The sequence below is a fragment of the Megalops cyprinoides genome, chromosome 22 (genome assembly GCF_013368585.1).
Source record: "Megalops cyprinoides isolate fMegCyp1 chromosome 22, fMegCyp1.pri, whole genome shotgun sequence".
Classification (NCBI taxonomy): Eukaryota; Metazoa; Chordata; class Actinopteri; order Elopiformes; family Megalopidae; genus Megalops; species Megalops cyprinoides.
The window spans coordinates 23,253,885-23,325,973 of NC_050604.1; the positions used below are offsets into that span (position 1 = coordinate 23,253,885).

Consider the following 72,089-nt stretch of genomic DNA (forward strand, 5'->3'; position numbering starts at 1 on the left):
CAGATTCCTGATCACACCCCTGTACACCACCTCCCGTTCATTCCGGTCGGGAAACCCGTTGTCGCAAAAGGAGGAAATAATATATGGATCACCATGACAACTTGGCAATCAGTATGCATAACTCAGACGATCAGTGTCTGAGGCTATCGATCCACCAGTGTGAAATGTTAATGCAGAGACACGGCACTATTCTGTAGGTGCTTAAAAGACATTTTTAATTCATTTGTTTCTCACACAGAGCACATCAACGGCCGCTAAACTCATGACTTTCATGAATTTTTTTTTTTTTAAATTAAAATCTTCAGCTTTGACGTTTCACTCAACATTGAAGATAAAGTATACTGTCACGAGACCAAATGTGGACCACAGCCTTGAATGTGTCTTCAGGAAAGAGAAGGTTTTATGTTTTAGATGGTCCAGTGATCCAGTCATATTAGTCATGGTGAGCATATTACTGCAAAATGGCAACTGTGCATCACCCAGGAGGAGGATGCTGCACAGTGGCGGAGGCTGACACATGTCGCCCCAAGCGCGTAGGAATCTGTGAAAGATGTTATATACTAGAAGTGCCATTCATTGTTATGATATGATTATGATCATGAGTATTGTCACTACAGTTTTAGTAGTAGAGGTTCTTGCTAGTAGTAGATCACTGACCAGTGTTTGATTTTGAATCACTGTTTTTCTTCAAGGTAAACATATACAGTATTTATATATAAACATATACAGTGTATAAATATATATATATATATATATATATATATATATATATATATATGTATGTATGTATATGTATATATATATTAAATCAAATGCACCCATGCAAATAATTGAGAATATAAAACCCATAATATATAGAGAATAGATTTTTTGGCTCAATCAATATAATGGAAATCTGTGCATCATTCCTATACACTTTAGTATATTGTGATATATTTATGCCTTGCATCAATATATTTTACATGTATTTGCAATATATTCTTTGGCTGAACAACGTATTTCTCAGCATATCACAATATATTTCATTTTCGTGTGGACACAGTATGTAATTGAGGTTTTGTCATGTATATATGCTTTGTCAGTTGGTTTGCTTCATCAAAGAGAAATGATGAGGTATTTTATTTGCTCAAGCTTGAATGCATTCTTCCCCGAGGTTCGTAATAATCAATACTTTCGCTTTTATCGTCCGCAATAACCTCATTAAAACTCCGGAGTATGTGTGCTCACTGAAATATTAGCCCTTGAACTGACGTGGAGGCAAACAACACACCGTGCACCAGGCGAATTAGCATTTTTAATGAGCCCTGGAGTTCATGAGCGAGATCCGTCCCGAGAGAAATCACACACCGCTGAACCAGCGAGTCATTTGCATTCCAACACAGTGTCACTTGGACCGACAAATTGAAAACACAATGGCACGATGGCAGAGCTTTCTTTCTCCAACCCTGTCACCTTTCACTGAATTGTCTGATGTGGATTTTGGGATTGTCTAAATGCTTTCATCAAAATGCATCGAAGTCTAACGTTACTGTTGCGCTATCAAATGTACAGTGTAATGTATATTTTCAAAAGCGTTCCAACATGTAGTTGTTTTCGTCTTTTACAGTATGTCTGATCTTGCTCTTCTATAGTCACCTCCCTTTGAGCAATGACAAATACCTGCTTGCACCATATGTATCTAATTTATCAGTCACTACTCAGTTGGATCTGAAAAAAGGAGATCACACTTTTATAGTGAATGTGCATGCCAAAGAATATCCTTTGTCATCTACTTAACGATAACTGGTCATTTAAAAACACATTATGTATTAAAGTCTGAGGTTGAAGGGTACGATGATTTCACTTTTGTGTGAATATGAATTTGAAAGCGATAGAAGAGATGAGATTATTTTCATCATATTGACCTTTTGGAAAATGAATTCCAAACCTTATACTTTCCTGTTGAGATATAACAAAAGAAACCCAAAATAAAATTGATATCCATACATGATAAATGCACGGAAATGAAAAAAAAGAAAAAAAAAACTTGATGTCCAGTACCTTTTGACCAGATGCGTTTGCTGAAATACCATGTTTTTGTCTCATGTCTGTAATCAAAATAAAGAAAAGTAGAACACATTAAACTGAAGATCACATGATTTTTTCACATCTTCATTAAGGACTTGAATCTGCTCTGTGCCATTTTTATGCCATTACTGTATGAACCAATTGAAACTTGTACTGTGTGTGTGTGTGTGTGTGTGTGTGTGTGTGTGTGTGTAGAGGAAATTGTTTCTCTGGGCCATTATGATGATGGCTTGTTTGTCTGTGATTTTTGCCAACAGAGGCTTTTTCAATTGGAAGAATCAGATTATATACCCCCTCGAGCATTGGACACTTGTCAGAGTTATTCAGATCTAATTTAACAGGGAGATCAACATGTCCTTCTGTGCTCGTCAACGTGGGCGAGGGACAACCGACCTCTATCATCTGTTTCACATTCAGAAAAAGACCAAAACACAAGCAGCTGCCTCGAAGCATACGGAGCATGGAATAGCCCGGGTTCCAGTGAGTGTGGCAAGCCGAAACAGCATCAGAGACACGCACACACACAGCATGGAACAGTCCAGGTTCCAGTGAGTGTGGCAAGCAGAAACAGAGCATCAGAGACACGCACACATAGAGCATGGAACAGTCCGGGTTCCAGTGAGTGTGGCAAGCAGAAACAGCATCAGAGACATGCACTCCCACAGAGCGTGGAATGGACTGCGTTTCAGTGAGTGTGGCTAACGGAAATGAAGCATCAGTGTCACGCACACACACATGGAGCACGGAATGGCCTGGGTTCCAGTGAGCGTGGCAAATAGACCCAGAACATCAGTGACACGCCCAGGCCAGGGGAGCCAATGAATGCTAAACTGAACAGTGATGTCACAATGGGATCTGCTCTCTGTGTGTGAACACATGGTTCTTAATAGTGTGCATCCAGCACTCTGCTTTTGCTGAGGTCCACACCCGCAAAGGGAGTGGTCTGTATTCAACCTGCTCATATCTTCACACATACTTCTGAGAGTGCTCGTTAGCTTGATTGATTGTTTGGATGTGGAGTAAGCGAGAGATATGCAAATGTGCATCTGCTGTGATCATAACTACATTACGGAGAGGCTTGCAAGTAATATCAAACTGCTCAAAGTGATATGTGTGGTGGCAGTGTGTGCTGCTTAAGTGGTGTAATTAAAAAAGCGGGGGTGTTCAGTCAGCCGGGTTCTCTCTTAATGGTGCTCTACCTCTTTTTAATTTTGCATTTTATTTCCAAGATTATATGTTAGGTTTGTGACATAGTCGTGCAGATCAGGAAATGTGCTTGACATTTCCATGTTAAGTTGTGGTTAAGATGTGCAGTTTTTGGAATAAAAAGGAATGCCGTGCCATATAAACAAGTGGCAGAAGAGATTCATCGGAATTATTAGTTTTATAACACCAATAAAACTCACACCAAGGACTGGAATTTCGTGTTAAATAAAATCAACCTCAAATGACATCTCATGGACCCTCTCAGTGAACACAGTTGACATTATATTTTTTATATAATTGTATAAATTAATTTATTTTAGTAAGTCGTGCCCTCACTTTATCAACCTGACCCTGCATGTTAGATCATTCAACTGGATGTCTCATTTATGTTGCCTTTGGATGGGAAAAGAGAAATTTTAATTGAATTCTATTTTAATATAGTCTTACAAGACAAAGGCATCATTCATGTGCACTGGACACTGTGTAATACAGAGTAACGCAACGCATGAAAAGTCTGCAGCAAATTCTTAAGGCATGTCTTCCGTTATTAACTCCTTGGGGTAAATGACAATGTCAGTCTTTAATCATTGTAAAAACACAGACAGCAGTCAGAGCTCTAGGCAGAAGTTGTTTGTAATGCTGATCTAGGACCAATTTTGAATTGTGATTGGGGAATCGGGTTCAACATCAGAACTTTTGCCTCCAGCATGCTGAGAACACTGCTTTGGTCAACTAACTGCCTTACTTAGGATTCCTGTTAATATGAGAGTATGAATTACAAAATTGTGGTTATGGATTGATAAATCGGGGGTTTCAAATTACTAAACTGTGGGTATGGGTTGAAACATTGAGGGTGTGAATTGCTACAGGGATTTTTAGCCTCTAAGGTGCTCTGGAGCATCTTATTAACATTAGGAGTGCTAAATTGCCAACCATGGTAGTCAGAGTTTACCATGTTCACTCTCTCTAATCTTGCATCTGATATCCTGTTTACTTGCTATTAGTAGATTACATACATAACATCACAACTGCATCTGGCTGAAATATGCACAGACAAGGAATGACTGCCTTTTTTTTCAAGAAAGCATTTCCCAAATATCGTCACATCCAAGCTAATTAATTCCCACGCACTAATTTACATTGGGTCTTACTCACGGACTTGGACTTTTACCAATGTGACCAAACGACCTCCCATTCACACAGAAATGAAATATTTACATTGGTCACATTCCATGACAGTAATGCTGTCCTCCAAACTGCCCCCGCCCACACACACACACACACACACACACACACACACACACACACACACACACACACACACACCCCACCCCACTGTCATCCTCACCCTCTTCCCTGCTGTGTGATTGCCCACTTTGATTTGATTCTGGATGCACAGCTCAGCGGGTTCTACTCCTCTCAGGTAGAAATGCAGACGTAATCTCACAGACCTGTCCCCAAATACTTGCTTACTTTACACAATTCTGATGCTCTGAAAATATTAAATCATGGCTAATGTACAATGAATCTCACCAGGGAACTGTGGTTTGGAGCCACGAATCAGTTCTCCACCTTTGGTTGGTATTCTATCATACTGCCATTAAAGGTAAAGCTACGTGGACGTTGGTCATTATTTGAGGTAAGGTTCTGTCATATGCATGTATACCTAACTTTGTTACCTCTAGTGAATTCTTGCTATGCCAATATTTCGCTGGCATGCTTTAACACGACATTCTGCTGCTCTTATGGGAGGAGCCACTGATGAAATCGAAGGGACAGCCATGGAGGATCAGAGAGACAGTATGTCTGAGCTCAAGACCCACTTGGAGGCGTTTCGGAATGGCTGCTGGCTGAAATTCGTGACAAAATGTGCAGCACGAATCATGAAAAATGTTGAGAGGGGATGACCGAATTTCTAGATGAATTAGAGGGGCAAGATATCTTTATGGAGGCTTGCCAAGGGAGAAAACACATGGGTGTTGGGAGGTGGGAGGATTCTGCACATTTTTAACATGAAGAATCAATCGCCAGGTATTGGTCAGCAGCAGAATATCCTTACTGTACCTCGCAGATAAGGAGGCTGTTACATTCTGGCCTCGACATATTCCGACTCTCATTAACACTGTTGGCCCACACAGTCAGGTCGTGTCCAAGAGTGCACTCTGTTATAATGGGCAGTACAGGCGATCATAAACTGAGCCGTATTCATTCAGAGGGACAGGATCCCTGCTTCTCATATGGTCTGGATTGCATATAACATATGTGATGTATCTTTTTTAAAAAATAAAATATAAATTTCCATACAAAATGTCAAACTATCAGGCAGTTACCAAGAGAAAGGTAAATGTCGGACAAAAAAAAAACAAGAATATCATTTTAAGGTATAAGAAATATTATGTGTATATTATGTGTATGTGTATGTACAGTCCCATTACATCATCGCATACTGAAGGGTATCTTATTATTAGCAGACTACAAAAAAATGTTGATTTGCAAAAAATGCAATAATTAATAATCAAAACCAACAATCCGATTCATCACTCTGTAAAACTGTGTGGCTCTTGACATTCAACGTTAGAAATAATAATAATAAAAGTTCGAAGCTGAGGGATTTACTAATTCGCCTTGCTCGCGCTCCTGCCCCACCCATTTTCCCCACAGTTGCGCCCCCCGCCTCCGACAACCCTGGAAATCAATCCTGTTCTTTTTGTGTGCCAGAGTGGTCCAAAAACCGGTCAGCAAGAGACGCGGGTGAGGGCGCGTCGGATTGAAACCGAACGTTACAGCTGGCTGACTTCACTAAACTAAATAAGCTGTAACGTTTGTATTCGACTTGAGGGCAGCGCACTGCCTCCGTTCACTCGAGACTTTTCTGTTTCCAAGTCTACAGGAACTGCCGTCGGAACAGTGGCACAACGATGCAATTTAATGAGGTGCGCCCAAACGACTACCTATCGGAGCTGACAGCTTCAAGCTGTCAGTTTTGATCAAAGGGTCTTCGTGCGCTGTAGACCGCTGCTGTACGGCTTGTTGCCAACCGAAATTCTCCAGCGGTGCGCGACCTGGTAGCAAACTGACTCTAAAAATACATACTTCTTCGTTATTACAAGGAAGCAAGAAAAGAAATTGGAAATGGAAGAGTCAAATAACACTTCAAACATAACGGGGAACTTCACTAACAAGTTCGTTCAGCCGCCGTGGCGTGTGGCGCTGTGGTCGGTCGCCTACAGTTCAGTGCTCGCCGTGGCGGTCTTCGGAAACCTCATCGTAATTTGGATAATTCTGGCCCACAAGCGAATGCGAACTGTTACCAACTACTTTTTGTTAAATTTGGCATTTTCGGACGCTTCGATGGCTGCCTTCAACACCCTCATTAATTTCATCTACGCCGCGCATGGCGAGTGGTACTTCGGAGAATCGTACTGCAAGTTCCACAACTTTTTCCCGGTAACCGCGGTGTTTGCCAGCATCTATTCCATGACTGCAATAGCCGTTGACAGGTAAGGACATCACTGCCTCTCAGAGGAATTTCACAGAAACATTTACGTCTAAAACTCATGTAATCGATTAAATAGCACAGTGGGTGTCTCGTTTAGCCAGCTGCGCTCAAGTCCTGACCGGGCTGACAGTCTGAGACAACATGATGGCGAAGTTTTATTTCAAAGAAATCGGCATTCGTGTTTAACATGGCGTTAGGTGACGTATGTCGAAGTGATATTTTGTTAACACATAAGACACGAAAAAAAACCCAAAATATAGTTGTGATACAGGGACATGTACTTTACACTGCACCATACAAAGATTTAAGCACTGCGAACCGTCGTAATGTTCAAGAGAGAGGGTCTAGACGCAAAGCGTGAGTCATGGACGTGCTAGAGCCGAGAGAAATATGTATTAGTCTCTTAATTTATACCTGAGTGTATAAATACAATATCGTTGTCAATCAGGAAGGTATTAGTTGAGAATTTGGCTTGTACATACATAGATCTAATGACACCAAATAAATAACTGGTGTCCCGATGGGGTCATTTAAGTTAAATAAACTGATTGCCTGTCATTCACAAATTTATTTATGTCTTCTTCTTCTACTTCTTCATCTTCATCATCTTCTTCTTCTTTAGTATCATTAATATAGAATACGTAGCATTTTCCCTAAATCGAAAATAATCTAAAGCATTCTGCGCGTTGTTTTGACCACAGATAGTCGACAAGCAACTCAGGTGTATTCAATCAAATTGCAGATGCCGTGAGATTCCTCACTGCTTCTCAGCAACATTTTGCTTGTCTAATATATGCGCTTGTGTTGTGTTGTCAGCATCAACATAAACCATAGTCCAATGCGCTCCTCGTTACGTGCGGAATTGCTGCTAAAAGGGAAGTAATCACAGTTCATATTTAACCGCGGATTTACAACGCCAGTATTCCCCGGGCGGAGCAGCTTCGGTGGCGTAGAATATGCTCTTGCAATATGTGTCTTATTATCTCAATGCATCTCGTTTTTCCACACATTAAACCCAGCAGCAAGTGAATGTCTGGGGAAAGAGTTTGCACCGTTCTTGCTAAAACAGTACGTCAGTTGTGAGTATCAGAGGACGCCTTCATATGTCACCGACTCAGAGTCCTACACTCGCTCAGTCAGACCACTCCTGATTTGGAATGAACCGGAGTTAACACGTAAGAGTTTGGATCAGCAGAGGTTTGATAAATTGCATGGTCACACGATTTACCAGCGTGCTATATAGTCCAGCTCCTGATGTCGCCCAATCAAAAATAAACAGAAAAAAAAAATAGTTTCCATCGAGGATGAACCAAGGCTAAGAGCCATCAGGAGATCTAGGCTGTGAAGTGCAGCACAAATCAATAGAGCATTCCATATTATATCATCCTCGTTAAAAAAAGATATGCAGGTTATTTTATAATACTGGGTTACTAAATAACAACAAAATCACACTGTTACACTTATTAAATGTCTGATGTCTGTCTTGTGATTCCAATCAGAACCACATCAAACAGTGCTGGGCTTAGTAAACAGTGAGAATAGCAATACAGCTATCCTACTGTTTTAATTCTGTGATATGTCGGGGGTCATATATTCAGTCTGACAGTGTGCCAATGGAGAAACATTTAGAGGAGGAGGACTGTGAAGTTTTTGGTTTGGTTAAATCATTGATATTGCATAAAAACCTAAAAGCATTTTGACAGCATAGATGTTTTAGCTCTGCTGGCCGTCCTCAGAGTGACAGAGAAAAGGACATAGTGTCTACCGCATACTCAAAGGACACACTTGTACCCCATGTCCATTAGTGTGCCGAGCAGACCCAGGTGATTTTAAGGTGAGATGGAGATGGAATGACGAAAAGCATCTCTGTGTCTCCACCACAGGGTGTAGGGCAGAGGAGGTGGGAGGGGGAAGAGTTACTAACGGTGACGCACAAGTCATTGCTGCTCCTGCACATTAATGCAGAGATTAGTGTCACATGGGAAAATTGGGAAAAATGTGTTGCAGAAAGGAAGGAAACCACCTGGGATGAGGTAAGCCTTCTGTGAAATAGTACATGCCATGGGACCAGCAAGGGCTGCATGGTAGTGGGGACACATAAAGACCAAGACATGCATTACATGTAACATTACAGTACTCATCTCATTCACAACACACATGTACATGTGTGCGCGTGCACACGCACACACACACACACACACACACACACACACACACACACACACACATACATGGATGCACACCCACATCCACACACACACATGGATGCACACCCACACACACACACACACACATGGATGCACACCCACATCCACACACACACACACACACACACACACACACACACACACATACATGGATGCACACCCACATCCACACACACACACACACACACACACACACACACACATACATGGATGCACACCCACACACACACACACACACACACACACACATACATTGCTCTTAGGTCTAAAACCACTTTCCAAGGTACTAATGCATAAACAGAGGTGTACCCACCGAGCACAGGTTAGTCTCTCTGACTGTTCAGGAAGCATGGAGGCACCAGGGTAAACAGACTCTGAGCTGCACAACGTGACCCCAAACAAATCAATCTCAGCCAATCAAAATAACACAACGGATTCCATCTCGCTTTCACCGTTACTCATTTTCCAGCTACAGTGACTTCTGTGTGGTTCTTCAGGGGAAGCAATTTAAGAAGCCACCAGCCATTGGCTAAAGCTATGGAAAAATCATGCCGTGTGCTCACTTTGCACGGTTTACCCAGGCCTGCCGTAGTGCAAACGCAAATCGATAGCATAATCCTTAGTAACGTTATCATGTAATAACTGTTGATGATGATGACAAATCATCTCATAAAGGCATACGCATCTGGGTCCAATAATATTGTTATATATTTTTTTTTTTTCCCCTCCAAATTAACTGGTGATGAAAGTAGGAGGTTCAGCAAAGAGCTGCAGGAGCCCATTGATCGGTGTGGATTTGCGATTGCCGGTTGAAAATTTTGAGCCTGGCTGACAGGCTGCAGAGTTCTGCTCCATGTAAGTCGTTATGGTGGCCATATTCCTCGACTGTCCTTCTCACAGGGACGAATGGTAAAGCTGTCATTTACACATCTGTCCACATTATGTGTGTGGGCTTTCAATTAGCATGGCAAACTACTTATAGAACTTGAACTGTAACCTCTAGGCTGCAGGTTGAAATCCCACATGAGGCTTTACTGCTATTCTCATAACACTTAATTGCTAGCAAAATACTGCATTATAAATGGATAGTATGTCAAATTTGACCTATACACATTGCCCTGGATAAGAGTATTTGCCAAGCAAATAGACACAAGTAAATTAAGTCTGGTGACACGGTTTATATTCCAGTGATCAAACAAGTGCTCAACAATAAACAGTGCTTTAACAGCGGAGACTACTTCCTGTCTGCGCTGCTGGTGACGTTGAGGCATTGATTTGGCTTCAGCACCTGTCCTTCCAGGAAAGATTCACGGTTACCTTTTCAGACTGGGCAGCTGTGTGGCATGGTAAGGAGCAGGTCTTGTAACCGCAAGGTTGCTGGTTTGATTCCTTGCCAGGGCACTGCGGTGGTATCCTCGGGCAAGGTACTTACCCCGCAGTTTCCTCAGTAAACTAACCAGCTGTATAAATGGATAAAACTGTACCCCTACGTAAGTTGCTCCAGATAAGAACATCTGGTAAATGACAATAATTCAGTGTAATGTAATGCAATGTAATGACCAATAGTCTGCCTCATCGTAGCCACCCTGCTTTGTTTGGTTGATGGGAGGTAATAGAAGGAGCCTAAAAAGGCCATACGCCAAACAGTGCATGCGGACTGCTGATGTCATCAGCAGGCACCATGGTGGCTCTGTTGTTTAACGAGCAGAAGCGATGCACTGAAGAATCCTACTCTGTCTAATGGTGTTGAAGGTTTTGTAAAAAAAAAAAAGAAATCAATAAGCACTTGTGCAAATGGGAAAGCTCTGTATGCCGTGCAAACATATCGTGGATCACGCTGCCAATAAAGTGCGTGCCCTTGTTTTTTAAAGTTGTATTTTTTTTTTAGTCTCTCTCCTGACACGGGTGGCCTGATCCATCCAGACCCCTCCGTCTGTCTGAAGGCCATGCCGCAGAGGCACCGGTGGCCCTGTGCTTCTTCTCCGTTTGCGTGTTGAAAAAAGTGATTTTGAAAAAAGAAGAAGAAGAAAAATATAGAGATAGAGATATAGAGATATAGGAAATATAGAGATGCTGTTAAAGTGAGATGGGAAGCAGCCAGAGATGAAGGTTTTTTTGTGTGTGAAGTACTCCATCCTAAAGGAGCGTGCTGTGGTAATTGTTCTATCGATTCTATCAGCTGCATTATCCAAAATGTGCTCCGTCTTCCTCGCAAAGCAGGAATGGGTCGATGCTTGTGAACAACGCTAACCCTCTCTGAGGAAGCTTGGAGTACTATGCTATTAGTTGTCAATGACTAAAAGGCAAGTATGGCAGACACTTATGGTCGCCTTGGTAACTGTTTTTGACAGTAGCTTCATTTATGCTATGCAAGTCATATTTTATGGACGTTTTGCGTTCTTTTTCCCGCTAATAGCAGAAGCACTTAAAGTTGAATGTAGAGCACTTACTTTGTATGCTGTGTGTATGGAATTAATTCTTTCTGTATTCTCTGTGTATCCTTGTGCGGATCTGAATGTGTGTGTGTGTGTGTGTGTGTGTCTGTCTGTCTGTCTGTCTGTCTAAGTATGTGTGTGTATGCATATGCCAGTGCATGTGCATTTATTTGTGTGCTGGTGCAGTTGCGTGTGTGTTGGTGCAGTTGCGTGCGTGTGTGTGTGTGTGTGTGTGTGTGTGTGTGTGTAAGCGATACGCACATCCACTCTTCCGAGGCAGACTGCCTTCACTCCAGCCACTGTTTTGTGCTGTGAAGCAGAGCAACTGAAGTACATGAGAATAGCAGATGTCTGAAATATCCGAGATCAGAACTGTGACCCAAGGTAAAAGCCTCGCGTCTCTGGCCCCACCACTCTTTCCTTACCGGTCTCTTTAAAGTCGAAGGAAAGCAAATTTCCTGCTCGCCCGACCATGACCGCCCCAGACACGTCTCCCAGCGAGATTATTTTGAAGATCAAACAAATTAAACTGAAGAGCGTCACGTGTCTTCAGCCTCCCTCTGTTTGCCGGGGTGGATGTGCTGGAAGTTTAAATATTTGATTTGACACTAGACAGAGACGTCCTGGCGCACACAGCGTGGCGTTCCCTGGTTACTGCTCACTGTCTCCATGGGATCTAATTATCGAAAGATTACACCTAGACTGTTTGGCTTACTCCGAGGCTCTTCCACAAACGACCCCTCAGAGCAGCCCACAATGACCCAAACAATTTTAATCAGACTGTGAAACGGGTCAAATCCAGGCCTTCATATTTGTGAGGCACAGTCTGCTCGTTCAGCCGCCTTGATTTCTGATTGAGACGGCATTTTATTCTACTTTCAAATGACTTTATTCCGGGGGACGGGGGGACGGGGGGACGGGGGGGGGGGGCGGGGGTGTTCTTGAGGATAATGTGTGCCCGGCAGCACAAGGAAGGTAATTTGAGGGCACGGATGGATCTGACCGATTCTTGCCTGCGTAAGTTATGACATGTGTTTCCACAGGTTTAAAGGAATCGTAAAGCTTTACCATGAAAGTCGTTAGACAGAATATATATTATATATACACATGTATTCTATAATATAGCACCTCTTTATTCTTCAGCTGTTACAGCCACACTCTCGACCCCAAATTTTACGACCCATGAAAAGATCTGTTCATATTTCTCCATTGAGCTTGCCGTGCTGTGGAAATCATTGGCTTTAAGCATTTCATCTCCAAACCAAAGCAGGCAGAGAAATTCTGATAAAAACACCCGTGCTGAGCCGCAGTGGTCTTTAAAGTGTTTGTGTTACGCTGAGGTGTTCGTAAGAGCGTCCCCACACCCGCCCTCACTCATTCCCGGCATGGGCGGCGGACGTGCCGCACAATCCCCCAGCGGCTGACCTTTGACCCCGCGGCTGTCTCTTTCTGCGGCAGTGTAGCATAGCGGTTAAGGAGCAGGACTTATGACGAAAAGGTTGCTGGTTTGATTCCCCACTGGGGCAATGCCGCTTGTACCCTTGGGGAAGGTACTTAACCCAGAATTGCCTCAGTAAATATCCTGCTGTGTAAATGGATAGCATTGCTAAAAACTGTAACCGACGTAAGTCGCGCTGGATAAGTGCGCCTGCTACATGACAATAACATAATGTAATGTAATGCTCTGCAAAGGTACATGGCCATCATCCACCCCTTGAAGCCCAGGCTGTCGGCGACGGCCACCAAAGTGGTGATAGTCTGCATCTGGGCGCTGGCCGTCATGCTGGCCTTCCCCGTCTGCTTTTACTCCACCATCAAGAAGATGCCCCGCCGGACCATCTGCTACGTGGCCTGGCCACACCCCAAAGAGGACCACTTCATGTGAGCGCCCCCCCCCCCCCCCCCCCCCCCTCGTCTCCCCCCCCCCAGCACCAATCAGGGATCAAGATTCTCATTTAAACCTCTTTTGTGTTTCATGCCTGACTGCTGATTCAGGAGGAGAGGGGGCTTGTGTTATTTTCCATTGCAAAGTTTATTTTAATTGTATTCATAGTGTTTAATTGTATTTTTGTAGAATTTGTATTTTTATATTTTGTATTTATAGAGTACTATATTTAGACTATATTATAGTCTATATTACTGTATTATATTACTATATTATAGTCTATAGTTGTATATCATAGAGAATTGTATTTATGGTGTTAGTATAACCATGCTCAAACAAATTTAAGTGTATTGCATAACTTAGATATTTAAGGTACACTTATGTGCATCTGTTTGAATGCCTGTGATCCAGATCACTACTGGCTGTTAGTGAAAGTTTTCCATTTCATCCTTTTCTCTGGTCCCGCCATGCCCAGGTACCACATCATCGTGACGGTGATGGTGTACATGCTTCCCCTGGCCGTGATGGGCGTCACCTATACCATGGTGGGGATCACTCTGTGGGGAGGGGAGATCCCTGGGGACTCATCAGACAATTACCACGGGCAGCTCAAAGCCAAAAGGAAGGTAGGGATCTGCCCCAGACCGCGTCAGGGAAAGTACTTAAAAGCAGGCTTGGGGGGAAACCAGGCAATTAGAGTGGATAAGACCATGGCAGTTTGTCAGCGGCACCCCCCCATTCCCCCCTCCTCCCGAAAGCTTTTAACGAGGCCGCGCTCGGAAAGTGTGAGTTCCGGGCTGCAGCGGTGCGCTAATTAGGCTCCTCATTCACAAAGCGGAGGGGCTGGAGAGGTGTGAGCTGAGCTGTGCCAGGGTTCCGCGCACCTGCGCTGTTGCCTTTCCCCTCGTTTCACCTGCAGCTCCGAGAATGGCGGGGGTGGGGGTTGGGTGCTCGAATCCAAGATGGGACAAAGCTGTCTTCCCAAACAAGATATTCCTCTTGTTCTTTTTCTTCTTCTTCTTCTTCTTCTTATTATTATTATTATTATTATTATTAGTATAAGTGTTAAACGTAGTAATTATAGTTGCGGTCGCAGCAGTTCTTTTGTCTTTCTCTTCATATTATTATTTTTATTGCTGCTGCTGTTGCTGTTGTAATTGTTATTGCAGCATGTCTCATCTAGTGCCTAGCATGAATCTGTGGGCTGTCTGTGGTGAGGGGCTCAGCTCATTCAGTGCCAGTGTGTAATACTGACTCAGAAGTGCAATGCATGGCAAATGTTTGTGCTGGGGTACTAAGCACAAATCATTTGTGGTGGGGAGACAATTGAATCTAACCTTAATTTCCCCCCGCACCCCCCTTGGTTTAACCTAACCACTGAAGTGCTTTGAGAAGCACATTTAGGTAAGTATTATTTGGTGTTCATCTTAGCGGCTGCCATCTGATGAGATTCAAGCGTGAATAAAAATCAGCCTCCTGCCTACACTCATTATAAGGGTAGACCAGTGGTGAGACTGGATCTGGCCAAATAGTTAATCAGAGTGAGATGGGTGGTCTGCCTGGACTGTGTCAGCAAAAAACAAAAAAAGGAAAAAAGGCTGCACACACACAATACCTCATCACCGTTATTCAGCCAAAAAAAGAGTTTGGTCCGATCCGGCAAGAGCCTTTGTCGAGCTGGGGTCACATAGCAGCAATCAAATATGTGCCACGGGGCAGTGCGATCCCCATTAGTTAAAATATTAATATTGGAAATGATCAGAACTAAACTGCAATTATATAATCATGAGGAGAAAAATAGAAAGTAAGACAGAAAAAAGGAATTCTTGATGAACAGATGAAAATCATGATGAACAGATGCAGATGAAAGATTATGGTAGTGTTCCTACTTTATAATCTAAAGCAATATTATTGCTAATATTAATATTATTGCTTAATATTACTGTTTTATCAGTGATGGGCACCACATGAAAGTCATCATAGAAACATTCATGATGATAAGAGAAATTTTTTATCCTAATCTATACATACCACTGAAACAAAAAACATACAAGCAGTACTTGCCACAACAAATGCAACAGATAATTTACATTTACATTTATATTACATTTATTCATTCGGCAGACCCCTTTATCTAAAGCAACTTACAAGTGAGGCAGAGTATGCCACAAGCAAAAAAACAATATTAGAAGCGCTGCATGACCAGATTTCAATGGCTGGCCAGACAGCTAGATGTGCAAGCTAGATGTTACACTTTGCAACATTTACACAGTCAGCACGCATCACTTTATCCTTCTGGGTATTCATCCTTAATCCTCCTGTTTTGGCATTTCCAGGGGTCTTCGTACTAAGCACCATGGGACTTTTAATGACCGCAGAGTCAGGGGCTCAACCTGTCTTCTGTTCTGAAGGACGGGCAGCCTGGAACAGGCTTTCTTGGGCGTGAACCCAGCTGGTTAATGGAGGTTTAGAGCTTGCCTCTTGTCCTGATGAAAGCAACAGGCAAATCAACCAATGATAAGAGGAGTGATGACCCTAAAAGGGAGGGCCCTTGTGTGTCAGGAGGAAAAAAACTGGCCAAGAAGTGACGCGAGCGTGTGCGTGCGTGTGCTCATTGAGTCGCAGGTCCCTTTGTGTCCTGCCTCTGTAGAGAGCCCTTATGAACAACACACGTCAGCGTGCGGTAAACTATGCAATCTAAATCAAGTGTGTGCATGTGCGTGTGTGTGCATCTGCACATGCGTTTTAACGTCAGAATATACTGACTGTTATGGATGATTTGAGATTGGAATTGATATGCGCTATGCTGCACATATATCATCAAATTGATCTTACAGTATATGTCATTATCTACATATATTTTTTGTGCTGTATGCATTAATTGCACATATGAAGTGGCAGTGTCTGATATATTCTGCAACATGTGCAGTGTGTTTTTACATGCAGCATATTGAAAATATAGTCCAAAAATTGTGGATTTTATATCATAATATTACCTTTCTTGTATTGGATTTGTGTGACGTCAGAAAAGACTCATATTCTCACCTAATGAAAGGCTGGGCAGAGCAGGAAGATTTCTGATGAAGGAAGCGTCCTTCTGAGAAAGCCAAGGGTCATGTTTAGCGCCCAATCAACATCTAGTAAAATGCCTGTTTTCATTACCAGCGTCAGCAAACAAAAGCCTTTTCACATCATCTTTCGCTAAGGCGAGGCCCTGAAGGAAATTGCACCCAGGATCAACAAATATCATACAGAACAATCAGCCAGCTTAATTACAGCAGGAAGTACAGACCACACAACACAGGAGGTTCACTTGCGTGTTTCTGCTACATCTCTGCAATACTGTCTTCGGGAATCAGGTAGAATTACAGCGTGGTTTGAGGTGTTAAAACGCTACCTTGCCATGACAAGCAGCGCTTGTCACCAGGGAGAGTGTGTGTGGGGAGGATGCTGTTCCTGAGTTGACACGATTTTGCTCCAGCTTCAGAAATGAACAAAGATCAGGAACTGCTCAAGTCACACTCCAACTGAATGACTAGACACCATACTAAGTGTTGGCAGATGTAAAAAAAAAATGAATAGCTTGGTTCCAGGAAGATGTTTAATGTCACCAGAAACTCCCTGATTCCAGACAAGAGATGTCTTAAGTGTCTGTCTCGGTCTAAAAAAATGAATAACCATCATAAACAGCACTCCAAGTATAAATACACAAGATTAAAACATGTTGAACTATCATCAGTAACACCTATTTGAGAAGGTAGTCAGTAAACCAATTCTTTTTCTTTAATCCACAGCTTCTGACCCAGTACTGATGTCTTTAGGCTTTGCTGTCAGGTGACATGAATTTGGCCTGGTTTACATTTTCCGGGAAAGTTTATTTATTTCTTTTTCTGCTCGTCCAAATTTTACTGACATTTAAACAGCCAAAAGGAAGTTAACACTTGTGAGCCTTGAGAGTTTTTCATGGTTATTACTGGCATGGTAACGTAGTTCCCGCTTCCTTTATTTCACTTCACAAGTTTGCCTGCATTAGCAAATATCTGTTTTACTGTTTGTACACATTTTACATTCCATTTAAGTACAGTTATCGCCAAATGTAAAACATGCTGTGAAAGTAATGACAGTGTAGCACTTGCTTAAATTTGTCTTTTTCATTTAAGTTGAAATACCAGCAGGGGAAGGGGTCCCACCAGGACAACCCACAGGACGACCATCTTAAATGTGAAATCCTTATAACCCTCCGGGGGTCACACAGTCTGTGCGTCCAACAGTGTTGGATTTTGTTTTTGATTTATATAAGATACTGTAGGTGCACTTCCAGGATTATTACACATTTATTAGTTGATTTCTTGTGTTGAAGTACAGTATGAGGAAACAGCACAGCCCCAACCCAAACATTTCCTTGCATGTGTAACTTAAATTTAGATCGAAGCACAATTCGTTTACATTTAGTCCACCATTGGTCCAAGCATGGCCTAGACGATGGATCCCACTGATTGTGGTATTTCTTACTGAACATGATGCTCGACCCCCTGGAGTCTCTGTCTACTGCCATGGCAGTGGTGTCTGACTTTGTAAGTAGGACGGGAATTATTACAGTTGGTCACTGCATAACTACTACCAGAAGCCAGCTCATGCTCCTGGTTCATATGCCTAAATTCCTGTTCATGATCATACTAGCTGGACTTAGCAACAGTTCTCAGTGTTAACTGAAACTCCAAACATACGTTTGAATTTTTTTCTGCACATTCCCTGCACAGTAAACAAACTAGTCTCATCCAGAACCAACCAGTCTGTTCCAGCAGTGCACAGTTCCCTGTTACCACTTCCTTTTTGTGTCAGCAGTTCTCAAACTTCCTCCTCCACCCAATCACCTTCTTTTCTCCTGTTTATGATGTCACAATGGGGGGCACCCGCCTCGCAGATTGCCAGGTGCAATTCCTTCATTGGAAAGCAAGCCCAGTACCACCATTGTCATATCAGTAAGAACTTTTACCAGGGTGGACTCTTCGAATGGCAGCAGCTGCCATCAGAGCCACTGTCATCCTTAAATGTGTCCTGTTATCGCTTAGCGAGAATGACTATGGTGAATGACAGTTGGATACGAAAGCGAAATACTCAGAAGTTGTGCTTCTGCTTTTTACGGTAAAGGTTATTTTTAAGTTTAAATCAATTAAAATGGGTTATTGGTTAGGTTATTAAATTATAGCCTTTATTCTTTAAGGTTTCTCATGGACTGCAAAGCCGGGCTTATTTTTTGGGAAGTAGGGAGGGGGAAGATTTATGCAGCAATATTTAGAATATTACAACAACAGCAGCTAATAGCACTGGGATGAACTGAGTCAGACAGCCATGACAATGTTTTCCAGCCTTCAGTATCCAATTGTAAGGCTTCACTGAAAGCAGATTACATTGTACCAATTTTTATACATATAAACAGATGATTGTGTAATTTCTGTTTTTTTTCTGATTTTCTTTTATATTTGTGGTCACAAATGTTTAGTTTTTTTACCTCAGATTGGGATTTATCTGTGTTTACAGCAATTTGTGAATATAGTAAAGAAAAATAATAGAATAACAGAAAAAATACAAGAAACACATGCCCCTTTCAGCCTGATTTTCAGGCTATAATATTTGCCATCAGGACCAACTGAAGCACAAGCATCTTGTATGGTTTGACCTCTGAACAAAAATATCAGGAAATATTCTCAAATTTCATCACTGTTTCATTGTCCACAAAGGCAGTTTAAACTTTGTCTGAAATTCATCTGCCGAAAAAAAACATGAGATTCTTCTCAAACTGTGCCATGACAGATGGCTCCATGAAAGTACATTGTGTACATATTGTTATTGAACATTGTGTGAATGGCTTATTGAATGCTAATGCTGTGTGTTTCAGCACTGCCCTGTATCGGTGTAAATGCCACAAGACACATTTCCCCTGGTGAACAGCCAGGGACTCATTCATTTTATCCACAGGAATGTCTGAATTGAAATATATTGAGAGAATAAAGTTCACCAAAGGTCATTGTCGAACGCCCACCATATAATTCCAGCTCTGAGCTCATCCCTGTGATTGAAATATCACTGACACGTTCTCACCTGGAACTGTGTCTGGGAAAGGGATTACGATTGTGTGTCACAAATCCCATAAAAAGATTTCGTGACTCAAGCGCAGTCCGAAAATTGTCAAAGTTCATCAAGGTGTGATTCTATATTTGAAACCCACTTTGATTACTTGGGATAAAGATGCCCACCTCGTTACTACTGAAAGATAATTGGACTCGTTATTAGATACTAGCAATCAATTTAAGACTATGCATAGTAGGGACCTCTACAGTAGTAATCAGCAGGTGTCATTGTCAGAACATTTTAGCAAGTGCGTTATTCACACCCACAGTTGGCAAGGAGTTAGCTTGGAACTTGCTTTTGCTGGTAACCATGGAAGCGGAAAAAGCACTCTGCATTTACCCAAATGGAGCCACTGGGTTATCTCAGTGGTGAGGCCAGTCAGACAACATACGGCCAGCTGAAAGTACGCAGACTCTGATGAGAGGAGACCTCAAATTAATTTAGCAGTGTTGAGCGAAACATCCACCGTTCAATAACACAACATGTTGCCAGGGTCTATTGATTGTCAAGGTAAACTCAGAAAACAAGGTGGTAAGTTCAACTCTTCTTTAAAAGTGTTATACACTGCTCAAACAAGATTGGTATTTACACTGCGTCTTGTCTCCTTTCACATGGAGAATCTTTGAAGTAAGTTACAAAACCTAAAATCCAATTTATTATAAGATGCACAGTGATGAAATATAAATTCTACAGCAAACATTTTTCTTTTCCTTCTGTTTTGAGGTAAGTGTCTTATGTGTTAAGTATCCCCTTGAGGTAAATGTCTTGTGCCTTAAGAGATTCCTTAAATCCGTCCATATGTGATCATCACTTGAAAGAACTTTTAATGGCTTAAGCAGTGAATTTTGGATTTGGAGGTGATGGAGAATATGCCTAATAATATTGCCTAATATGTTCAGTTTAATGTACCGATATGTCACATGTTGGTGACAGTCCACTATGGAGTGCTGGGAGAGGTGGATGCAGGGATTTTTAAACTCATGGTTGGGAAAGGTGCCAGTCCAGTGAAGAAGGTCACAGTTTAGGTCCCTATGTGGCACGTGGCCATTGGCCAGGTATCGTTTTTTAGGAACAATACCAGGCCCCTGGAAGACGACTCTGTCATGTTTTCAATTGGCTCATGCACCTGTGTTTGGTTTTGGATTGAGAAAATTGAGGCTCTTCACCCTGCATCATGAAGCTATGTTTGAAAAGGCAGCAAAGGCTTGCAGTGGAGCCTGGGACACAGATGAGTAGCTCTTCTGTCATTCCAGTGCCTGTCTGAAATTCCTGCAGGTCTCCAGCACACATACTAACAAAGACTGGATGGAAAATACAGGACTCTTTTGGACAGTAGCACTGGTGGCACATCTTTAAAAAATGTCTGCAAAGTCCATGACAGCTGCCCCATATGATGTAGTGTCAAGTGAGCACTTAGGAAAGCAACACTAAACCACAAAGACAAAGATATGCGTAACTTTTTCCTTGCCTTACAAATGAATGGGTTTCCAAAAGGTGGCTTTCCTGCACCAATTAGCTGGGGTGTTATTTTTAATTTACAATGGCAGTCAGAGAGAGGGAGAGTGAAAATGTGAGATTGAGAGTGAGAGTCCTGTCAGTGATTGTGAAATGTATTCTTGGCTTTGTGGAAGACAATTACGTGGAAGTTAGCTGTATTCATTGGTCTTGATTCCTATGCCAGTAATGGGGAGGCACGACATAAAACATCTATAAAATTGAGGTTGTATTTCATTTTGACCAAACCCTGGTTTATACTAAAACCTTCTCATTTCTTGATGTCGCGGTTTTAGTTTTGGAGGTAGACATCTTTACAGGGTAAGAGCTTCAGTGCGGTTGGGTTTTTTTACATGACAAAATGTGCCTGTGTCCTGAAATAGGTGCATTCAATGAGGTGTTAGTCTGCCAGCGTCCCCAGGTTCAGTGCTCTCGTGGTTGTACGTGCAACCAGGACAAGGCTGTGCGGTCAGTGAGTCATACTTACATCAGTATAAATGGCTGCTGTTGTTACAGTGGTCAGAGCTCAGTGTTGCAGCGGTGAATGGAGATAATTGCCTTGTGCAGACCCGCTAGCCTGTGCGGCTCCCTCACGCCTCTGATACAGACTTGGACGCGGCGTCCAGCCAATCATTGTGAAGAATACGCCCCCCCCAGGCAAAGCACAAGTTGCTCGTTACCCTTAGGGCTGCACCATGTGGGTTCGGCAAGCGCTGTCCCCCACTGTCACTGGGAGGGAGCTAGCTAGACCCAGTCACTCCACGACGGGCTCATGTTTCAGGGCATGACCGAAATGGACCCGAGAGATTTTTTTGGGAAGGTTTAGGTCCGGTCACGCCATATGTGCTATCCAAGGGGTTTTGGTGCCCCTAGGTGCCGCATCCACATAGCAGTGCGTCTGGTTTCTGAGGTGTTTGTAACCAGCCCAAGTTTGCTCCTCAGAGAGCTCCAATCAGGCTAATTTCCCTCTCTTGCATCTGCAGCACCCTCTAATCACCAGCTGAAAGTTTTACTCATCATATGCTAAATGCTTTAAGTGGCTTCTGTGTTTCCCCTGCTCCATTATTCCTCATTTTTGCAGGTAGGGTGCATCATCAGGATTCTGTGCACTGTATTAAAAAGCAAGCTGCTTAATTCTGCCTAATGTTCCAAAAGTGATCACTTTCTGCAATCCGAGAGTCAGGGTGCTCCAATTCTGCCATCACGTTTTAAGTCGCTAATGCTTGTTTTGTTCAAAAATACTCAGCATCTACTTTTTTTTCTCATTTTTTTCTGCACAATGCATTACCATGGCGTTCAGTTGAGAATTCTTTATTTTCTTTATGGGTTGAAAGTGTCAGACAGGAAAGGTTACAGTAGTGAAAGTGTGAGAGTGAAAGCTGACAAAATTAAAATGAAAATCATCTGTGAAAATGTTTATACAGATCAAGATGTAATGCTTGAGTGAAGTGGAATTAATAACAGGTGTTGCTTTTCTCCTTTATTTACTAAATCATCATTGGTGGATTTCAGATGCATTAGATTATGGATCGTGGTATTTCTAAAATCCCAAATTGCAATGTAAACGTGTTCAAATCTGTCTGTCCACACTACCAAAATACATTCAACCCTGTACTAACATTTACTCATTTACTAACATTCATAATTTTTCCCCAATTTTTAAACTAAGAACTTCAAACAATTGACTCGCTGCAGTCCAAATAATAACTGTGTTACTGAAAGCCTAAAAGAACCTAAAACTAAAAGGCTGTTTTTTTTTTCTGTTGTACTCATGAAGGACTTTGTTTCTGTCTGTTTATCACCCGGACACAGGCATTTGTCTTTCTATCACATTCACTGCACAAAGTAGAGAGTTTCCTATGTGGAACAGTAGTTGTATGGAATTTTATCCTGCACAGAACAGTCATGCTGAATTCGGAGATGTGAAGGTTCTGAACAAGCTTGGCAAAAAAAGAATGTTAATTAATGAACTGGCTGTTTAAAAAAAATAAATAAAAGAAATGGGTGCTTTTGAAAAAAAAAAAGCATGTTAGACCGTTCATTGGTCTTTTATTCTGCAATATCTTGACTCTGAAGAACATAATGAGCATAATTTATTCATACGCCATTGCTGAAGTGTGTTAGATTCAGACTTTGACAGACAGCATAATGCAGTACACATTTACTCTCAAAGTGAGTTTTTGCTTGCCAGAATTAAAAACAAAGCCGTTTGATGTTCAAACATTTAAAAGTCAAAAATAGAGGCACAAATCAAAGGGCTATCACAGTGTTGAAGTTGACAGGAAACCAGTGAGTTTGATCACAGATTTGGGGCAGATTTTTTTGGTCTCTGTGAATCATAAGTAGGGTATTATTCCTAATAATCTATTCATCAACCACCAAATCAAAAGAGAGATGCTCATTCATTTTCACTGCGTAACAATGTTCCGTCGGGCTCGTGAATGCATTGGCCTTGTGAAGAAATTCTTTCAAACTCTTGCTTCTAGACAGGTGAGGACAGTTCGTTTAACTTGCTCATTCGTTGGACCGTAAGTTTGAAATTATTCCATCTGCATTTATGGATGTATCATTGAGTGTTTATCTTTTGATATTCTGGATGCCTCCCATAGCTTCTTGACAAAGGCTACTGTACCAGAAATACCTCAAGGCGCTATGCATTCAGTTTGTTCCTGGCTGGACTGCCTAGTTGTTTGTGTGTCTGTGTTTGCTGGGTTGGCTCTGGGCAGTTATTTTCACAGTGAAAGATCAATGAAAGGGCACAAGTCAAGACCGGGCTGTCAGAATTCATAGCATATGCCTGTCAAAACAACCATTACTTCTGCAGCTCACTTTGCTGGTGATCAGCCAAATTTAGCCTTCAGAAAAATCTGCCTGGCAGTTGTTGTGAGGCTGATTCCAGCCTTGAAACGCTGAATTAGTTGAAGACAGCACTACGACACAAGAATTTAAATTGTTGATAAAAAGCATAAATTATACAAACTGACAAGATCATCATAAAGGTTTATTACACAAAACATTATACAACAGCCTCTCATATAGCTATTTCCTTACCTACATCAAACTCCATGAAGATATATATATATATATATGTATGCTGCGTGCACACGACTATGCAGTGCTCAACCAAGCCAAGTCACCATGTTAACCACTTAACCAACAGAGCGTTTTTTTATTATTAACCAATCAACCATCATTTTTATTATTATTATTATTATTATTATTATTATTATTATTATTATTATTATTATCAGAATGTAATACTTTTCCTGTGAATGTGGTAACTGGCTAGCATTCAGCTACCACTTGGCATTAGCTAGCTTTGTGGGGAATTGGGCGCATGGGAACTACAGCTAACTTGCCTTTAAAATAGTGCAGTTTAATAAGTCATATTTTACTCCTGCATATTATTCTTTGTTTGCTTCTTAACTCCTACTATTCTAACATCTTTCAAATAATACAATGGGAAAATACAAGCCATTCTGAGTCTGCTATCTGTAAATATCCATTCAGACTGAACACAGAGTGATTTGTCAATGCGACTGGTTATAATGAGCACTAATTTATGTTTCCTATCCAGTGGTATCACTGTGTTCTCAGTAGAAATCTAGGACAGATGACCTCACAGACCTGAAATGTGCCATTTAACTGAACTCACTCAAACTCAGTCTTCAGCCTAGAATATCCAGTTGTAAATGTTTAACTGGTGTTTGTCAGACACACAGAACCACGTGTTATAGACACCAAAAGGTTTTGTCAGTTTTCATCAATTTTGTAAATGTTTGTTCTCTTATACAGCCATTATATTTTTATTGTGACAGTGCTACTTGAATGTTAGAAAAACTGCTGTCATGGAAACAAAAAAAACTTTGCTCACAAACTTCACCATTATCATTTTTTGAAGCTGCTACAAAGATGGACGGAATTTCCATGAAATTAATGACAGGGAATGAGATGTTAATAAGACAGAGACACAGGATTCACAAGGTCTCATTTTGTCATCTGCCTTTCTTTGGGATTGCTCTCTTAAAATGCACACCCATGTCTGGCTAACATGAGAAAATGACTATCTCCAATTACAGAAAAAATTGTTGATTTTTTTCTTTTTTTTTCAATTTCCAGTAATGCTGACATAAATTGACACAGCCACGTTGGCTCAGTGATTGAAGTGAAACATTCACTTTGCTTTGACAAGTATATTACCTTCCAGACCTGCTGAAACTGCCATGTCATAAAAGAACTTTTGGTGGGATACAGTCGTCCGGCGTCCTGGGCAAATTGTTAGTAATAACAAATGCATTTTGTTTTATGAGTATTTTTTCAAGGTATTTAACAGTGCCAGCTGTGTGCCGTAGCTAAGTAAACAGCATAGGCCCCACAGTAGGTAAAGATGAGGATGCAAATATTTGATTCCAGCCAGGGCTCCTCTTAGGCACATATTTTCTAAAATCCCTTACATCGGTATTTATGAAAAGTATAGTTACTGTGTCCTGCCATGCCCTCCTACCATGTATTTTATATACTGGGACTGGAAATATAGTCAACTTGTGCACATCACATTGAACATTTTACCTCTGCCATTGCTGAAGCTGCAATTGTTCTGATTTGCTGGCTTGTTGTGAACATTCTTGAAGGGGTGTGGCCAAAACCTAACATCGACAGGATCAGCACAGCAACGCAGACAGAAGCAGAACTTCCTGTTAACAACTACAGCTTCACAGACGGAAGAGAGGACAGAGAGAATGCAGGAGTTGAATATCTGGTCCTAATAGAATATCTGTGCTCCTCTGCAGGAGGGGCCTTCATTTGCTAGTCTGTCTGGACAGCTAGGCAGCAGCAAAAGACAGCCCTGTCTAGAAACAAAAGTAATAACAATAACAAAAAAAAATCATATCTACTGTATATATAACTGCACTCAGTTATAACCAGCAGCCAGGGAGGAGTGAGGTGCAGAATCAACTGAGCAGCTTAGTTGTATGACCCCTTGGCATGACTTTATCCACTGGAGCTTAGCAGCAGAACATGGAGGATTGGCTAAGCTCTGTATACAATATACTGTCGTCCATGCATTGCAGCATAATAAATGAAGTTTTTTTTTTTTTTTTTACAAATGCTAGTTCTTTACTTTGTACATGATGCTCCTGTCCTTTCTCTACAGCATACAAAGAATATCCAAAATAACACCCCAGCCAATTTCATAGGTTGGTGATCTTTATTGGCCATTTTTAATTTCATCACTTTGTCAGTTTAAAGTATGCCTTCAGTCATGATGCAGCTACCCACTGGTTATTCAACATAAAGAAAAAAAGGAAAAAAAAATTCTTTGGTCACTTTAGATTGCTAGCCAATTTACAGGCAGAATTACCCATGGACTGCTAATGCATTCTTTTCATGTCTCAGGAGCCATTACAAGTAGCTGTGTTATTGTAGCTCAGTGCATGTGAATATTGAATGACAGTACTGTCTTGTGTTGCCGTATGAATAGCAAGCTTTATACTCTTGTATAATAAACATGCTATTCACGTAAAGCAAGAAGTGGCTGCAAGCACTAGCAGGTGAACTATGCCCATTTCATTCAAACTCATATAAAATTACTGGTGTCGAGAAATAATGATTAGAAAGAAACATGTTGACTCCTCTCTGGCATAGTCCTAAAAATGATTTCGTGAGGATATTCTATCATATACACAAAAGAATGGTGACATAATGACAGCCTTGGACAGTATTTACCTGACAATTTACAAGGGTGACTTTCAATAAGTAATTGTCAATTGATATCAAGTTAATTCAAGTCGATTATACTTAACGGAATGTTTCATTCAGCTTATGTAAAAAAGAGAAGTATGATCAAGTCTGTTTAAAAGTGAGAGAAAAGCACAAATTCAGCCAGCTGCAAAAAGGCTTGGGGCTTCCATTTTGTTGGATGTAGCACCTTTTGCAATTCAGAGAGTAACCTACAGCGCCGAAATATCACATTTCAAGTTATTCTGAGCAACTCTTTGTGAGAACGAATTTTGTGAGATACTCCTACCCAGAGCGACCCACAAAAAGTGCGTTCAGCAGGGTTGGGCAAATAGCCACATAGACACCGAATCATTGGTGCCAGCTTTGAAATACGGTGCCATTATGGGAAGCACCACCACAGTGGGAGTAAATGTTGGTTTAGGGCGCTGATTCTCAATCCTGGTCCTGGGGGCCCCCCTGCTCTGCACGTTTTCCATCTTTCCCTGCTCTACCTACCTGACTGAACTCATCAGTGGCGCTTTTGATTAGCTGAGCACACCTGATTTAATCAAGAGCATGTTGGTCATTTCAATCAGGTGTGAGCAAAGATAGGTAGAAGATATGCAGGACAGGGGGGGCTCCAGGAGTAGGATTGAGAAACACCGGTTTAAGGGCATACAGCCTCGCACTATTACCTCCAATTTCCAGCCACCAGGTTTGTAGGAATGCATAGCCTCAGCCCCAGCTCCTGTTGGAGCAAACGCTGGCACCGTTACAAGGAGCAGGGTGGATCCAAACACAGAGGTAGCTCGGGACACAAAGGCTGCTTCAAGGACAACAACGTTTTCTTTACCGAAGACTCAAGAAGCAAAAGCAGGCTTGGTAGAGGAGAGAATACATAAGGCGTGGCACATACATAAAGAATACATAAAGATGGAGCAATAAGGAAGGCAAAAGGCAGGGGTTGAATAACAGACAACATGGGAAACATTAACAAGTGAGACCGGGAACAAACAGGAAGTGATGCCCCCTGGTGGCCATCCCAGGAAGCAGCAGCCGGGAGCTCTGAGAGGAAGTTACGAAGCCGCCTGTCGGTTATCCCTGGAAGCAGCAGCAGCCGATACCCAGACAGGAACTGCCAACAGGCTTTTATCCCCTGTAGTTACATCCACCATCTATTTTAAGTCTTTGTTTTAAGCCTGTTAGGATGTCAGGTAGAAGAGTTAGGAGAAAGGGTGAGAGTTTGGTGAGCCGAGATGTAGTCTGAAGCGGTGGGTATTGAGCCTGTCCCAGTAGAGAGACAGTGATGTTGCTGTTCTGACAGTTGTGGGGAGGGCAGCTGACAACTTTGGGGGAAAGGGTGGAGAAGGGAGGTGAACAAGATGGGCAACCATTTCAGGAAGGGGCTAGAGGTTTCGGAATGGAGGGCTCTTTAGTTTAGTGGAGTTTAGTGTGTGATAGTGGATTGTTTACTGGAGTTTAGTGTGTGATAGTGGATTGTATGTACAGAGGTGCTGTGAAGAGGACGGGTTGTAAGGCAGTGGGGCTTTGAGACACAGTCACGCCAAGTTACAGTTTAGGAGTGATCATACCCCCTCAAATATACACACCTCCATCAAACAGACACCTTTCCAACAAATGTATACACCCCCATCGGAGAGACACCCTCCCATCAAATATACACACGTCCATAAAGGATAGACGCCCCCTCAAACAAGACACACCGTCATGCCCCCGCACTCCTCTCTGTACAGACACACTTCTGGATGTTAGCTGCTCTAATGAGAGGGACTGCAGCTGCTCCAATGCCTGGTCCTGTGTTTAACAAACAGCGAATAGAGCTGTCCTTCACCCACTCATAAACGAGACAGATGCCATGTGGTAATAATGGAGACCTGCTAGATGAATAATAAATATTAAAAACTTGTTTATTCAGGTATGTAAGGATATGTATGCAGCAAGCCTATAGTAGGTGTAGAATTGCTACCTGACTGACATGTTCCTCTTGTTTAGCTTGGCAGGATCCTGCACTCAGCTATACCATGCTACTCCACTCTCTGATGCATAGAACTGGTGGGAACTAGAAATGTCTCTACTTTCTCTGATAAATACGGGAGACATTTACTTGCAGCCTCCTACTAAAATGCCATTAAATAATGATTTAAGTCATTTTCTTCCACCAGTGAGATCTACTTGTCCAGTTCTGGCTCAGGTTTTAACTGCAGTCACTGAAATAGCATCCAGAGCCTCTGAATCCATGTCTGTTCCCTACAAATATCTCCCCTGAGGTGGTCTTTAAATTGCACCTTCCTTCTCTGAGAACATTTTGAACTTTTTTTTTTTTTTTGCAATGTTGGTTTCAGCTTGTCAAGCTTACGTCAAAATAATCACCAAGTCAAGTATGCTGATCTTAACATCACATGCCTGGTGAGTTACATTCAGCAACTAAAACTGTCAAAGCTCTCTTTATGAGCCTTCAACATGTCGCTTGTGCTAACCACAGTAAAATAATGACACTCCGTTGAAATCAGTCCCATCTGTTTACATATTTAAACGTTTCCTACGACACGGTTTACCCAAGTTAGGCATACACGCTCTGCTCTAATTTCCTTTACTAAGACGCAAAACAACACGACCGAGGCAAGTCATCACTACAGCTTGTATCTCCTTAATTGCCTTAACCACCTATTAATTGCGGGGATTTTCAGAAATCGGGCATTGCGAAATTCGATTGGCATGCTTGATTGATATGTTTGAACTGGAGACGGTGTCAGACATGAATTGTGATTCGGTTATAATTGCCTGATAAATATTAAATGAGTCAGTAATGGCCCTGCCATGGTTGCCTTGATGAAAGATCCAGATCGCCACAATCCCGGCCCTGCATCAGTTTGCCATTGCGATTGGATTTCTGATCCACACTGCTCTCTCGCCATACAGACAGCCCTGCTAAATAATGGACAGGAGCAGGCCCCAGGTGGGCTCCGTTTTCGCCTCGGGAGTCTCCCCGCATTTCCACACCCCTCTCCTCACGCCGTCCTTTCCCTCACAGTTTTTATTTTTTCTCTCTGTTTTTAATTATGTTCAGGTAAACGATGCTGTTATCATCTGTGGGTAGTTTTTTTGCTCTTCTTCTTTTTAAATCCCCCAGACACTAGTGTTCCACTTATCCAACAAATAAGCTGAGTCTGTCTGTAAATGAGCACTTATGGACAAAAAGCCATTACAATATTACAATACACAATCACATCTGCAGCACAAAATAGAAGGAATATATTATAATAAATGTGGAAATATGTAGTATTCCGTACTAAGTATAAAATTTCTCATTTTCACTCTGATAAATGCAACCCTACACTTAACGTGTAATGTAAATTTTACTTTCTTCCACTTGAGAAATATGCAGCAGTTAAGATGGTTTGCATTATGGTTTTGAAGTGTAATGATGCATGACAACACCAGGTGAAGCAATGCAGACAGCACAGACACTCAGAAATGTGAATGCAGATTGTACGTCTTCACTCTTCACAAGATTGACTCAGATGATGTTCCCGTAGAGGGAGATCAAAGAGAAAGCCTGTCATGTCTATTCATGGAGCTGCATTCAGAAGGTCAGCAGGAACATGAACTCCTCATGCTGAACTGCATGTAAATCAATTGATGTAGATCAACCGAAAAAAAGAAAATCATCTAAGGGGATCAGCAGATCATATGGTCAGTAATCCTTGCACCGGTCATCCCAAGTTAAAAACTTTTGACTGGTACTGTATATGCCTGGACTAAATCAAAACATTGACTAAACCTGGTTAAAGTATCTTTAAAACTCAGTTTTTAAGTAAAATTTCAGTTTTGCATTCATGCAGACAGGCCTGTCTACAGTAAACTGTTCCTTTGAGGGCTGAGTGGCGGCTCTGGAAAGGGGGCTAAATTTGGATGTACACACACGTGTGTGTGTGTGTATGTGTGTGTGTGGGGTCTGCTCCGTGACACGGAGGTGTGAAATCGCCGGGACGGAACGCTCTATGGACGGAGGAGAGCTCGGCGAGACGGGCGAGCTCCTTCTCGGCTGCACAGCAGACCGTGCGGGATTTAATTACCTTCATTTGTCAAGTCGAGCAAAGGGGGGCTTCTTCAATCAGCAGAAATGCCGCAAAAAACCCCCAACCGCCAGCCTTGCCCCCTAACGGACCTGGTCGCGTTACCCTCTGTGGTCGCCGTCACAGCCGAGGACAGCGGTGGGCAGTGGTCATGCATGCAGCTGTCCCCTTCGATGCCTCTTTTGGTCAAACTGTCTTTAGTGGGGCGCTGTCTCCAGTTAGGCATGAGAGGAAGCAAGAGCATTGAGTGTTAAACTGTGCACTGAATATGAAGGGAGACAGAGCAGGCTCCTAATGGGGCTAATTTGTTCTACAGAGGGTGGGCGTCTGCGCCGTCACGCACGGCTCCGGGCTTGTTTTGACGTGTTGTATTCATCAGTGTCCTACTTTCTCTGCTGGCCCGTCTTTGCTTACCAATTCAGATTTAGGGGAAACAGAGAGAGAGAGAGAGAGAGAGAGACCTCCCTGCCTCTTCCCTGCCGTTTGTGTAGGCTGTGATTTACTGTTGCGCTAGGCGCTGTGGTTTACAGGTTAACAGCGAGTGTTTTTTTTTTTTTTATTTAATCAATTACTTAATATGTATGTCTGTATCTAATTGGAGCTTTATTTTGAAAATTTAATTAATTTCATTTTTGCGAATGGACCCAGAGGAAAGGGATTTTTAATTGAATGCTCTAAGCACTCGCAGTGTTCAGAAGCAATTCTAAAGGCTCTGGGTGTCCTACCAAACACTTTCCCTGAGTGACAGGGCTGCTATTGGTACTCCTCCAGGCTCTGTAAGCAGCTTATGGGTTTTGCATCGAGCCAGCAGAGCTGACGAGTGACTGCATCTGCACCCGTCTCCACAGGTGGTGAAGATGATGATCGTCGTCGTGGTGACCTTCGCCATCTGCTGGCTGCCCTACCACATCTACTTCATCGTCACGGGCCTCAACAAGCAGCTGAACAGGTGGAAGTACATCCAGCAGGTGTACCTGTCCGTGCTGTGGCTGGCCATGAGCTCCACCATGTACAACCCCATCATCTACTGCTGCCTGAACAGCAGGTGGGTGCAAAGGGTCGAATTAGATATTGGGGAAGGTTCAGAATACATTAAATACAATACATTCATTTAGCAGGTGCTCTTATCTTTAGTGACATGCAGCACAAAAGAACAGAAGTGTATCCATCCCAGTTAAACGAGCAACAGTGGCAGACCAGGCTAACAACACTCCAAGACCAGTCAATGTGAGCATAACTCCATTCAAGCCCTACCACAAGTACTGTAGGTGTCAGGGGAGGGGAACTACTACAGGGAGGGGATCAAACATACTTTAGGTTACAGTGGGGAACGTCTTTGTGCGCGTGACGGCCGGAGGAGAGCTCTCTGAAGCCCGAGGAGCTCTACAGCGGCCGAACATTCCTGCTGCAATTCACCGCCGGCATTTTCACCACATCAGATCTTCATCTGTGTCTCGAATAATTCCCGCCGTCTTATAAGTGTTCTGTACCCAGCACCAACCATGAAAGGCTCTTAATGGGATGTATATTGTCATTCGATGTATGTATGTATGTGTGTATATATAGATATAGCTATCGACATATACATATAGTTTTCTTTTCATTTTGAGTGCCTTGTCACGGCAACCCAGAGAGTGGTGCTTCCTCTCTGAGGCCTGTGAAACGGAGCCACTTGAAGGGCTGATGGTAGAGCAGATAGGCTCTGGAGGGTAGTGATGGAGAGTGCGCTGCTGTAGAGATGTGCCGATATGGGGGGGCTGAACAAAGGAGGGGAACAGAGAGAACGGGGAGAAGGAGGCGGGGGTGGGGGCGGTGGGGGCTGGGGAGGGTTGAGTGTTATGTGGGAATATGGCCGCTTCAGCTGAGTTAAGCACACAGGAGGGGTTCATCTTAAAACACCGTGGTATAAGAAACTACAAAGAAGGTGACAAGAAGTGGCGAGACAGATGTAATGTTAGGTTGTTCCTTTATGGCTACGGACACCTGGAGCTGCATTTTAAAGCATGGCCTTGAGTCCAGGTGTGGATTTCAGCTGGCCATTAAAAGCCTAGGAATTACTTCCACTTGTGTTTGTGGCTTTTTTATGGTTTTAGCTTAGTAAACCTGAAAAGCAAATTGTTGATTACAAGTGTCAGGATAAAGGGGACCACTAATAAGACCAATTACAGAGTAGTCTTCCTCAGAGGCCCCCCTGTGTGAGGTTCAGAGAGCTGTGACGTGAACCATTGCATTAAAAATAAATTTTGGTATTCTCAGGAGAGCCAGGCAATTAGCCTCCTGGCAGACGCGCTCGCTCACTAAGTGGCACTAATGACAGGCACAATCAAGGCTATTCACCAGAAAGCTGTTTGTTTTTTTTTGCCATTTTATTTTCGTGTCCTCAGAGGTAAAAAAAACAATGGCATCAGAGAGCAAGTCAAAAGGTGTTTCTTTTTCCTCAAAGTGATAAAAAATTAGTTATAATTTGCTAAACTTGAATGTAGTGCTGATATTCATTGCTTCTGTTTCATTGCTGAACTCATACAAGCCTCTTGTAAATCACTAAATATGGCTGTATACCTTAACAGCTAATTGAGGTATAGATGTATAGATGGCGAAGTCATTAAGGGGAGGTATAAGATTCGAGACCTGAGGTTGCCGTAGCCACTAGGTACCTGTTGCTAGGCAGCCCCATTCACCTTGGACTCCACCTTCCGTCCAGGTTTCGGGCGGGGTTCAAGCGCGCCCTCCGCTGGTGCCCCTTCATCGAGGTGTCCAACTACGACGAGCTGGAGCTGCGTGCCACCCGTCTCCACCCCACCCGGCAGAGCAGCATGTACACCCTGTCCCGCATGGAGTCCACCGTGGTGGTGGTCAACGACCCCGCCGACAGGGACAAGCCCCAGATTGTCCGCAAGAAGAGCGCCGCCCACCCCCACGCCAGCGCCAACGGCTGCTCCAACAACGGCACCAAGACATCCCCGAATGCCGGGCTCGACGGCGCCCCCGACGCCTCACTGGATGAGTTCTCCTGAAGCACGCCCCAGCCACGCTCTCACAGAGAACGATGCCCCGCAGCAGCGGCCCTGTGGGTTTCCAGTGGAGCCGGCAGAAATTCCTGCGGGAATTTGTGCCGGATTTCAAAGAGGATTCGCACAGGTCCAACTTACAAAACACTGAGGATTCCCGCTGAATTTCAGACATGTTCTACTAAATTATACAGGATTCCTGCAGATTTTCTTACTCCAATGAAAAGTCTTAAATTAACTAGGATTCCTACGGGGTTTTAGCAGAAGTCTGACAAAGCATGTAGTACTTCTGTTGACCTGGAGAGGTACTACTACAAGAATCTATGAGGTCTTCTGAAGGACAGTTTTCAGCACATTTTCAGACCTGACACCAGATTCTAGAATGAATCTTTGTTGTTTTTTCAAAATTCTGTCACCAGTGGATTGTAATGTTGATTGACAGCAGGTGCCAACATTCTACAAATTAGCCAAATTCTGTAACTTACATATTTTTGATTTTAAGAATTTGTACCTTATTGTCAGTAAGTATTTTTCCACATTTCCCTAGACATATTTCAGTTTTCCTACCTGCTATGTTTAGATAGCTAGTTTGTCTACTAGCTGGATAATATTTCCAACCAATCAGTGAGGCAGCCAGCTATCATTTGAACATAGGTTACCATCTGTTGATAGCCATCCTATTCAGTTTGTAGTAAATACTTCTTAGATTCAGTGTTGTAGACATATGCTATGGGCATATGTGTGCCCATGATGAAGATTTATGACTCTGGCTATCTCTAAGTTTCAATGACTGGTCAAAAACAGCTTTAGGCAGGACAGGAAACATATCAAGCTCCTAAACAGAGATTTTAGAACATTTTAGAGTAAGAAGTGTGAACTTCTTTGTATGAGATGAAAAGAAAATTCTTCCACAGTCGTTTTGGTGGAATATTGTTACCTGAGTACAAGTAGCAATACTCCAATCTCAGAGGGCACAGTGCAAGCTGTTATCTACAGGAAACACAAACCTAAGGGTTAAGCTTTCTACATTGTAGTAACCAACCAAACAAAATTACTGCATACGTTCTAGGGTAGCTAGTTGGTAGTAGCTGTTGCTAGCAACTAGGTATTGCTACTTTTAATAGTTTAATAGTTTAACTCAGGTTTAGCTCAAGTATCAGCCTGATGTGAACTTCCTCCACATTCACTGTCCTGCACATCAATGAAATATGCAGGGAATCCAGTCGGGCGTTTGCATTCGATCACACCACTCTACAGACCTCCTTCAGGGGTCAAATTAAATTTGAAGGATATCCCCACTGGGATATCACCGTGGCTCACTCCCTGCAGGAACCGTGAGGCGAAGAGTTCTCTGTAAGTGCATGGAGCGGGGAACACCAGCGCATGAAAGCAAGTCTGGCCGTCCAGCTGGGCCAGACCTTTTACAGGAAGGACTGTTAGATTGAGGAGGACACAGTAGCTCTGTCACAGGAAGAGCTACTAGAGGGGCGGGGATACAGGCGACCGGCTCTGCTGACAAGCTCATCACTAATCATTTTACAAAAGTTTGTGCTACAGGTGTGCAAGGAGTTAATGCCAATTAGGAGGAAACCTTCAGCTGAGGTGATCATTTTGTTATTTTTAGTGTGCATTCCAATTAAGCCACAGTCTGATTTTTCAGAGCTGATTCGTGGGGCACACGCAGGGCCCTAATTATCGTTGCTTATCAACAATTCATCTTCGCAGGGGATTTGTTATGGTTGGCAGCTTGAAAGAGCTGATGTTTTCGCCCCAGAATAGGACCTGATTTCTGAATGGTTCCTCAAACAGGAAATGAAAAGTGGATGCATCTGGAATGGATCTGTCGAAAATTAATGAGATCGTATTCTCAGCCTGTACACCTTGAGATGAAGTGAACCTGGGAACTGGGAAATATACATTGAGTTTAATTGATATGACTTGTATTATCTAAGTAGACGGCATTAACATTAAAGAGATACACGCTCTGTTCTTCTTTAAAAATTCTAGGAGCCCACTGAATGTATGTGAATGCATTGGCTGTACGTCAAAATGTTAGTTACAGTGACTTTAATATATGTGATTTCATGTGTATATTATAGGTTATATTTCCAGAAAGCTGAAATACAATTTCACAGACATTGATAATGTATTCCTTACATTTTGGATTTTATTTAAACATATATTATCTTTAAGTGAGGGTTTAATCCCCAAACAAACAAGCTGGGGGGGGGCTAATAGATTTGACTCAAGCCACTAACTGAGTCCCATTGGAAACTTTGCAATTGATGTTGCTTGCTTGTCCATTGCAGCTTAGTAAGCAGGTAGCCATTTTAAACTGTTCTCTGTAATTCTGCATCCTTTCCTTTCTCCATTGTAGATGCTCCATTCATAATCAAAGGATTTCTTTGTGGCTTGTTTTATTGGTTCATTTCTTGCATATACTCGTGGTAGTCTCATGGTATTCTCGGCCAAAGCGTGCTGCTTTCTTCTTCTTTAAGTGTAGCGTCTTTCGCGGTCTTATTTTTGTACAGCACCCAGAGTGAGAGAGCTGATTTTATTTTTGTGACGGCGTTCTTGCTCCTTTCGTTTCGCACGTTTGCCGCGCCTGAGGAAGGCCAGAGTGCGTGCTCCTGTGACGGTGTTTCCCCTCCTCACCGCGGAGGAGAGCAGCTGGAGGCGAGAGGGCGCCGAGCCGCTCCGTCTCCAACGGCGACTGAAGAAACGCTCCCCCTTTGTGTTTATATCTGCCTCACCTCCCTAAAGCTCAGAGTGCCCCTCGAGACGAGCGTCTGCTGGAGGTGGGTACAGACCCCCCCCCCCCCCCCCCCCATCTTAGCATGCCATTTCCCCCTCGGAGGGGGGGAGCTGTACACAGGGCCTGTGTAATCTCAGCCCCGGTGCTGTCCTGTGAGAGACTCCAGGAGCCCAGAATGCCGCGGTACGGCACGACAGGAAAATGTGACAGCACTGGAAAGGCTTCTGTTTGAAACATCCCGAACAGGAGCGCCTCACAGGTCCTGTGCTTTTATACAATCTGTTTTCTCGCGGAAGTCCCGAGGTAGCTCCGTGAGAAAGCAAGCCCTCCAGATGACATTTGGTTCGAAGACTTTTTTTTTTTTCTTTTTTTGCCAGTGTAACCCTAACGCTAACCCTAAATCATCCAGAAAAGGTTTGGTTCAAAGCACCAAGACTTCTTCTGTTTTTTGTTTTTTTCTGTTTTTTTTAACTGGCCGAGTAGGTCCAGATATGCCCGTTCCCAGGGGGTTTAATTTCAAACATCTGCTGATCTCCAGAGAACTTCAGTTTAGGTCTAAGTGCCAATTAGGTGTACTGTCATTTTAAAAGATGACGGTAAACGAAACTGCTGATCATTTTTCAGTGGATTGCCCTACATTTCCTTTGAGACTGAGGTAGCCTTGAGCAGCAGTGTGGCTCACACAGTAGCTACACCATGCAGAAGAATGTATTGATGTTTTGTTCCATTAATATAATTACTTGTAGCAAGTGTTACTATTTTTTATTGTAGGTGGTCCCTGCATTTATGACACAATGCATTCCTGGAAACCCCACTTTTATAAGTTCAATCTTATTTTTCCCATATATTTAGTGTTATAAGCAGGGAATCCTTCCTGAACATGATCGAGATATCATTTATAATATACTGAAATATCATTTTTCAAGGCTAGGCATATATGAGACTGTAAAAAAGTCTTAAGAAGATATTAGTTTGTATGAATATTTGTGTACTTCAGTATGCTTACACATATAAAGCACTGTATACATATTCAGTATTGTAAAATACGCTGGCTGATAGGACATAGACATCTAGCAGATGCGGAGTAAGGTGCAAATTACAGTCTTTTGACTGGTGTTTCATTTCATGGCGAGCAAGGCAGTGCACACCAGGGATAAAATATCTGATAATAAGTTAATCCCTCTCAGAGTCTCACTGAATGAAAATGACAAACACAACACCACATTTCTCCTCCCAGAATTCCTCTCTACACCTTCATTTGAGCTGCCTTATTGGAACATGCTTACAAGCTCGATCATGCAGCCATCCAAGAACAAAAAAAAAAAAAAACAAATTAGAGTATTTTTTTTTTCTCAAGTGGATAGGTGCCAAAATTACTGGCACTCCAAAATATTTGTATAAATAAAATAAGACAAAATTTAATATACATATAAAAGCTATAATTTTTGAAGTTCATCTCAGACTATACTGTACTGTATTTTGGCCTTTCATGGCTTCCCTTTTCATGTAAAATCCACTTGTCATGCATCACCATGGGGGAAAGGCAAAAAAAAACTCAAAACTGAAAAGAGACAAATGTGGACAATAATCAACCACTGGAACAGTGGTAAACTCACCTGGTAGAAGACACAAGCACATCTTGTCCCACATACAGTGACTTGAGAATTACAGAACTTGGCTGCATCTTCCATTAAATGATATATTGTAATTCTGGAACTGAAACAGCATTAATATATAATTATACATGAATAATAATACTGACACACGGGAAAGAAATAATACAGTGAATTTGGTGCAATTTTGTGGTACTTCCAACATTTTCGCCCTCTACATATTTCTGTGAGGGGGTGGAAACACTGCAGTAGGTGGCTTTGTAAGCTTCAGCTCAGTTGACAAATTGTATACGTGGTCCAGTTCTCCTTTGGGTGAATGTGCTTGTGTAGATATCAGAGATGTCTTAAAAGTGAACGAGGAAAAACCAAAATGTCCAGCCAGTTGTCAGTGTTTTTCCCGTTTGCCAGCCCGGTGTGTCTGGTGTTTTATCTCTAAAACAATCAGCCACCTGAACCAACCAAAAACATGTAACATGGGATTTCATCTCTTGATTGTATCAGTGGTAATCCTGTTCTGAGGTTTCTAAATCCCTTGGGTGGGGGAGGGGTGTAAATTTAAGTCAAACTGTACTTTAGCAGATAAGAGAATCATTCATTTTCAACACTTTGGAATTATTTTTATTTATCCACATGACAGACTTCTGTTATGTATCTGCTTTCTGTTTTATGCAGGATAACTGTGTAAACTACCTGCTGCTGTCTGCTCTTTATTAATACAGAATGTTTAAAGACATCATGAAAGTATTAACCAAGAATGTATAGAAACATAAATACCAACAGCATGCATTTCAAATATTTGCAGTCCATTTTTTTTGTATTGCATTCATTTGCCAAAATAATCCTCTTTTATAAATACTTGTTTGTGGATACATTGGTTGCAACATAGTTGTAATATTAATAATTGTTATTGTTGTTGTTATTATTATTATTATTATATGTTGTGCTGTGATGCCAGCCCGATGTTTCGTTCCATGACGCTTGTAATGAGAGTGTATCAAATGTGTGTGTATAAAATCGCTAAAGTAATTGTTTGCTCTGAACAAAGTTGCCTCAGATTTTATTCTGACTTTTTTTTCTTTTTTTTTATTTCTTAGGATCTTGTGAATAAATACCTTTATTGAAATGTCCAATGAAAACAAAGAGGTGGTAGAATAGCACCAGGGTATGTGTACAGTCACGTTATTTTGAATGTGTGGTAATCGAGGAAGCCACATACAAAGCGCTATCATGTTTTTATGGCTAATACACATCCTGCTAATGGTTTGAATAATTCATACATTACAAATTGTTTGTACAAAGTGGACAGCTGCAGCTATTTCTTTTTGGCCTAATGTTAGATGTAAAGGTAAGCACTGAGATTTAGAAAACAGTATAACAGTTTGCTTACTTCTTGGCCTACGCATTACATCTGCCTACGATGGACGCTTAATTAAAACAGAGAATGCTTTAATATTTATTACTTGTTTAAGAACTACAGGGTCTTGAAATAAGGTGAGATTATCACATTATTAAATTGAAAAAAAGAAATATATGCCCTTCATGTGTATGGAAAGTTTTGTATTAGTCGTTGTTAAATGTATGTTTATGCATCAGTCAGTCAACTATTTTTGTGTATCGTTTCAATACATTGAATAAATATTTTTTTGGTCAATTTTGTAAGTGCTTCATTTCCAGACCCCATACATTTGATCAATATATTTGCACTGAACCATGATTTTAGCCGTTAATACCAGGGGTGTTTATTTCCTCCTCTTTCAGTTCAGGATTTATGTTGAAAATGGTCATTTCTGCATGTTGGTGTTGTCTTATCACAGCACAAAATATAACTGATATATTAATTATTTAATATAATTTAATGTATAATTTGTACACAAATTATGCATGCACAGCCTGATTCCCGCCCTTGAGTGCATTAAATTATCCCATCTGTCACAGTTAAGAATTAAATATAAATCAGCTGAGGTTCAGTTTCTTTGCTGTCATTTAATTTATCAAGGACAAACAAAACACACAATTAGACAGAGAAGTTAAATCAAAACTGGTGCTAAATACAGGACTGAAAAATTTAATGTTCGACAGCTAAAAAAATCTTATGCCAAAATATGTCACTTTTGACAAGTTAGATGTAGCTACAAACATAGATTCTGTACACACAGATATCAGTGTAATATATATGTTATGTGTGATTTATGCATATGAATAATCAATAATAATATAATTATGTTATTATTTATGTATAATATGTGTATTACTGCCATTTTCATATTTGTAGTATTCACATACCATGGAATTTAATATTTGTTTAAATATGATGTAGTTTTATAGCATATTCAACAAAATGGGACATGCATACCACCATGGATATACTTTCTAACACGTTCTGTATTCATATATTTATAATATATATTTGATATGTTTGAGAATATACCCTCAAAACTGGATTTTATATTTCAGTATATATGGCTTTTAAAATATAGAGGAGGGGTGGGATTAAATATAAAAACTCTAAGATGAATCCAGACAGAGCAGTGGTACTCTGGGTTGCCTCATCATTGATATTCAGTGCAGTGGTCACGTATCTGTGAGGCATGTATTTCCACAGCCTTCAGAGCTTCTCTGACGCAGACTCGGAAGGGTGTTGTGTAATTGATGTTCCTCCAGATGCAGCAGTAACCACCCCAGTGTTGCCCTTGCCATCCATCTCCCAAACACAAACGGATGTGTTCCTGGAAACGGGGCGACAGGTATGTGCACTGGTAGTGGAGCGGGAATGCAACATCAGTCAAGTCCAAGTTTGTCAAGGCCGAGTGTCCTCAGATGGAACCGATGCTCATAAAATATTTGTTATGCTGCATCTTTGCTGTGGTACGTTTTTGTCCACAATGGCCTCTGATGCTTGCAGTTGCTTACCTCATACATTTACTTACACATTAGCACGGCCTGGCCTGAGTGAGGTAAAACACTTGCTCAGAGGTACATGACTGGACTCAAACCCACAACCCTCACTGCCTTGAGCATCATTCTACACTGAGTGATCGCTTGTTTTTGTTTTTTTTTTCCTAGCGCACCTTAGGGGTGGCATGGCACTGAAGTTAGGGGTTCGAATCTGGCTCTTGCTGTGTGGAGTTTGCATGTTCTTCCTGCGTCTGTGCATGAGTACTCACTGTACCGTACTCATGTCTAAAGACATAAACACTTGCTGTTTGGGTACACCATTATCTCAGAGTAAACCTGTGAGTGCTTGTGCGCCCTTCAGCGGACTGGTGTCTCACCCAGGACATGGTTCTGTTAGGTTCAACTCCACTGGAGATTCTCTCTGATTCAGTGATGCTAAGGCAGTTACTGAACACGGATGTATAGATTGATCACGGCTATGGCACATAGCATCTATCAGCCACAAACAGTCTGATACACTTTGTGCTGGATTCCACAACCTCACGGCTGTCGCAGTAAATCTAAGGACAGATCAGATAAGCCAAATAAGTTCCCCAAAAAAGGAAAGAGTCACTTAAAAGCGGGAAGCATCTTTCACTCTTAAACGAAATTGCTGATGTCTCCAATGAACCAGCAGGAGAGGAGTAATCACAGTTCTGTTTATCTGAGTGTGGTATCCCATGATGCATCATGAAATATCCTGTAATCTTTTTCCTTACACCAGGGAATCAATCAAAACTCTGGCACCAACACATCACAAATTATAGTTTTTACTTCTCTTTTCCACAGTGATAATAAATTTTACAGATTTTTTTGGTATTGTTGTTGCTGTTTATTTGTTTGTGTTGATAGTTCCTACCCATGGTACATGAATAAGTTCCAGTTTTCAAAATGCTGGTCAACCATCCATACTGTTCTGGTCAACACTTTTGTGGTGTAAGCACACTTTCAGTCACAGGAATCACATTATCTCTGTATCAAGCATTATTCTTGTCATAGTCATTCATATTCTGGCTTTACTTATTTACAGTAAGAATAATGCAGATATTTTATCAACAAGAATCATTTAGAAAAGTTTTGTTTTCACATGCCACAGCATTATCATGGTGCATATACACACACAACATATGTAACATTTTAGGACTTATTTTTCATAGATATTAAATTAAACTAAAACTATGCACAGCACAGTAAGTATTAAGTTGGAATGTGTGTGCTTGTGAACAGTACATTTGTGGAGTTACAAAAAATAGCTCATAAATCAACAGTGACTGAATGTGAGGGAGCTATTCTTTGCATGTCAGGTAGCAGCACTAAAATTACACTGGCTGTAGATGGTAGTTTGGTATCATATGCTATGGGCATGCATTTCAGCTATTACAGCTGAAAGCGGGTGTGTATTTGAGACCCTGCACAGCAAAGATGTGAGAGAAATCTTTCAAGTAAGAAAAAAAAAAATCTGTTGCTAACTTTGTATCAAGAATCAATCTTAACCTTTTTGTATTTTTTAGTCATTTACATTTTTTTTTTCAGTAGGTGGAGGAATTAATGTTATCCAATATGACCAATCAATAATTCGGACAGGTGATGATAGTGTTGGTACCTTGCACATGTGCACTAATTAACAGAGACTACAGATTCTGTTAAGCTAATTTATTACCAGGGACACTAGGGAGGAATATGATATACTGGTTAGTGAAGATAACCAATAACTAGAATACAGGAGGTTCTGATCCTACGTCTGGTACTGCTGCTGTATGCTGGAGGAAGGTACTTAACCAGAAAAACCTCAGTAAATATCGATCTGTATTAATGGATAATATGTAAACCGTATGCTCTTTACACTACCAAAGGCTGAGGGAGCTATAACGGGCAGCATGTGTCCATGAGAAGTCAATCGAGGACGTCTCATAAGAGAAGCATGACTGCTATGTGAAATACGTCTGTCTGTAATCTTGCTCTTCATTTACTGAGAAAGCCCAGCGGCTCTAACTGCCGGGGGAATGAATAGTCAGTCTGGCCATTTACATATCCATTTATGAAATCGGCAGACACTTTCACTCCAAATTGACTTACAAATTGAGCAACTGTACCATTATGGAGTATTGAAATGTTTTTTTTTCTTTTTTTTTTCATGGATTTGTTCCAGTGCATTCAGGATGAAAGACTCACATTCACATTCACACCACAGAAGGAAGGAAGACACAGAGAAAAGGAAAAAAGTGTTTTCAGCACTCTAGGTGGCATTTCTCAGGGTAACAAAAAAACATGTAACAGCCTCAGAAGTGGTCTATATGATGTACATTTATGGTTGCTAATTTGACTTTCAGATGAGTTTCCTTTAATAAAGTATATCCATTTTATGGTGAAAAGACTTCTAGTTTGCTTACTCTACTTATTGGCTAAATAAAAAGAGGAGAGAATACATGTCAAATAGATTATGATTAGATTAAGAAAGACTCACCTGATAAAAGTCAGGGTAATGTGAGGCTCAGGTGACCCTCCAAAATATATTTCTGACACATCGAAATAAGCGAAGTCTGAAATTAAGAACTACAGATAGATTGCCACACATAAAGAAAGACAGTTTGAAGTACTTTGTGTACAGACACCCTCTCACGAACACACAGACACACACACACACACACACATATTTTGTAAGCAAGACCCTACATTGTAAGATCCTGATTTGAAGGTTGCACAGTTGATTTTTCGGTCCAGCGAGTTTTTCAATATGTCACTGCACTCTAAGATACTCCCATGTAGTCCATGATCAGAGCATCTTCTATAAGGCCCTCCAAGTCACTGGTTACATTTCTGAAATGCCACGGTTACCGCATCACATCAGCGTTCCTTCCTTCCTGTGCCGTAAGAGCATCGCACGGCTCACCATCGCCGTGGCAGCCAAACCGACACTTTGACTATGAAAAGAATTCAGTGTAAACGTTAAAGGAAAAAAAAAAAAAACCCTCCCTCGTTTCATTTTAGTTCTGTTTTGTTTCTGCTGTGAACCGTGAACTTTAAATGAAAGGAGGGCAGGGGGGCATGAATTGCTGTTCAATGGTATTCAAGCCACAGAGATGCACCAGGGCTGTTTCCTGATGGTGCCTCTGGCTCACATTAAAATATCTTCTTCTGGAAATTATGCTTGGAGTAATTTGTCAAAGCGCCGAGGAGCATTTTTTTTTTGTTTTGTTTATCATCCCAAAGTCACTTTAAATTACTTTTCTGGGATGATAAATTGGAAGTGGGGGCAGTTTCTAACTGTGTGTGGTTTCAACATCCTCTCAAGTGTTTCATTTAATCCTTCAGGCACAAAGCTTAATATGATTTTTTTTTTCCATCTCTGCAAAAGTGTTACTAACATGGTGCCCAGAAGATTTTGTGATTAACTTAATTCATTTTACAAATTCATTGATATAAGGCAAAAAAGTAAAATTAAACCTATGTGGGGACATTCAATATAATCAGTTTTGTACTGTGAATGTTTCTGCAAATATTTATGTGAATGTTTTTAGATATATCTATTGTCAGTGAGAGTGTTGCTACCCATCTGAATCCCATGATTAAGACTTAACATTTCATGTTATTTCCTAATAGTAAATTTGTCTAATATTTGAAAATGTTAACTAGTTTGTAAGCAAGTTATAATATAGTTGACTTTTTTAGCTTGCTTGTTAGAGCAGCTATTTCAGAAAGCATTGGATAGCACTCCAGATAATACCAGACAGTTACAATATGTCTTTTAGCTATAAGATAATAATGAGAGACCAAATGAGTCTGGTTTGTTTATGAAGAGTTGTTTCATTCACTTTTAGTGAAGAGAGAATTTGTCCATATAGGTAGACAGAAATAGCTGGCCATTGCTGTCGAAAGTAAATTAAATTAGCCAGGAATTTATCAAGTTATCTGGCAGTGACTGGATGGTCCCCCCCACTAGCTGTCCACTTCTGTTTCACAGCACCTGTTTGAGGTTAACATGATTAAGCTATTTCTGGCCTGTTAAATCAAACTAAATGCATGAGCACGTCAGACCTATACAGGAAGAATAGGTATTGATCGCTATTTTACTGAAACTTGGGTTTAGGAGACAGTGAGGAAGACAAGAAAGAGATGGAAGTTGCTTCCAGGCCAGGATTAGCACACATTTAAATGGAGATTATATGAACTCAAGCACTTGTCAAAAAGAAATACATCAATTTTGGGAAAAGCATGTATAAACAGTACTACAGTGTGATACTCCATCATGGAAGAGGGGGGGAGGGGGGGCATTCATCCAATGAGATCTTTCCAACACATGGACCAGAGGCATTGTTGGTTATGGCAATGATACTTTTACTCTGGAAACAAAACAGACATCCACAAATGGTGCTGATAAATTTGGGTATCACTATTAGAAATAATATAATCTTAACAAGAAAATCATACATTTTACTACAAGCCTACATTTTACTGTGGACACAGCTCACTGCTTACAGAAAGCATCTCCATAAGAAGAGCTTTCATATTCAATTCCTGCAGCTTTGTCAGTATTTTATTTGCCTTTCCAAGAATGGTAAAGCAGCAGGAAACTCAAGTGTTTATAGCTTTTCCTATGAAATTTTGAACCATCGCTCACAGCGACACCACAAGCGGTAGACGGGTTAATGTACCAAGCAGTGTTGTTTAGCTACATTTGCCATCTGCTATTCAGCACCCCATGCCTCTCAGATCTTAACTCCATACTGAATGATCCACCCAACCACACATGGCTCAGAGATGACTTCATACTGGCCTCTTACAGCGTAGTCCATCTAAGCACGAGATGCTTTAAAGCCGGAGTTCTGCTACTGAACAGCGTCTGGTGGTCCCGTCACGTTGCGGCACAGAATCACTTCCCAGGACTTTCTCCGCCGTTGTCCCCGGATAGTGAATGAACTTCCACACCTCACCAGTTCTGCTGAGTCCCTCTGTCTTCAAGAAACATCTGAAAACGCAGCTCTTCCGCTCTCACCTGAGCACCTGAAACACTACCATCTAAAGGAATTTCTCATGTCTCAAAACTGTTTCCCTATTTTTAAAAAATGTAATCAAATGGTTTGATAAACTCGTTATCTCTATCAGCTAGCTTGTACCTTGTCTGGCCAAACATTGAAACCTGGTTATGCAGCACTTCTAATACTGTTGAACCCCTATGTGTTTTTTGCTTGTGTTGTACTCTGCCTCACTTGTAAGTCACTGTCAGTACGGCGGTTTCGTAGCCGGCTTTGTTTTCACTCTCCATGTGCTCATGTTTACTGTTTTCCCCTGTGTTCCAGCCCTGCCCTGTTCTCCGCCCTGTCTCCGCCCATCCATGCCTGATCACCTGCCTGCCTGCACACCTGCATCTCATCCCCTCATCAGACTCACCCTATATATGCCCTGTTGGTTGTGTGATCGTTGCTAGTTCGTCTCAGTTTTCCTGTTTCGCTACCAGGCCGTTCTTTGTTCTGTTAAGCCTGGCCATTTTGCGACCCTGCTTGTTCTTGTTAACCATCGATTTTGTATTTTGTTTTTCGGATTTGTCCGCCGTGATTTCCCTGGTTTTGGACTGTGCCTGCTCTGACTTTGTTTTTTGGATTACGATTTGGATTCAGTAAACTCGTTGTTTCATCGTACCTTCCTGTCTGCTCCTGAGTCCTTGCTTGAGCCCCGTGACAGTCACTTTGCATAACAGTGTCTGCCAAATGAATAAATGTAAATGTAAATGTTTTCAGACAGCTCCTGCGCAATCAACAAGCCAGTCCCATCCTAATGGGTACAAGGCCCACTTACCACTTCTTTTTCCTACCAGCTGTTCACAGCATCCCTCCTTCACCCCCATCTCTGTCTTGTTTCTCATTTATGATCTCCAAATGGAGGGCCAACATCCTGTCAAACATCAAATATAAGTACCACCATATTCTCATCAGTAGCAAGCTTTACAATTTAATTGTATGGGAATTTGTATATACCGAACTACAGGTTGGAGCTATTTTGCTGTGCAAATGGGGGACATATATTTACTCCAGTGTCTGACTGTCATGGACACAATAAACTTTGACTGGCACTCACTTCCCCTAACTTCAGGTGTGATGAATTATACTGCCAACAATACTTTTCTTGGGATCATGCTCAAAAGTTGTTTTTATTCTTTCCTTTAAATTTGATTTAGTAAGTGCTTGTCCTGCTGATTCTTACTAGACCATATGAGCTGCCGATATTCCATACTTTTCACTTTCTCTGATCATACACTTGTTATACGCTAACTATCAGTGCAGGAACATCCCTGAAAAAGCTTGAAAAATTAGCACATCATCGAGATTTGATTTCGGATCGACTTGCCTTGAGTGGCCATACCTTTCCTTCTGTATCTGCTGCATGTGTCTCCCAAAGGGGAGATAACTCAGACAGGCACAGGTGCAGGGGGCGAATACAGAGCCCAGCACCCTCCCCCCTGCCTCCATACCGATAATTCCTCAGCTCCGCTTCAGCGAAGATGCAGCACTTTGTACTGAATACAGAGAGTTCCCTGTCCCCACATTTAGGCATACTTATTCATGCTCCTCATTAAGCTGATTAAATAGGAACAAACAAGAGTGAAATAACAGAAGAAAGTGCGCATACTGGATCCTAACAGCATTGTAGAGAACAACTGTGCATATTTTGCAAATAATTAATTTTATTCCAGGAACAAGGGAAAGGGTCACATTTATTCATACCAATGTAGCTGGTGTTTTGTAAATCTTTCTCTGGCATGGATCAGGTTTTTGTTCCTGTTTCAGCAGGAGTGTCAATAAATACGGAGGACAATGCCCCCCCCCTCCCCACACACACACACACACAGACACAGAAACACACATGCATACACACACACACTCACTCTCACTCTCTCTTTCTCTCACTCTCGTCCTTGATGTGTCTGCATCTTCAAAAAAAAAAAAAAAACACTGTGCTAGTGGCATATTAATGCATTTGTGCTCTTTTTAAAATCACGGGGGGCTACATAATGGATAATAAAAATAATCGTGAGATGGAGCTAAAAAAAATGCAGGTGGATGGAATGGAAAGCTCTTGAAGATTAGCCTTCCCAAAAACCACGCTGAGCAGGTTTATGCAAATCTGAGCCCTTTCATCCTCTTTAGCAGGGCCGGATACAAACAGGAGAGAAAGCTTAAGAGACAAATAGCATGGCAGGAGTATGGCGGATACTGCCGGTGAATGCATATGCACAAGTAACAAAAATGACTTCCTGGACGGTCACATCTTGCACGTTGTCATCATGCCAAGCCTTCCGTTCAGGCCTAAATGCAGTGGGCTTTTGCCCTTCAAGCAAGTGCTTCTTCAGTCCAGTCAGACTGACAGCAATGGCAAAAAGTTTGTCAGGATTTCAAACTTTCACTGCTTAAAACTTGAGCCCAAGTTCTTATTTCGATCGGCATCAAAACTGACCTATACGTGGGTCACTCAAACTCAGAGCTCTGGTTACCTAGAAAGTAACATTCAACAAGTCTGGAGATATAATGAGTCCACCATGGTGGCTCCAGGAAATGGCAGGGCTAAAAGGCACTTATGCTGGCTAATGAGAACCCAGAGCTGAGAGATGCTGGAAAGAAAGCCGTCTTCCAAAAATTGTCAACCGTGCCTTTAAGAAGGTTATGCTGAGCCATTTACAGCATGTCAGCTTTGGGAAGGGTGTGCAAGGGTTCGATCTGACAGGATCATTGCATCGCTCTGAGTGTTAGTTTTCTTATTATTAGGAATGAGATGATATAGTCAGCTCAAGTTATGATATGTTTTTTACGAAATTTCACAAGATGAAATTATCACAAGTATTCCCTTAGAAATAATGCTGACAAGAAAACAAAAAAAACAAGATTGAACAGGTTTGCTTTTTCTTTTCCTTCAGATATCAAGCCCCTAACCGTGCCCATATCCCTGATGTACCACATGTTTAATGACTGAAAGTAGTACCTAGCCTTGTCAGCGATATGAAAATGATGTACCAAAAATCCATTTACCCAACGGTATCTCAGTGAATACTGTCACAACTGCAAAGTGTACCGACTGACAGGAACAATGGACAGCAGCTAATCATTTTACAAAGTCACACTAGGCTGCTGCAGAGTACTAATGGACCAAATGAGCGTAACGGGGGAAGCCTACCTCACGGCAGCAGGACTAGTACATCTCCGGAGAAAGTAAATATCCATCATGTGCCAGCATATGTTTGCACACACTGTAATAGGACAGGAGGCAAACTGGGAGATGCTGGGGAGCCTTATTTGCAGAGCACGTGGTCTTTCTTTTTTTTAAAACGGTTCTGAAAATACTTTGACTGGGAGAGCGGGGGGGGGGGGGGATGGGTTGTGGGGGCTTCCTGCAAAATTAATCAGCCATTTTTGACTGAAAGAAAATCTGTTTGTGCTACAGCAGTTCATTCGTGTAGTTATTTAACAGTGATTTGTTTTGTTTGTTTGTCTGGGACTGCAGTGTGGTATAGCAGTAAGAAACAGGGGGGAATTTCTGGTGTACCCTTGGGCGAGGCACTTAACCTGAATACCCTCAGTAAAAATCCAGCTGCATAGATGGATAAGATAAAAATCAGGATATCTAAGTCATGCCAGATGAGAGCTTCTGTCAAGGAATTTTAATTTTTGCCCCCAACAATCAAAAGGTAATATTTCAAAAGTTTGGTTGATCTCTCAGGGAAATGTGACAGCCTGACATTAAAGTGAGAACACTGCAAAATAAAAGGGAAAACATATCTGACTCGTCAGGTACATTGTATATTTATGTTTGTTTATTTATGTATATGTATGTTTCAGGCAAATGCCGTTTGAGGTCTTTAGATTATGCAGTTATGAGCGTAGGAACTGTCATACTCTACTCACCAGAGATATTTAAATTTTGTTTACTGCAGGTTTTGATCACTTGTTATAACGTATTCCACTGTGTCATCACCAAGCACACACAAAAATAAATACAGATGAAGCCTGCACTGAAATGAAAGCCTCATATATGGTCACATTGCTATAAAGGTAAAAGTCTGTGTTATTTAAAAAAAAAATTACTATGGAGAAATATAGTGGTGGATGAGCTGGCAAATCCAGGGTCCAGTGGATTCACTTTCATTGGCCAGTGGAGTGTTACTGCTTCAAACACCATCAATATTAACCTGCCTCCTGCCCTTACCAGAGGCTTAACCTGCTTCTGGGTCTACCATCCTTTCCCTGACCCAGAATCTTTGTGGATGACTTAGTGGACCTACTGTGGCTGATGCTGGTCATATTGTAAATGCCCAACATGTCCCATGACAATGAAGGAAAGGGTTCACCTTATTTTTCAATTTCTATTCCTTTATTTACTATTTTTGACAGAGCACTCAACAGTGGCAAGAGTGGGTCTGTGACATGCCTTGATCATGTGTGTACGTGCGTGTCATGATTGTAATAATACGATACGAGTTGTAATATTTTATGCAAGCAACGACCAGCGCTAATATATTACAAAGCCATTATAAATTAATTGGCTAGTTTTTTTCGCTGTCTTTTCCCCCCCTGGGGCCTCGGCTCAGTTACCTCTAAAAATTAACATGATATCATTAAGTCACCAATTACATTCAAATGAAGAAATATTACCCAGCTCAATAATTGGACATGCACATCAGGAACATGGCTATTGAGGCTGTGAATGAGGCCAGGAAAGGATGAGCAGCAGCAGGTGACACTGGGACTATGTCCAGCCATTTGTCCAGTTATCACAAGCTTTAATTACTTATTCAGAAGTTCAATCAAAACCACAGGAATTAGGGAAACAGTTTTGCATTGAGTAACAGTTACGAGAAGATTATTCTACTGCAAGTACATTCTGAATCTATTGTCAGCCACAGCTAAAACTAAAAAACGTGTCCCTAAACTGCACCGCAAGAGTGCGAAGGAAAATAAATTGCAGAACGCTTTGTCCATTGTTCTTGCGTCTGGCAGATAAGCACTCCCAGGTTGAATAAAGAATAGCATGCCAGACACGTTCTAAATGTACATTCATTTATCAGGGTCTGCTGCAATTTGAATGGGTTTGTTTAAGAGCACCGCGGGGTCTTTTCTCTGAGAACTGCTGAATAGTTTAAAGTAGATCTATCTATCATTTAGCGTGAATATTTAATCGAGAATCAAACTTGATTTTGTGTATCTGAATTGAAGCCAGAGAGCACTGAGCGCGCCCGCTTACTAAGCACACATCAGTTACTCAGTGAACTTACTTTCCCTGCGCTGATTCTCTTGTAGAACGGTCCTCGCTGCCCTTTAACAGAGACCAGCACTCAGGCAATGTCGCCTACCCAAAAATGGAAGCAGGAGGTGTCTGAGGCCAGGGATTCAATGGGTTGTGATGTAACACACTGGGAGCATGGCCATCCTCAGAGAGACACACAGAGCTCTGCTGTCAAACCAATGCGCTCGTCTGATGCCTCCTCTCGCCGACGAAAACAAGAGTGATGATGCAACCACTGTGTTTATTGAGTGATTTGGTAGACACTCTAAACCAGAGGGACTGGCAGAATCACTCTGCTGGTATGTATTGGAACGTGTATTTTATGCACAGAAGCACCGACGTCATTGTTACGTGACAGTTAACTGTTAGTTCAGCCTCCTCCAAACAACCTGTGTCACAGTTTAGCAAATACCCAACTATTTTGTTGTTGTTGTTGTTGTTGTTTTGAAAATGAGAGCACCATGCATTGCGCCAGCATACTTTTTCATTGTTTTTGTAGCCAAAATGTTGGCATATTGGCCTGACAATTGACCAGCACATTTACATAATAAGTATGCTTTCTATTTCATTAGCCCATGCTCAACGAATAATGGGACAATCAGGGTTACTTTAGCACAATCCGTTGCACCCTGTAAATTCGGAGAAACCACCAATTTTGTGTGCAACGTGCTTCTTTTTTTTTTTTAGTTTTGGATCGTTCTCTCTCTGGGGAAGCGGGGGAGATTGAAGTCTGTTTGGTATGGAGTCCAGCAGCGAGGGAGTGCAGTGAAATCCACTGGAGACAGCAGACTGAGGCAGACCGGCCCCAGCGGCAGCCGTGCTCTGAACTATGATCAGAACTCTGCTAGAGACAAGGAGACACAAAGCTGACAGCAATATTGTGATCGTCTCAGGTACTGCTTTGGTCCTCAGGCCCCCAGGTCCTCTTTACTGCTATTTAATAAGTCCAAAAATCCCTTGACTGCAGAGCCTTTAAGTTTTTTTTTTTTCTGATCCAGTCCTTCCTAATGCTGGGAAAGAGTTACTTAGATGGGAAAAATCCATGGCCATGCCTGCTCCATGCTGTAGTTACTTCCCCCATCTTCTTTTTTGTCATCTCCTGCCAAATTTTTCATCTCATCTCAAATAGTCCTACAAATTCACTCCACACGGCCAGTTTGGCAGTTTGCTTTGGTCTTCGTCTACGTATACCCTTCCTGTATTTTTTGTTTCCCAGCCAGGACATAGTCCAACTTGGGCTGCATATGTAGAATACAATAGGCCCAGACTGGCAGTCAACCTGAATGCAGTTCTCTCTCTCCTGCCTGTTATAAATAGGGACCACAGAGGTGAATTTCATACTGTGAACGTCCTTGTAGTGTGAAAAGTGTAGTGTGAAGTACAGTTTTCTGGGAGCTGCAGTGATTTTTGAGACATTCAGTAGATCCACCATCGAGTGCTGTGCCACATTAGGCTCTCTGAGAAGAAGAAGCAGCACCTATCAGCGTCACAGATCTCACCATAGTTTTCACGTCATCACAGGGCCTTTTAAAATAGTCCTACAAATTCATTCCCCGCATTCAGTTTGGCAGTTTGGATAAATCAGAAATGGTCTTTATTTACATACACCGTTCTCATATTTTTTTTTTCCCAGCCAGTACATTGTCCAACAAGCCCAGACTGGCAATCAACCTGAATGCACCTCTCTCTCTCTCATGCCCATTATCCACAGGGAGCACAGAGGAAACTTTCATACTGCGCACATCCTTGTGGTGTGAATATGCCTGTGTGAACTACAGTTTTCCAGGAGCTGCGGTGAACATTTGAGACACCCACATTCAGCAAACCCACCCTCAGGTGAGCACTGTGACACATCAGGCTCGCCCTTCATTTCCGCCCTAAGAGGAAAAAAAACGGACACCTATCAGCGCGCGGGCGGCGCGCGGCGTCTCTGACGTCAGCCGACCCGACCTGCGCCTCCATACCACACCTGCAGCTCCTCCCTCCCGCCTGTGGTGTGTGCGTCATGGGGCGGGATCACACCTTTTTTACACAGAGATTCGGTGCAACAGCAATTACGCGTGGAAAACAGCAGGGGAATCCGCCGAGGATGGGGAGAACACCTTAGAGACCAGCCTTATCGAGTGCAAAGGAAAAAAGACAAATCAAATAGATTGCTTTACCAAAGTGTTAGACACATTCAAGAGTTGCAATATAGGGACACACAATATACTGTAAATATATATATACTGTATATATATATATATATATATATATATCCTCTATAGGGTTTAGAAGATCACAATACATTTGTGTTACAGAATAAGACAAATGTATTGTGTTATACTGTAAAAACAAACTCCTTGTAGCACAAGAAGGATGGACCTGTGAAACAGCTTGTATTGTTTCATTTCCAAGGTCTGTTATCCCAGGCATAGTCATTAAGGAGAGAGAAACACTTCATCATTTGTAATTTACAAAACACAACGCTGGAGGACCCAAAAGGCTGCCTAGGAAAGGTAAGCAATGCTTGAAGATAACATGCATAAGGAATGTAAAGAAGACAAGCGATGAGCTGACAGGAGACCTGGGAGACAGCTAGGGTGTCATTCTCCATCTGTCAACAGTATTCACATTATTCTAGAAATCAAGGGCTGTGTTGCAGCAAGATCACCTCTGTTAAGGGAGGGAATCAGGGCTGAAAGGCTGGAAGTTTTCATTACCCTATGCATCAAACTGTGAGATGTTTGCACACCAATACGTGTGTGTGTGTGTGTGCTTTCTGAAATGCCACTGTCTTGCATACACACACACGTACTCCCACACACACACATACACACACACACACACACACACACACACACACACACAGATACATATGCAATGATATTGCAGTCACTGCACCCCTGTTCCCACCTCCTATCAGTTCTGTTGTGCATTTGTGTTGGAGCACTGCCATTATGTAAAGCTTTTGTTTCCATTTCAGCTGGAAACTTGTCTTTCTGCCAAGCGCCTTTATGGGAAAACCACTGTGTATGTGTGTGTGTGTGTGTGTGTGTGTGTGTGTGTGTGTGTGTGTGTGTGTGTGTGTGTGTGTGTGTGTGTGGGAGTACGTGTGTGTTCTGAGTTTGAGTTGAATTTCATAACAAGGTCAAATCCTAATGTTCATATAATGTATTTGTACAAAAAGTCCCTTACACCTTTTGGGTTGGTTTTAAGGTTATGTAACCGCATAATGGTAATTACTAACAATTTAGGTGCACCCATCATATGGAGAGACTCGTTTGAAATGACTAATTTTCTCAGTTAAAAATAAACTCGATCGTTGCAGTGTCACATGCTTCATTGCCAAATGATTCATTCATTCCATATGGTACAGAAATGCGTTATTCTCACTTCCAAAAAGCTAAATTTACACGTTCTTGAAATAAACTTTCTAAAATGGTGTTTTCATTGATGATGACAGACAAAAAGTAACACGTTATTATTAACACTTTTTTCTCATCAGCACAGCATCAAGTGAAAGGAGACACATATGGTATGAGCTGTACAGAATGAATGAGACTGTAAATATGACAAGCCTGCTAATTTCCTTCACAGAACATTGTGTGCTTTGATTGTAGAATGAAGGCATCACATCCATTTAAAGTAGCCACCTATAACAATACGGATTGAAGACATGCACTGTCTTCATTTGTCCAACAGGCTGACGTTAAAAAAGCAATATTCGCTCTGAATTGTAATTGGATTAAAAATCCCTGGGAAAACCTCACCCTACAGCTTGTACTGTAGGCTGCATTCACTGCTGACTTTAATGCTGTGTGTTTCCGGGGAACAAGCTGCAAGGGAAGTTAAGATATTCCACAAAGAAGCACTCAGACAGTTAGCATTGCCAAGCTACAACATTTAACCATGTTATTACCCCTTTCTTCCTGAGCTGTGAGGTAATGCAACCAAAACCTGGGACAATGAGTATTTTTTCAGTTTCAGTGAAGCATGCTTGAGACAGAGTATCCATCTTACAGGGTTAGAACATGAGGTGAATGTTTATCTGGCAGATGATAGAGTCAGTCCAAAAGAGAGCTAAGATATCTTCACATCTACCCTCGCTTATCTGAGAGCCAGTATGAGGAAAACAGGGTGTCAATACATCAGAATGATTCAGTTAAAAGCTGCAGCTATTGCATCAGGTGATCAGTCTAATATGATGTTATATGTCTGAATACCAGAATATTGAGCAACGATCATTTGATATCCTTTTTGTTTTCCCAGGGCAGTTTATGGAAATTCAAGGTTTAGGTTTATACATAGTAAAACGCATTGTTGATCATATTTGAACTGCAGCTCTCAGTCTGGATTCAAACTGAAAACCTTCTGGTTTATCAGCCCACTTCATGTACAACAAAGCAGCTGTGCTGGTCAGTTGTATCGGAGACATGAGGCCCCTTTTTGAGGTTTGCACAAGTAGCGCAGCTGTTGTCATTCTCCAAAAACAGAGGGCCAAACTCAGGGAACATTTGACGTATTTAATGAGCTGGGTTTGGACCTGAGAGGCCGCTGTAGAATTGAAGAGCCTCCGGTGAGGACACGAGGTTCAGGCCCGTCACACGCAAGGGGTCTGGCATCAATCAAGAGAAAGGACTTCCCATAAAACGGTAATGTGGGGGGGGGGGGGGGGGGGGGCGGCGAGGTAGTCCAACGAGCGTGTGAATTTAAACAGCTCTTAAACATTTCATACAGACGCGACGCAGTGGCACCCGGCAACACTGTGGCCAGCCCCCTGGCGCTGTGTCCTTTTCACCTGTGACAATCCACCTCCGAAAGCGACCTCCCGGGCCCCTGCGCAACAGCACAGGCATGCGTGCGAAAGCGGCAGCGGGTAAACGCACTCTCTCCCTGTTATGTCTCCCTCTAAACAGATGTGCGTTTAACACCGGTGACCTCTTTAACACTCGGCGACAGCGCCCAGGGATCCGCGGCTTCCAGAGACACAGAGCGCCACCGAAACACACGGCAGAGAAGTTAATTCATCGTAAGTGTGGAGGGAGGGGGAAAAAAAAAACCCAGGGGCCTCCTCTTCAGCGGCCCTTCAGGGAGATGCCTTCCAGGCTTCTCGCTCTCCCCCCACTCTATCTGTGAAGAAGTGGTGCAATTATGGTGGCAATGGCGGGGTTTTGGGGATAGCTCTTGTTATGTCCTCAAGGAGGCTTTTAAGGATGGGGGGGTTGGCGAGGGGGGGGTGGTGGGGGGGGATTCTGATTAAAGTCTGCGGTACATTACAGCTCCTCTGTGGATGAGGTTGATGATCTACAGCAGCAGAAAGCTGTGGCTGCTGCACCCCCTTGGATTGGGCGCTGCAAGAAACTGCACTTACGCTGCCAGGTCAGATGTGCGGCCGTTTCTGTGAGCCAAAGGGGCGGGGCCTTTGTGCTGAAGGCAGGGCAGATGCCCTCCTCACTTCAGAGGGATACAGTAGTACATGAGAACATGCCTGTGCTGGTTCTCTCTACCGTATTACAAGATAAATAGATAAAATACCAGGGAAAGAATACCAGTCACTGGCACATGGTTTGCCATAGGGGAATGGCGGAAGCTCGCTGGGATGTAGAGCCTCAAAGAGCTCAGTGGATCCCTTTGATAGTGGTTGTCCGTGGAGAGGCTGCAGTGCTTGTAGGCCCAAGCAGGTGCTGTAACAGAATCCAGGGTTCAAGTGTCAGTGTGTGAGTGGATGGGTGCAGCCTGCTCTCTTTGAGATGAGCAGGGGTGGATTTCACTTAGGCAGATGGGTTCCCGCATCCGGAGGGATAACCCGGACGAGGGCAATCCATCTTTCCCCTATCCGACTCTGAGGGCAACATTGATAATCCCGGGAGGCGGAGGCCAGTCATCTTTGTGACATGTCTGACATTGGTGAAATTCCTCCACGATCTGTCGCTGGTGATTCGTCTCCTGCCTTCAGAATGAGATCATTCGGGTTTGACACCGCTGCTCTGTCCCATCAATCTGCCATTACCAAGACTGGCTGAGATCAGAAGTCCCACCCTTTTCACATAGAGAAAATAGCAGTCGTCACACAGATACAGCACCTGCTTACTCTGTTCACACTCAAGAACTGAGTGATAAAGACAGGTCTACCTGTGACAGCGATAAGCGTATGCTCTCTGCCTGGCCTCCAGTGGCTCCTGTCAGGATACCTGGAACAAGTCTTCTCCAGAAAGGCACGAAAGTATTTATGTCACCCGCAAAAGAGCAGTTCCATCCCCAGTCACATCAGTACTTGTCTGTTAGCTCATTGTGGTGAGGTGAAAGGTTGGCATCACAGAAAAGATTATGTGGAATTAGCTGGATGGCCACTATTTAATAAGCCTTACATATGATCAGCCAGATTAGCTAGCTGTCTAATTATCTGGCTGGTTAATTAAAAAAATGCAGTAGTTAATTACACAGTTACTAGCAGTATTACCTGAGGATTTCAAGTTTGATTTGATATAACGCTGTAACACATACAAAGAATTACAAAGCACTTCACGGGGTTTCCAAAAAAAAAAAAAAACTTTTTCTTTCAAAAAAATCTTTTTCAAAGAAAAATGCATATATATGAAAAATTTGGAACATTTCTCCCCATGGCTACAAAAGAGAAACTAGAAGAGCACGGACGCTTTGTCTGTTGTGATCGATAGTGGACGATCCTGAAGCTCTGTTCTTTTGTGAACTTCATACGGTCGCAACTTGCAGAAAACCCCTGCTTTATGGTTGATGTATTATGCTCATAGCTCTGTGAGGAGCAAAGGTTGAGACATTTTAGTACTGTTTTAACAAAGTGTGCTCTTCTTGGTGGGCCAGTCTGTACAGCCAGTCCTGCTGTCTGAATGTCAGCACCAGCTCCCTGTTCTGTCCTGCAGATGAGTTTATTGCCCTTTGGTACTCAGAGCTCTCTCCTTTCAAAGCTGACATGCACAAAAAAGTGCACAAGTTATTCTGGCGCAATTTATCCACCCAAAATCAATGCTGACACCTTGTGCTGTATTTGTCCAAACACAAGTCCCAAAGAGAGAACTGACCCCGAGATAAAGCTGAGGTGCGATCACAGAGAAACTGATAAGAACACCTCGACTGACAGCACAATAATAATAAAAAAAAGTCAGTTTCTTTCTGCTACTGAAATGTGTCTGTAACAAAGTGGGTTCATATCGATAGAGATATGTCACTCTAACACACACAAAGAGAATCCTGAAAACTTTTAGAATGATCAAACCAAGAACACAGCAATGAATTATCAGGTATGTGATACTTAACACCTAATGTCTGTATTTGTTTTCTCCGCCTCAAAGTTCTTTTTATGTTCATTTGACAGGACATTATTGCAAAAACTTGAATTGTGAGTTCTGTAATCGGGAAATGATGACTGTTTTATCAATAACCATTTAATTACTAGTTAAAATCAACATATCTCTGTTTAAAACAGCATAGACACTAGGTTGTGCACTAGTTTGAAATATTTAATGTGCGGTAAAATAACTGTTATAGACCTGTTACTTTCATACTGTAAAGACGTTCCACAGTTCCTATTGCTGGATTTGCTTCTTCTCAAGAAACAAGAGTGAAACCACTCCAAACTAGTGTGTCCCTGATTGTAGCTACCCAAAATAACTATTATCCAATTGATCAAAACACAATCCACATACCCCATGCATTATTAGATTACATGAAATTTCTCCCCTATCCCTGCCATGATTCCACCAGTTCAAGGGTGCCCCCTGTGGACTGTCCTATTGTAACTGCTTCCCTCCGACAGATATGTCACATTTGGGTCACATGTTTGATGGGCAGAGTCTGACACATGACAGGGTCAAAGGGTCATAACCTTGGGCAAAAACAAACAGCCAGTCAAGGTCAACCAAACAGAGATTTAATTTCAGTCCTCTTAAAATGTATTATGAAATTGCTGCAATTGAATTTTGTTTCGGGGGCTTTCTTTAATCAGCAAACAGCTGAAATAGATCACAACACCAGCACTGGCCATTACATTATTAAAAATAGTGCTGTTCTCTGAGGGACTATGATTAATTTAGTGTTACTATGTTCGTTCATGTATTGGCATTCCTAAGTTAAAAATGGCAAGCTCTTAAGGCTCTCTTTAATCATGGTTGGCCATAAAGGGTGCTTATGGTGTATTTTCAATGTGTATTTATTATTATTATTATTATTACTATTATGTTATGTCTTCTCTTGACACACTGTGATTGGGACAGCAGCACTCTGTTACAAAATGGTATTAAAGAAGGACCAAAGTGAAATGGTAATTTGCTTTTATTGGAAAAAAAACATGTAGCCTCTGTGGAAGTTCTCTTTAAAGGAAAGAAGGAAAACTAAACTCATGAACTAAGACTGTAAATAAACACTTCAAATGACAGGATATCTCTTTCCTCCAGAAATGAGAGACAGATTCCAATCTAAACTGACACCTCTGAAAGAATTTTCCTTTGCTGAGATTAATTCAATTTGACAAAGTTCTTGTGTGTTGATGTTCAGATCCAGCAATGAGTGTGCAGCATGCTCACTGACTTGTTCTTTTTTTCCCATGTTACTTAACTAATGAGTAAAATGTCTTTGGGTCCGTTGTGTCCCAGTGGGTCTCTGTAAGTGAGTATTTACAGACTCTGTAAGTATTTGGGCTGCAAGGATGTCTAAATCAAACAACTCGCTAAGGCAAAAAGACAAAAAAAAGTGCTTCACATCTGAGGGGTATGGTGAAGAAACCAGGACTGTTCTACCGTTCACTTTCCAGTCCTTAAGCTTTGAGTCTCTTTCACATTTACTGACTAAACTGGGTCAGAGATGAAGGCAATGTTGACACTTTTACATGTTTTTTTTTTTCCCCTTGTGGCTTGCATATGAAAACGCAAATGGGTTCAGCCTGAAACTGTAGACGGGTATTTGAAAAGTTGGACTTTTCTTTAGCTGTTCTCTCTTAGCTGAACCCCCTGCCTGTCGATCAAACAAAAGCAAACTCTTTCAGATATAGACCTCAAGTTAACGGCGTCAGCTAAAAGGACTGGATGTACAGCCTGATTCCGAGCATCAGGCCAAATGCGAGAGAAGCAGCCAGCCGTTATTTGTGTCATGTGTCTTTCATCTCAGCGGCCCGTGGTTTGATGCAGGAGTGCACATTTTGCAGGGGCTTAGCAGTAGTGACTTTTCTCCTCAGTGTGCGGGACGGGTGCAGGAAAAAACCCGTTGTTCAAGACATCAGCGCACGGCCATTGGAATCCTCCACACGGAAATCAGCATGATCAAAGGCCCGCCCTGTTCCGCGCCAGCTCTCCTCCGAAACCAGAAACAAAACAGAAAAAGAGAGGAGACAGATGACGGGGGGAGTCACACCGACCGATGAATACCAACGAGCTGCAATCTCACCCGGTGTGTCTTCCGAACGTCCGGGTTGTCCTCGTATGCCACCTTTCGGGACACGGCCCCGTCATCCTCCGCCTCCGCGCCGCCGAAAAGACGCGTTCTGAGAAACCACAGCCCCCCAGTCATCCGTACCCAGAAAACCCCCCTGTGAACTTGTGGCTCTGAGGCCTTTAAAATATGTATAGCACCCTGTCAGGTCAGTTTGGAGGAGTCAGTCTTATCCCTGTCAGTCTCCGCTCCTTTAGGAGTCTGACTGAGAGGGTGGGCTGAGTTCGGGGTGACTTGGGGAAAGCTGGGGGAGATTTATAATGAAGGAAGGAGCCGTGAGCTACACCGCACTCAACAAAAACTCTCACCCCTTCACAGAAGGCGTTAACACATGTCTAAGGCCACAGGCAGCAACTTTATTAAGCATCTTATTATCTACATTCCATTACATTATCATCTTTAGGCAGAGTGGCTCACAATTTTACATGTTATCCATTTATACAGCTGGATATTTGCTGAGACAAATCTAGGTTAAGCACCTTGCCCAAGGGTACAACAGCAGTGCCCCAGCGGGGAATCAAACCAGGCAACCTCTCGGTTACAAGCCTTGCACCTTACCACTATGCCACACTGCCACCCCTGATTCATAGTACAGTGAATCAGACAGTGTTGATCACAGAGCGACAGCTGACCTGGGAGTAGGGTCAGCGAACAGGCAGTACAGGTTTGATAAACACATCTCCCAAGCATCCCCAGGTGATCCTTATTGGTTCAGTGGAAGTGCTAACCTAAGGCCCCTGTTCAGCCAGACTGCAGTGTGCTTGGACCTTACGTTTGAGTCACAACAAAGAAAGTGGTTCAATTAAACATTCATTGTGATTAATTGGAAAAAAATTACTAGATCCTCAGCATAAAAAGTTAATAAGGGCCTTGAAAAGCACTTCTTTTGTGGAGTAGGAGGTTCAGTTAGCTACATAATTTCTCTAACATTTGAATACCACGACGCAGGTGTAGATCCTTGAGGTCTGAACTTTAGACGCTTTCACATTTGATTAAATTAAAATGGAAATTCATCAGCAAAAACAACAAGTTGGTCCTTCAGACAGCGAGCAGATGCAATCTGGATGCTAGGTCCCCGAGTGCTGACAGAAAGACAAATTAATTCCGGGCTCAAATATTGAGGGCAAAATTGGCAGTGTGTACTAAACAAAACATGGCTTAATGTGCAGGTTGGTTTGGAAATTAAGAAAGTACAAAAGTGGAGGAAGACTTCAAATCACTTGAACCAGGGTTCAGTGCCATGTGTTTCACCTACACACATTATAACTGAGGCCCAGTAACAGAGCAGGCATGTATGCTGAGCAACACTGTGGCAGTTTTATAAATAACATATTCAATCTGTGAGATGTGGCTGGCCAACAAACAGTGCAATCATAAAATAAGAAATGTTTTCCCTTCTCTGTTTGCCGTATTGATTTGGCAAATACCAGCAGTAATGTTTTTTCTATCTTTCTGTTTGCATGAGGTCGCCACTTGTTTCCCCCAAGCGACGCTGGAAGGTTCGACATTCCACCGGTTGCTATGTGACCGGGGGTTAACTCTCGGAGATGCTTGCAAAAGTGTAAACAATCATTGGCAACTGAGAAAGTGGCTCCCCTCTTCAGATAAATTCACACACAAAGAGGGGCTCCGTTTCTGATGGAATTCAAAGGCAATCACACAATTCCGATTCTTTCACTCTGCTTCTCTCTTTCCAACCTTCCAGATAAATTGCAATGACCGCATTGATCAAACCCGCACACACACACAGATATATATAGATGTGTATATCTATATATATAGATATAGACATAGATATAGATATAGATACTGTGGCATTGGAGTATTCAAACAAACACACACACTTTTTTGTTAAATAATGATTTCTTGTCACATATTCTCAGGGTGTGTTTATGCAAATGATTGTTTAAAAATGATGGTTTACAACTCCCACTAGTCCTCATTAGCTAGAGCTTGGATTAAATTTGTTTTAATTCAAGTCGTGGCTTGCAGCCAGGTGGCCTGCGTTATGTGTTTTAACATTCTGAATGGCACCGCTTCTTAGAAACATACAAGAAATGGCATTACTCCTGGGCACAGGATAATCACCATTACCATCTCAGCGTAGTTGGCGATCGCATGCCTGTCACCTGGTGCCTTATTTTATTACTGTTTTGGAGCCTGGTGCACTCAGAAACACCTTGTACACCTTGCTGACCGTAAGGCTGTCTCGCACTTGAAACCCATGACTTACTTAGCATTCAGACATGGCTGGGGCTGGTGGATGTACTCATCCTGCCTGCTGCCTGCAAATGATGAGGCTGGTCGCAGCGGATTGCAGATAGAAATCTGGTTTCGAGCAGAAGCTTCCAGAGCATAACCTAAAGGGACCCTTGTCATGGGCCACTCTCATTAGCGTCACCTACCCCCTCCCCTACCCCCGCACTGCAACACAATTCGTGCGTCTCCCTGCCCAATCAGATTCAGCAATGTATGTGTGTGTGTGGGGGAGGGGGGTGGTGTTCTTTGCCTGAACTTCGCACCCGTAAGACTGTGTAAACCGGCGAGCTGAAATTGGGCTGATCCTTGAGGCTGTGTTGCTTATTAAAACAAGTTTCAGTGCTTTCAGTCTCACCCCGAGAACATAAAACTATCATTATGTCCTGACAGCCTGAACCCATCCATGAACGTACCACACGGATAAATGACGAACAGGGAGAAAAGAGTAGGAGCACAGTCACTGAAAGCCATGGAAAAGTCGCTTCTGATACATAGCGGGTTAAGCCACTCCAGGTTTTAGTAGAAGCGGGTGAGTGTACTGAGTGGAAGCTCCCGGGAACCCTGTTCCATTCCAAGAATGTTCATGCTTCTACTAAAACCTGATGTGCTATGCATTGGGGGCAGGTTGTTTATTTCCAACTTTACTACATACAGGTGAAGACGAAGCACACGGAATTGTGTCTAACGAAACAAGTCCAAACCAAAAGTGAAAACAGATATAAATGGTGTGCCTGCATGATCTGACCACCAAGAAAAAATGGAGCCAGGAAGCAGAGATGGCGTGACCTTGTGGCCACGACGAAACATATGGCTGTTTCAGCACGGTGCAAAATGTTGGATAAAATTAAACAGTGGGCACTGCCACTAAGTATTAATCTGCACGTTTCTAATTAAAACCAGAACAGTGGCAGCCTGTGAGCTAAAAATACAAACAACAGACCATTTGCCTATTTAACAGCATCCTGTTTTAGAAGCATTCAGACTTAAGGAACAACCTTTCCGTCATTCTGCCTTGTATTGAATGTGGTTGCGCTATCTTTGTGCACTTCTTATGAAGTCATTTTAGTTATCATTAATCTAGTCATTATTAAGATTAATAATTGATCTTAGCAAAAATAAGAACATAAGAACATATGATGAGGAGAACAGGCCATTCGGCCCAACTAAGCTCGCCATTTCTTAATTATATATAATTATTTTCTTAAGTATAATCTCCCATATTTTTATCTTTTAATAATGTTTGATTGCAACCTAATACTTTTCTTATAAATGCTTTCTCAAAGCTAACACTAACACATTTCACAATTGGGGTAACTAAAATCAGCTGCTGATGGGTGATCCTCACTGAATTCACCGGTGTTTGATATTTTAAAGGGTTAGAGGTTGTGATAAAATGGCACAACTGATTTTAATAAGAGTATAATCTATTTCCATCGAAGCAGGGCCATTTACTTACAATGACAATTATGTACAAAAATGTACAAAGGGAGGGAAAGGCTCTTCTTATCCTTTCATTTTTTAATATGCCAATTTCCATATCCATCTTCAAGGGGAATCTGGAGTCTGCCTTCATCTGAGACACAGAGTGTAAAGAGGGCATATTGTTCATGTCTGGGACTAATAATACACATGTACAGGCTGGACATAACGAGCAGTTGTCTTGGAAACGGAGTTGAGTCCAACTGTGCACATGTAAGACAAGCACATGCCATTTATAAAATCCCTATTTTTACAAAAAAAAAAAAAAAAAATCAGGACTTTTGGGCCAAATGCCAGGGCCCTGAGGGGAAGAGCTTCATAAACACTCCCACTGAAGATGAGAACTGGCTCCTGGTGTCATAAACAAACTCAAAGACTTCACGAAGCTCAGTGTGAAAGTCAACGGCAGTCAACTACGTGGTGGCCAAGCAGTGGTCGGCGCTTCGGAAGGAGCCCTGCAAGCAAAACAGGGTTGCGCCTTGCAGCAGCATTGCTCAGCCAGAAGGCAGCACTGGCGTTACCCCACCCGGTGAAAATAAAACCACCACTCATTCCCCTCTTATCAGCAGACACCTACACCCTCACCACAGTGATTAAAGCGTCTAATACACTCTTTAAAAGAAGAAGAAGAAGAAGAGGGGGCTATCACAATCCTGCTCTTTCATGTTCCATTTTCTCGCCGCGGCCTGACCATTCCTCCGCAATTATCCCTGCGCTACCCTCCTCTTCTGAGCTCCCCCGTATTGCCACAATATCAATATCGGGCAGCTGTAAGAGCTCGTTCATTTGCCATGCCTACAGCTGTCCACAGATCCGATCCCTCTCCGTCTGCAGGTCTGTTCGGTTGCTTGGTGACCATTCTCACCCCTGGAGACAAGCGCATTGCAGACTTTGTGAGGATAAGTGGCAATACCCCCACCATTCACGGCACTGTTTTAGTGGAAAATTACCTCTATTTTTCTGAGAAAAGGCACAAAGGCTAGCAGCACCACTTGTACAGAAAGTCATGTTTTGCATTATGAGCTGCGCCTAAGGAAAAAAAAAAAACGGTTTCATATCATTCTCTGCTGATGATACGGACACAAGCACAAGCACAATGTCCATGCAGTGATGCTGGACGCTGAGTAGAAATTCAACACCCGCCGCAGCCTCATGGGGCCATGTGAGCTTTAACACATTCTAAACTCAGATTTAATTACATGTGTCACAGGTCTCTGTCTGTGAGAATGGGAATATGTCAGTGTGGTGGCCTTCTCACATGAGTCTCCCACCGTCTCCCAAAGCAGCAGGTCTCTACAGCTGTTCTGACACCTACACGTCAAGTCATGTGACCAACATGATGCATCACGAAGGAGGCAAAAAAAAGTGTCTTTTTTATCTCTGGGTCTAGATTTATTGATTTTCATGTATGCTGGTCTGTCTTTCTTGCTGATTGTAATATAGATATATTGAAAATGTATATAGTCTTAATCCATATAATCTAAATATAGATTAGATTATATATAACATAGATATATAATGTACATAATCTATATATCTACAGTTTTGTTAAAATATTGTAATTGTACGTGTTGTACGTTTTGATATTGTGATTCACATGACTTTACATTTCATCCACTTATGTAGTTTATATTTATAGTTACTGAACCAATTCACATTCCAAAAGACAGAACATCAACGACCCACTTGGTAATCTAACAGAAAATTTTTGAGCTATAAGCTCTGTTCCTTACTTCTACACTACACTGTTACCTTTAACCCGTACCCTTTGGGCTATAAGGCCTATTATTTTCCACTGCACCACACTGCTGCAAATGGTATTTTGACATACTTAAACAGCACGGGTTCCGCGGTTTCTGGAATCAAGGGAAAATAAGAATATGTTTCATTTTTCTTCTGATTTAACAATAATTTGTGATGGTCAAAGAACATGATAAAACAGAGATATTAAATAACAATGAAGTACCCATATTCACTACACTTACTGGCCTTCTTACTTGTGTATTAACACTGTACTTATGGTATTACTGTGTATCCACACAGTTGCTACTGCACATATTACATACAGATGGATTACAACCTGTTTGCGGCTTGTGTAATTACATTTAAATAGCCAATATGTGTATCCACACACTAGTTAACGTGTAGGTACACTGTAACATATATGTATAGTGGGTACCATGTAGACACCCTCTTCTTTAAATTTCTTTCCAAAGACATAGTGACTACACATAAAATGGCACATCGTTATACCTACACACATCCATCATCCCCAAATTTGTGTTAAGGAATGTATAAATAATTGCCTATAGTACCATGAGCTATCTATGTGAGTGAGACATATTGTCATTTATGTTCAAGATAAAATTAAGTCAGGATAGCAATACTGGCTGCTTCTTCCTACACAGCACAAGATAATGAAGGCCTGTTCCATTTAATTTATTTATTGCCTGGGTCAAATATGATTTAGCCCACCAATAATGAGGTATGGCATCATCATTTTGTGAGCTCCCTATGTATTTTATTATTTAAATTAAGGACATAAGGAATGGAGGCTTCTCGCAATTATATCAGATTCTGTTTTAATGAAAGTACAAATGTCCATTGCCAGTGCTTGTTGACGCAGAGCATGGTCATTTAACATAGCTGACATCCACAGTACCCTTGCCTGTTTTAATAGGAACATATACCCTGGAACTGTGTCTCTAATGCAGTGATCTGTGCCAGACCAATTTAATTGGATTTGAATAATACAGCGTTCTTTGTGCGATAATGTCTGTGATTATTATAGAATAGTGTGTGTGTGTGTGCGTGCGTGCGTGTGTGTGTGTGTGTGTGTGTGTGTGTGTGTGTGTGTGCGTACACGTGTGTGTGTGTGTGTGTGTGTGTGTGTGTGTATATCTCTCAGAGATACATGATGGATTTCTTCTCTCATTGTCCCAAAATTAAAACTGTGATGGTTTAATATTGAACCAATTAAAACAGAAGTTATAAAGGAATGAGGACACGGAGTGAATGTTTTATGATTCCTTCACATGAAGTTCATCTGAGGGACTGAGTTTTTATAGATTCCTCATCTGTATTTTTTTCCGTTTCCATTTTTTATTACCAGCTCATACCTCAGCAGGCCAAATTAAGTGATTTATGCTTTTCAATAATACATATTACAGAGGATGCACAAAGACCATAGAATGGAAGATAGGCAATGTGGATTAAACGATGAGAGTCATTTGCTTCTGTATTACATTTAATCGATAATTTGAATTATTTATGACTCAACGCTTCATTGGGTGCAGTAAAACCTTATGTTTTCTTTTTTTAGTGAAAATACCTGATTACCTGAGGGTCTTGGGCTGCTGTCAGACCTGAATCAAATGTCCATTCATTTATTATAATTTACTTCATCTGGAGGGTTATTTTGGCTTTACTTCTGTGACCTCCAAGCCACATGGGGTGCTGTTGTACCAAGGAGGCAATGACTGCAGTTCAGTGGCCCTAAGTTTAGTCTAGTTTTTCCTGACTGAAACCTAGTGCATGAGGGTTGAGTATGCTCTGTCAAAATGATCACATTGTAAAATCACAACTTTAATCACAACTATTTCTAACACTAGAATATTAATATGTATCACATGTAGTCCTATCTGACGATGCCATATGCTACAATTACATGCATTATTCTCTGTAAGATATTTGTTAATTAATATGTATGAAATTATATAATGTGAAATATACTCAGCAATATACGCATACACAAACAGACAACTTTAATGAAATGTAATTTACTTTGTATCATATTATTATTATTAGTAGTAGTAGTAGCCAGCAGTGGTGGGGTGGTAGTATATACCGTAATATGATACAGATTAAAAATCTCTATATGATCAAATTCATTGATATTTTTTTCAAACACTGACCTGTTATCGAGCCATGGAGCCAACATTTAACGTGGCCTGTTTGTAAAAATGCGCTTACCATTTGAGGCCTTCATAACGAGTCAAGTTTGGTTGTCTCTGGTCATTAAGGTTGTGAGGAAATCTGTGGTGGCAGACAAGCCACAAACAGGGTAGGCAGAGAGTCTCATTTTAAACTTATAATGGTCCCTGAGCCTGGTTTTTTTTCATGATAACAAGCTTGCCAAATATAGTGAAGATCACCATTCAGCAGCTACCTCCTTTTTTATTGAATGGTGTCCAGAATAGTTGCATTAGTGCTGTGCGCTTCACATTAAATTATCTTAAACCTAACAAAGAGATTGAGCTGCATTAGATCAATTAGACTGTAACAAAGGCATTGTAGATTGTTTTTCCTTTGTAATCTCAAAACAATTTTTTCCCCCACGCACAATGCACAAAAGCGGAGATGCCTCATCTGTTGAAATGAAGCAAAGAAGGAGTGGTCGCTGAAGAGTGATCTCTATTTTAAATTGCCTCGCTTGATATTTGTGCAGAACAATCAAAAATAGGTTCAAATAAAGTGCTGGCTGACACCGCATTCAATTACCCACCAGTGACACCCTCCCACACCTTTTTTTTTTTTCACAAAGTGTTGAGGAGTTGCAGAGACAGCCTCTCGTGTGATAACAGACAATACCAACTGATGCTGAGGAAGAAAGAGATTTGAAACAAATTTGGTAAAGGCGTGTGATGTGCTGGTGGAAAAGCAGCTCTGCAGCGAGCTTTACGATGTTACGTATCTGTCCAATGAACGTTCTCCACCGTCCATTTACTTTTTCACCCCTGGGATAGATATGCCATGCTACACCACTCAGCCTCTCCGCTAGCAGCAGTGTAGCAGCTGCTTTTGCTAAATGGATCACAGATAATGTTTTCTCTCATGCCCCCCACCCCCATTCATCCGTGTCATGATAATAAAATGCTATTTTAGCTTTGTAGGCTATGCATGGCAATATGTTTCATGTCATGTGGTGCCCAAGTTCACCGTTTTCTGATTCCTTTCTGCATCTTTCGGATTTCGCCTTCGCATCTCCTTCTTCCCTTCACATTGTGTTCACAGTACCATGCATTGCCATAGTGTTGTTCAACCAGGTTATCTTACATAACATTTCAGCTACCCCTCAGCTTCACCTCTCTTAGCATGACCCATATGTGCCTTACCCAAGATATATACAGAATACTAACCCAGATCAGGAAGCAGTTTCTTCTCCGCCAGACGTTACCAACAGCCAAAATGTGGTCGTGTAGAAAGGCATCACGACAGCTTAATTTTCCATCCATTCACTTTCCCAATATCTCAACTCAAAAGTCTCTCCTGCTTTACTTTGGAAAAATGAAGGTGTACCTTGTCACAGATTTCAAAAGAGATCATGAAAATAGGGAGAGCATTGAATATTCATTGCTTTTCCTGAATGCAAGCGGAGACCAAATGGACTAGCTTTCCCTTTCATCTTAAAGCCAAGGGTAACTGTAAGTATCTGAAAATGCCAGTATGCCATCTACTTGCTCTTTTCATCTGAACAAATTCAGGCAAAATGCCGCATGGTTGCAGTCATCCATATCAAAGCAAACATCTCAAAAAATACAAGTCAAAGACAAATCTCCTTGACTGTTTCATCAGTTTCTTCAGATCATGAAATAAGGGTATAGTTTTTACATAAGATTTGTTCTGGTTTATTAAAGTGCTCACGTGTTCTGTTGAAACATTTGTATTGTGGTTACAATATAATGACATCTATATATGACATATATAAAAATCATTTTTCAGACTGTGCTGAGACCTCCCTACCCTGACATCTCATGTCTTCCAATGACTAGTAGACCGAAATCCCCTTCTCTAAATCACAATGTAAGTCACATTGCTCAGTACCTGAGTGGCAGTTCCATAACACGGACCCCACACTATAAGGAATGCTACGCATGTTCAAATTATAGTATTTATTTTACAGCCCTTTACTTCTGAATGCCAGATTCAGAAGTCTCCTCAAAGTCAGAAAGACAAAAAGTAAAACCCAAGCGAAGGGGTCACAGTAAATGCGAGTACGCGACTCTCTCTTCCCGGTCTACAGATCGTCAAAACCCTGCATACGAACCACGCTAATTAAACAGCAAAGAGAAAGCCGCCTGCGAAAATTGATGCTCCGAATTTGAAAGTATAATTCTCCCGTGCCTTTATCAGAGACATCTCAGGGGATGCGATCTTTTCAGAAACATCATTTATGTTCAAGAGGTTTATTGTTCTCATGACCCGTCATGTGCGAAAGCAGAGGGTGAATGCCTGCACTGTAGAAGGCAAGAAGACGTTTTTGCCACATACAGGACAACACAATATCCTCACTGATAAGAGCTTACAAGAGAGTTCACTGAATACAAATCCAGGAAGACTGTTACATTCACACCCGTATGGGCACCCAGAATTGCACAAGTATTGTCCTTGACGTAAACACTGAAGAGTACAATTAAATCTTCGAAACAGTGGGGGTGTGTGCAGCTAGAAAGGATGGGGGCATTATTAACATAAATTAGCATTTGTTCGGAACGATCTGTAGAGATCTTGGGGGTGGCCAGACATACTATACAATACCATTCATGCTTCTGTTAGAAGCACACACAACACAATCTTCAGAATTCACATTTTAGAGTACGTACTTTGCATACAGAACACAACCAATTGCATCTCCTGTTCTTTAAAGAGGGCAATGAACCAAAGTACTCTAAAGAATGATAAAAGAAAAAAAAGCAATATATCCACTAACATGCCCCACTTTCCCAAGGTACTGCCATGCCATAATAACCCATGAAAGCTGAGTATAGAATTTGTCATGTAGTGTAAATTGTTAAATTAACGCACAAGCGCAGTGGGGTGCCTCCAGTTAAGGAGTTACGGGGCTGTTGAACAGGTGCACGATTAAAAGCTCTGATGTATGTTTATCAATAAAAGTGTCTCACAGAGAAGAATCCAGGAATGAGAGTTTCCATTACGTGATGGAACGCTTTAATTCAAAGCACAATCCTGTTTTTATGAATGGTTTGCTTATTATTGCACATATTGCGCAATGACGCCAATTGGCAGCTTGGCGTAATGACAATAATAATAATAATAATAATAATTCACAACAGCAACATACAACACGTAAAACAGATTGCGGAAAATTTCAAGGCCATAACCGGGGGCGTTACCTGCATCTGTATATCAAAACAGTGATGACGTCACCACCGGACACTAGAGATTTCAGCGATGCAGAACTGCCTGGTCTCGTTCTCAGTGAAACCCATGTAGGTAATTTGGCTTAGCTGCCGTTGTGAATAATAATAAAAAGTTGACTCCAGTGGTTGTTTAAACTATGTACGTGTGTAGTAATAATATAAAATGCTCTGCTTGACATTTTAAAATACGATGTCGTAAATTGACGACGGCGAAAATCGAAGTTTTCCTAGAATTTAACACATTTAAGACATTAGCAAATCAATACCGGTGAAATTGGCATATGCAAGGGTTTTGTACTAATATGTTTGTTTTTTTTTATTTCAGGATATGTCATACCTTTATCAAGTCGCGAGTTTAACATTTATATTGAAAGCGGGTTTTTCCATACAGTGAGTGTGATGGGATGAAATAACATTGTTTTACAGCC

At 41.8% G+C, this 72,089-nt stretch overlaps 1 protein-coding gene across 1 annotated transcript; it reads left to right on the forward strand.

Annotated features, from left to right (window-relative positions):
* The first annotated feature begins 6,396 nt into the window (after positions 1–6,396).
* Positions 6,397–33,785, forward strand: tacr3a (tachykinin receptor 3a). Its single transcript, XM_036517014.1, has 5 exons — positions 6,397–6,773; positions 13,107–13,295; positions 13,775–13,925; positions 31,592–31,788; positions 33,445–33,785. The coding sequence occupies exons 1-5, from the start codon at positions 6,406–6,408 to the stop codon at positions 33,755–33,757; spliced, it is 1,218 nt and encodes a 405-aa protein (XP_036372907.1). The 5' UTR covers positions 6,397–6,405; the 3' UTR covers positions 33,758–33,785.
* The last annotated feature ends 38,304 nt before the right edge of the window (positions 33,786–72,089 follow it).

Coding starts and splice junctions, on each gene's coding strand:
- tacr3a (XM_036517014.1), top strand. CDS start 6,406: ATGGAAGAGTCAAATAACACTTCAAACATAACGGGGAACTTCACTAAC. Junction 13,926..31,591: donor AGCTCAAAGCCAAAAGGAAG/GTAGGGATCTGC, acceptor CCGTCTCCACAG/GTGGTGAAGATGATGATCGT. Junction 31,789..33,444: donor TACTGCTGCCTGAACAGCAG/GTGGGTGCAAAG, acceptor CCTTCCGTCCAG/GTTTCGGGCGGGGTTCAAGC.